Source organism: Prionailurus viverrinus, chromosome A1 (assembly GCF_022837055.1).
Source record: "Prionailurus viverrinus isolate Anna chromosome A1, UM_Priviv_1.0, whole genome shotgun sequence".
NCBI lineage: Eukaryota > Metazoa > Chordata > Mammalia > Carnivora > Felidae > Prionailurus > Prionailurus viverrinus.
The window spans coordinates 90,001,260-90,073,348 of record NC_062561.1 but is presented as its reverse complement, the minus strand read 5'-3'; the positions used below and the strand labels follow the sequence as shown (position 1 = coordinate 90,073,348).

At 37.8% G+C, this 72,089-nt stretch overlaps 2 protein-coding genes and 1 pseudogene across 2 annotated transcripts; 1 reads left to right on the top strand and 2 right to left on the bottom strand.

The window, feature by feature from the left end:
* The first annotated feature begins 26,701 nt into the window (after nt 1-26,701).
* Nucleotides 26,702-53,205, top strand: LOC125175010 (putative olfactory receptor 2W6). Its single transcript, XM_047875262.1, has 3 exons — nt 26,702-27,657; nt 47,214-47,270; nt 53,193-53,205. The coding sequence occupies exon 1, from the start codon at nt 26,702-26,704 to the stop codon at nt 27,632-27,634; it is 933 nt and encodes a 310-aa protein (XP_047731218.1). The 3' UTR covers nt 27,635-27,657; nt 47,214-47,270; nt 53,193-53,205.
* LOC125164091 (vomeronasal type-1 receptor 4-like) lies at nt 40,204-42,780 on the bottom strand (annotated as a pseudogene).
* A 12,301-nt stretch (nt 53,206-65,506) lies between the features above and the next one.
* LOC125148771 (vomeronasal type-1 receptor 4-like) lies at nt 65,507-66,409 on the bottom strand. Its single transcript, XM_047827062.1, has one exon. The coding sequence runs from the start codon at nt 66,407-66,409 to the stop codon at nt 65,507-65,509; it is 903 nt and encodes a 300-aa protein (XP_047683018.1).
* Nucleotides 66,410-72,089: the final 5,680 nt, after the last annotated feature.

The following is a 72,089-nucleotide window of genomic DNA, read 5'->3' as shown; positions in this document are numbered from 1 at the left end:
GTAGGATCTGTATGTCCTCTACCCCATGGGCCCTCATCAGTGCCTTCAGCTCCCTAGTTGACTCCATCTTTGGCCAATGCCACACTTTCCCATCATTGGAGTGTAGGTGGGATACTCCATCATGCTCAAGCTGGTATCAATGAACTGGGAGCTAAGCACCTGGGTTCCAGGTAGGGCTTCTCCCTCTGTGGGACTCAGTCTCCCCACCTGAGATAGAACCAGGGGATGGCAGATCCAAAGTTCTTCAGACACTATGTGATATTGCAAGGAGGACCTGGGTCTTCATGAGCTGTCTTTTTCAACCTATTTACCTCTCTGAATGTTAGCATTTTTATTTATAATATAAGAATAGTAATAACCCTTATGGTAAAGGGTTTTTAGGCGAATAAGATGGATAAAACACAAAAAGTACCATGTTACATGTCAATTATATTTCAATAAAAATAAATTTAAAAAATAAATGGGATAATAAAGTGAATAATATTCTGATAATGTAGATAAATTGAAGGAAATGTTTTATTTTAGTGCTTATTAATCATAAAATATTTCAGATTGACAAAAGTTATAAGGAGTAAACACCTGTGATGGTTAATTTTCTGTGTCAACTTGAGTGGGCTAAGGGATGCCCAGATATCTGGTTAAGTATTATTTCCGGGTGTGTCTGAGAGGGTATCCCTGGAAGAGATTTGCATTTGAATTGGTTGGCTGGATAAAGTTGATGGCCCTCCTCAGTGTGGGTGGATATCATCCCATACATTGAAGGATACATTTGTGCTGGATAGAACAAAAAAGTGGTAGAAGGTTGAATTTGCTCTGCTTGAGTACTGAAATGGGACATCAGTCTTCTGCACTTACTGCTCCTGATTCTTAATGCCTTCAGACTTGGACTGGGCATCTACATTATTGACTCTCTGTCTTCAAACTATGCCGCTGGTTTCCTGGGTCTCTAGCTTGCAGACAGTAGATCATGATACTTCTCAGCCTCCATAGTCATGTGGTATAATACCTTCTAATAAATCTTTTTTATACATAAATATACACATATACATACAAAGATAAATATCCTATTGGTTCTGTTTCTCTAGAGAACCCTGACTAATAAAATATCTATACATCATGATCTAACTTTTTTGTTAATGTGTATTTATTTTTGAGAGAAAGAGCGTGAGCAGGGGAAGGGCAGAGAGAGAGGGAGACACAGAATCTGAAGCAGGCTCCAGGCTCTGAGCTGTCAGCACAGAGCTGGACATGAGGTCCGAAACCACGAACTGTGAACTCACGACCTGAGTCGAAGTTGGGTGCTTAACCCACTAAGCCACCCAGGTGCCCCATGATCTAACTTCTTAGAATGTAAAACATGAAGTTCCAGATAAAATCCCCCTTGTTATCCTTCCTGATCATATCCCCTTTCCACCTCAACTCTAAAGCCCACTCCCAAAAGTAACAACTCCTGAATTTTGTGTTTATCCTGCCCACATTTTTCTTTTTGTTTTTTAATTTTCTTTTTTTCCCCAAGTTTTTATTTAAATTCCAGTTAGTTAACATACAGTGTAATATTAGTTTCTTAGCATACAGTGTAATATTAGTTTCATGTGTGGGATTTAGTGATTCATCACTTACATATAATACCCACTGCTCATCACAAGTGCACTCCTTAACACCCACCAGCTATTTAATCCATCACCCCACCTATCTTCCTTCCAGCAAGCCTCAGTTTGTTCTCTCTAGTTAAGAGTCTGCGTATATGGTTTGCCTTTTTCCCTTGCCCCCATGTTCCTTGTTATGTTTCTTAAATTCCACATATGAGTGAAGTCATATGGCATCTGTCTTTCTTTGACTGAGTTATTTTGCTAAGCATAATACTCTCTATCTCCATTCACGTTGTTGTAAATGGCAAGATTTCATTCTTTTTTATGTTTGAGTAATATTCCAGTGTGTGTGTGTGTGTGTGTGTGTGTGTGTGTGTGTATACATATATACCACATCTTCTTTATTCATTTATCAGTGGACACTTGGGCTGCTTCCATAGTTTGGGTATTGTTGATAATGCTGCTATAAACATCAGGGAGCATTTATCCCTTTTAATCAGTATTTTTGTATCCTTTGTGTAAACACCTAGTAGTGCAATTTCTGGATCATAGAGTAGTTTTATTATATTATATTTATTTTCGTGATAGCTTATGTTTCCACGTTAATTTTACAAAAGTATAATTCATACATTAAATTTTATAAATATGTTACACTGTAAGCATTCTTTTCAACTATTACTTTATGCCTAGAAAAAATTTATAGAATACTTCTAAATTGATTCTCAGAATGTTATCTTAGTAAAATAGTGGTTGTAAATAAACTCAAAACATTTCCAAGAACTTTTTATTTTTTTTCCTAAATTATTACAAAGTCTCTTTAGTTGCAGCAGAAGGCTGTGGGATATCTATTACATCACTACTGTCCCTCTGAAAAGGGATTTCTCATCTTTGAATACGCATAGATCAGTATGGAGATGGTACTTTCAGTTTTAATCAGCATCCAAGGGTGGATGGGTAGCAAGATGAGAGAAAACCAGTGGTAATCTCTAGTCTCATGCTTTTCTCATATATGTATCACCAGGAGTAGGATCATGTGAGTAACCTTGGTTTCAGGAGCACATACAGTCCTATTGTGGAGACTGGTCCTATTGGCATGCTGGATTGCCTTGTGCTGTCTGTAAAAGAGCATCACCATGTGGACACTGATCTAGGTCATGAAGAACATACATAGGAAATATCATAGGAACATGGCATTTAGGAATGCCAATGCCTGGTAAGGTCCAAACTGCTTGGTTTTACAATAAGTATGGTGATACCAAGGACTAATATTAGTGGTGCTGCTATGGTTACTGTTGTTTTAATCATCTTAATATAGATTGGCATGTTGATGATCCATAAGAAAAGGAAATAGGGCATCCATGTTAAAATTTTGAGCTTGAGATAGGGAATCCATGTTAAGATTTTGAGTTTGAGCTATGCCTACTTAGAGTTACTAGGACTGATAGTAATGGTCTGAAAGGTACTTAGAAAATAAATTGTTCACACAAAAAGACCCAGGAAACTAAAAGAATATCACAGCTTTACAACCAAAATTATTTAAAAAAATATGTCTAATTCTGAAGGCCAACATTTCATCTGTTATGATATTTGGCAAAATACATGGGTGAGGTCGTGTCTGCAGACCTTTGAATGGCTGTCTTATGAAAGTTTATATGTATAACAAAAAAGCTCATTGAGTTCCCAAGTAACCCAAGGTCAATTTTAGAGATTGAGAAAATCTTCAAAATCATGTCCATTTAAAACATTGTCCTGGGACTCCTGGGTAGCTCAGTCGGTTGAACGTCTGACTTCGGCTCAGGTCATGATCTCACAGTCCGTGAGTTCGAGCCCCACATCAGGCTCTGTGCCGACAGCTCAGAGCCTGGAGCCTGCTTCAGAGTCTGTGTCTCCCTCTCTCTCTGCACCTTCCTTGCTCATACTTTGTCTCTCTCTCTCTCTCTCTAAAAAGTAAACATTAAAAAAAACAAAAAAAAAACAAAAAAGCAAAAAAAACATTCTCCTCATGACTTTCTTATATCTTTAGAGTGCAGCCAGGACAACCTAAAAAGTAAGAAATATATTTTAAGATGAAAAATTAGACATAGCTAAGCCTTGAGAAATTAAAATCAGATTTGATGTTTCATTATTGGTGTATAGAAATGCAACAGATTTCTGTACATTGATTTTGTATTCATGATTTTACTCAATTAGTTCTAGCAGGTTTTTTTTTTGGTGGAGTCTTTTGGGCTTTCTATATAGAATATTATATCATCTGCAAATAGTGAAGGTTTGACTTCTTTCTTGCTGATCTGGATGCCTTTTATTTCTTGGTGTTGTCTGATTGCTGAAGCTAAGACTTCCAGTACTATGTTAAATAGTGGACATCCCTGTCATATTCCTGACCATAGACAAAAAGTTCTCAGTTTTTTCCCATTGAGAATGACATTAGCTGTGGGTCTTTTGTATATGGCCTATGTTAATTTGAGATGTGTTCCCTCTAAACTTACTTTATAATTTTTTAATGTTTATTTATTTTTGAGAGACAGAGAGAGACAGAGCATGAGCAAGGGAGGGGCAGAGAGGGAGACACAGAATCCAAAGCAGGCTCCAGGCTCTGAGCCGTCAGCACAGAGCCCAATGTGGAGCTCAAACCCATGAATTGTGAGATCATGACCTGAGCTGAAGTCAGATGCTTAACTGACTGAGTCACTCAGGCGCCCCTTCTCTAAACCTACTTTGTTGAGGATTTTTATCATGGATAGATGTTGTACTTTGTCCGATGTTTTTTCTGAATCTACTGAAATGATAACAAGGTTCTTATCTTTTATTTTTTAATTGTTATTCAAATTCTTGTTAGTTAACATGCAGTGTAATATTAGTTTCAGGTGTACAATTTAGTGATTCAACATTTTCATATATTAAACCGTGCTTATCACAAGTGACCTCCTTAATCCCTGTCAACTATTTAACCCATGCCCCTCTCTGGTAACCATCAGTTTGTTCTCTCTGTAATTAAGAGTCTGTTTCTTGGTTTGCCTTTCTCTCTTTGTTTCCTTTTTGTGCATTTGCTTTGTTTCTTACATTCCACATATGAGTGAAATAATATGGTGTTTGTCTTTCTCTTACTTATTTCCTTTAGCATAATTTGCTCTAGCTCCATCCACATCATTGCAAATGTCAAGATTTCATTCTTTTTTTATAGCTGAATAAGATCTCTATCTATCTATCTATCTATCTATCTATCTATCTGCCACATCTTTATCCATCCATCACTCAGCGGACACTTGTGCTGTTTCCATGGTTTGGCTATTGTAGATAATGCTGCTATAAACACTGGAGTGAATGTATCACTTTGAATTAGTATTTTTGTATCCTTTGGGTAAATACCTAGTACAATTGCTGGATAATAAGTTAGTTCTATTTTTAAAGTTTTAAGGGACCTCCATACTGTTTTCCAGAGTGGCTGCATATGTTTGCATACTTGCCAACCGTGTAAGAACGTTCCTCTTTCTCCATATCCTTGCCAACACTTGTTATTTCTTGTGCTGTTGATTTGGAAAAATATCTCTTCATATCTTCTGCCTATTTATATTTATATTTATTTATTTATTTTACTTTTTAAAATGTTGATGTATTTTTGAGAGAGAGAGAGAGAGAGAGAGAGAGAGAGAGAGAGAGAATGAGCAGTGGAGGGGCAGAGGGAGAGAGGGAGACACAGAATCCAATTAAGCGGGGCTCGAACTTGTGAACTATGACATATGACCTGAGCCAAAGTCAGACACTTAAGTGACTGAGCCACACAGGTGCTTCATCTTCTGCCCATTTTTAAATTGGATTATTCATATGGGGGATTATTTGAGTTTTATAAGTTCTTTATATATTTTGGATAATAACCCTTTATTAGATATGTCATTTGTAAATATCTTCTCACATTCCATAGGTTGCCTTTTAGTTTTGTTGATTGTTTCTTTTACTGTGCAGAAGCTTTTTATTTTGATGAAGTCCCAATAGTTTATTTTTGCCTTTGTTTCCCTTGCCTCAGGAGACATATCTGGAAAGACGTTGCTATGACCGATGTCAAAGAAGTTACTGCTGATGTTCTCTTGTAGGATTTTTATGGTTTCAGCTCTCACATTTAGGTCTTTAATCCATTTTTAGTTTATTTTTGTGTATGATGTCAGAAAGTAGTCCAGTTTCATTTTTTGCATGTTGCTGTCCTGTTTTCCCAACACCATTTTTTTTGAAGAGACATTCCCTTTTCCATTGGATGTTCTTTCCTCCTTTGTAAAAGATTAATTGGCTGTATAGTATGGGTTCATTTCTGGGTTTTCTATTCTCTTCCATTGATCTGTGTGTCTATTTTTGTGCCGGTATGATACTGTTTTGATCACTACTGCTTTGTAATGTAACTTGAAGTCTGGAATTGTGATGCTTCCAGCTTTTCCTTTCATTTTCAATATTGCTTTTGCTATGTAGGATGTTTTGTGGTTTCATACAAATTTTAAGATTGTTTGTTCTAGTTCTGTGAAAAAGGTTGGTATTTTGATAGGGATTGTATTAAATGTGTAGATTGCTTTGGGTAGTATAGACATTTTAATAGATGCAGAAGAAGCATTTGACTAGGAAAACATCCATTTATGATAAAAGTCCTCAAAAAGTAGGGATAAAGGGAACATACCTCAATATAATAAAAGCTATCTATAAAAAACCCATGCTAACATCATCCTAAATGGAGAAAAACTGAGAGCTTTTCCTTTATGGTCATGGACAAGACATGAATATCACTCTCACCATTTTTATTGAACATAGTACTGGGAGTACTAGCCACAGCAGTCAGAGATCACAAGTAAATAACGGACATTCAAAAATGGCAAGGAAGAAGTAAAATTTTCACTATTTTCAGCTGACATGATACTGCACATAGAAAACCTGAAAGATTCCACCAAAAAATTAATACAAAAATTTAGTAAAGTCATAGGATACAAAGTCAGTATACAGAAATCTGTTATATTTCTATAAACCAATAATGAAGCATACAAAATAAGTTAAGGAATCAATCTCATTTACAATTGTACCAAAAACAATAGGATACCTAGGAATAAACCTAACCAAAGAAGTGAAAGATCTGTATTCTGGAAACTATAAAACACTGATGAGAGAAATTGAAGATGACACCAAAAAATGGAAAGATATTCCATGCTCATGAAGAACAAATACTGTTAAAATACCTGTTCTACCCAAAGCAGTATTTACATTTAATGTAATTTTTATCTTTTTAAAAAATAGGACACACTTTTTAATTTATATTTTATGAATAGGTTTTCCAAATAGGTTTTCTGTACATTTTGTTTTAGTATGTAGTACAGTTAAAGGACTTTCTAAGGCCAATTATTTTTAAGAACTCTAAGTAAGGTAAAATCAGAGAAATTTATTAATTGAATCATTTGGGATAACTAAGTTGTTTAAGGTTATAGCAATCAAAATAAGATATTTTGCAAATGCACAGAATATGATTTATTTTATTTCCCAAAAATTAGTGTTAATTTTCTTTGACCATCATAGTTCAATATGCTTTGGGTAAGCTAGTTAATACCAGATGAACTGGGTTTTCCCATTCCTAGGTTTGAAACTAAGAGTTTGTAACAACATGGATGGACCTAGGTAGTATAAGTGAAATAAGTCAGTCTTATGTGGAATTTAAGAAACAAAACAAATGTACAAATAAAAAAAGAGACAAATAAAATACTAGACTCTTAAAGTAAGCCCCTTCTCTTTAATAAATACTGAACTAAAAATTTGATTCCTGAGGTACCATAGAAATGGCAAACGTTATTCTCAATCATGTGGCTACTTTCTACTTAGCTTCTTAGTCTCTTTCCTTAAACATTGCAAGAACTGACTGTGGCTCAGTCAGTTAAGTGTCCGACTTTGGCTCAGGTCATGATCTCGTGGTTCATGAGTCCAAGCCCTGAGTTGGGCTCTATGTTGACAGCTCAGAGCCTGGAAGCTGCTTCAGATTCTGTGTCTTCCTCTCTCTCTACCCCTCTCCCACTTGTGCATGCTCTCTCTCTCTCTTTCTCAAAAATAAACATTAAGAAAAAAATAAAAAAACAAAACAAAAAACATTGCAAGAACTGATTAATTCCTTAGGGTAAATATGGATTACTTTTCAGGGTCATCCTACGTTTTGGAATTCCTGTCACTCAAATCCTGGCTGTCTTAGGAGCTTGACCTCCAATTTTGTCTCTTTGGTGCTATGAGGTCACCAAAAGCTCTCCTGGCTTTTCTACTCATTAAAAGAGGTTTTCAATACATCCATAGTTTTTGTCTCATGTCAATGTTTAGAATAATTCCCATGGGGAAAAGTTTCTCATAAGTTATTAGACCATTACCATGCAGTTCTTTCTACTCTATGATCTTGATTTTTCAAATACTGGTCATTAACAGTTTTTTCAAAGATTTATTTTGTTTTGCTTTATTTTTAGCTTTACTGGGTTCCAGTATGGCTCTTCTAAAACTACTCTATCATGGCCAGAAGTAGAAGTTTGTATTAATTATCTCTGACAATTACTGATTCTATTTTAGGTATTTTGTTATTTCTTAGTTTTTTACTTCCTTTTTAACAATATCACCAAGAAAATGATTTTAAGTGATGTGATATTCAGAATTTTTTCTATGCTACATAGTTTTGGTTTTGTGGTAACTCATTGATGCTTGTGATCTATACTAATATCTTATTAATTCATGCTTAACAAAGAACTCCACAAATGGGATTATGTGGACCTTGGCTAATATGTTAATTAAAATTTTTAGGAGAACCCAGAGCCAAAATATTCTTTTAGATTACAAAATATTCTGGATGATGGGTATAATATGTTTCCCAAGGGAAAAAAGAATTTTCTATTTGCCCAACATATTTACTGAATATATTCCAGGTCATTACCACCAGTCCCAGCAACTGCCACCTAGCAGAGATCAAATCAAAGCATCGGTTTTTATTTTTCCCTTGTTTCTCTTGTTTTGGGCTATCAATATGCTAACTAATATCCCAGACATACAAAAGAATGTGGATATAAACATTTTTTTGTTGGGTGTAGTTATCTAAATATTATACGTCAGCAGGGAATATGGTTCTTGGTACAATTGTAAATGGTTTGATTTCTTGATTTCTCTTTGTGTTGCTTCATTATTGGTGTACAGAAATGCAACCTATTTCTGTACATTAATTTTGTGTCCTGAAACTTTGCTGAATTCATGTATCAGTTCTAGCAGACTTTTGGTGGAGTCTTTCAGGTTTTCCATGTAGAGTATCATGTCATCTGCAAAAAGTGAAAATTTGATTTCTTCTTTGCCAAATTTGATGTCTTTTATTTCATTTTATTGTTTGATTGCTTATACTAGGACTTTCAACACTGTTAAACAATAGTGGTGAGAGTGGACATGCCTGTTGTGTTCCTGATCTCAGGAGGAAAGCTCTCAGTTTTTCCCCATTGAGGATGATACTAGCTGTGGGCTTTTCATATATGGCTTTTGTGATGTTTAGGTATGTTCTTACTGTCCCAACTTTCTTGAGGGTTTTTATTAAGAAAGAATGCTGTATTTTGTCAAATGCTTTTTCTGCATCTATTGGCAGGATCATATGGTTCTTATCCTTTCTTTTATTAATGTGATGTATCACACTGATTGATTTGCAAATATTGAACCCTGCATCCCAGGAATGAATGCCACTTGATCATGGTGAATAATTCTTTTTATGTGCTGTTGAATTCAATTTGCTAGTGTCTTGTTGAAAATTTTTGCATCCATGTTCATCAGGGATATTGGCCTGTAATTCTCCTTTTTTTGTAGGGTCTCTGTCTGGTTTGGGAATCAAGGTAATGCTGGCTTCGTAGAATGAGTTCTGAAGCTTTCTTTCCATTTCTATTTTTCCAGAACAGCTAGAGAAGGATAGGTATTAACTCTGCTTTAAATATCTGGTAGAGATGAGGAGGAGCCAGGATGGCGGAACAGCATGGAAGTTTTTTGTGTGTCTCGCATCCATGAAATACAACCAGACCAACACTAAACCATCCTGCACACCTAGAAAACTGACTGGAGGATTAACACAACAATCTGCACAACCTGAACCACAGAATTCAGCAGGTATGCAGCATGGAGAGGTGAACTTGGGGAGTGAGAAGCCACGGCAGGCAGGGAGGTGCATTTGCAGGTGGAGAGAGGACAGAGATTGGGGGGGGTGGGTGGGAGAAAATACTGGAAAAGCACCCCTCCCCAAAAACAGCTGGAGAGAAAGTGGAAAATTGGAAACAGCTGCAGGGACTAAACTAAAAAGGGAAAAAGGAGAAAGGAGAAAAGAAAGGGTTTAAATTCCATTAAGACTGTAAACAAGGGGAGCACAAAGGCTGCAACTCTGCAGCTTGATACCTGGCGGTGCTCTGGTGGGAAGGGTGAATCCCCAGGAGCAGAGTGGGGTCTGGGAGGTTATTGGGCCACACAGGGACAAGTGGTTACACTGCTGGAAGGACATTTGGTAGAGACTGTTGAAGCCACCTGATCCCAGCAGATCCCAGAGAATGGCCACATTTGCTGGTGCTGGAAAAAGGTTGTTAAGGGTGAAGCCTGGTGCCAGATGTGTGTTGTGATTTTTCATAATCCCTGAAAGCTGCTGCTACACTATCTCACGAACTTTTTCTGGGGCAGGCTGGCACCTGGCTGTAGTCTCAGGTACTGGCAGCAACAGGGTCCAGCAAGCGTTCCTGGTTGCAGCTGACATTAGGCGTTTGCTTGGTGAGACCCTCCCACAGAGGGGCGGGATGGGTCAAAGCTGCAGTCCTTCAGAAGTAAGGGGCCGGGGAACACAGCCGCATCTGAGACAAAACTTGGGAGACAGGAACTACCTGGGGCTTTTTTTCACAAAAACCGGGGAGTGGATGAAAGCTGAAGACAAAGGAAGGGTGTGCAATTGCTGAGCGGGGAGAGCAGAGTTCCAGTACTAGAGACTGGGTAGCTGGGTGGTGCCATTTTCACTGCTTCTGCACATGTGCTTTCCCACCTACGAATGCCACAACACTCCACCCCAGTAGGCTAGCAGAGCCATCTAGTGGAGAACGGAGCCATTACACTGAGCCCTGCCCAAATGGGCCAATCTCGATCTTCAAGAACACAAGTCTCACCGCTTGCTTAGTTTAAGGACTATAAAGTGCTTCATAGTCTGACTTCTAGGGAAAACAAAGTAATTTTGGTCCTATTTCAATCTGTTAGCAGGTCCATGTATTCAATTCTTTCTTTCTTTTTCTTTTTCACTTGTTTTCTTTTTCTTGAATACAGAAAAAGAAAAATTTATTTTTATTTTCAATTTTTATTAAAAATATTTTTAACTTATTTACTATATTTTTTACTTTTGTGTAAATTTTTTCAAATTCTATTTTACTTCCATCATTTTATTTTAGTCTACTTCAGTGTATTCAGTTTTTCAAATTTTCAAACGATTTCCTTTTTTTTTACATTCTTTTTCTTTTTTCTTTTTTTTCTTGAGTCAGAAAGAGAAAAACTTCATTTTTACTTTCAATTTCTATTAAAATATTTTTCTTTAATTTTTTACTATATTTTTTACTTTTATGTATAACTTTTCAAATTTTATTTTACTTCCATCATTTTATTTTAGTCTACTACAGAATACTCACTTTTTAAAATTTTCAAATGATTTCCTTTTTATTTTTTCTCTTTTTTCTTTTTCATTTCTTTTTCTTGAATACAGAAAGAGAAAAAATTCATTTTTTAAAATTTTTATTAAAAATATTTTTCTTTAATTTTTCTACTATATTCTTTACATTTGTGTAAATTTTTTCAAATTCTATTTTACTCCCATCATTTCATTTTAATCTACTTCAGTGTATTCATTTTTTCAAATTCTCAAACGATTTCCTTTTTTTCCTTTCCCCCTTTTTTTTCCTCTAATCTGTCAAACCACTTTCAACACCTAGACCAAAACACACATAGGATCTAGCATCATTTATTCAATTTCGTGTGTGTGTGTGTGTGTGTGTGTGTGTTTAATTTTAATATTTTTTTAATTTTAATTTTTTTATTTCAATTTTTCTACCTCATTAATTCCTTTTCTCCCTTCAAAATAACAAAATGAAGGAATTCACCCCAAAAGAAAGAGCACAAAGGAACGACAGCCAGGGATTTAACCAACACAGATACAAGCAAGATATCTGAACCAGAATTTAGAATCATGATAATAAGAATACTAGCTGGAGTCAAAAATAGATTAGAATCCCTTTCTGCAGAGATAAATGAAGTAAAAACTAGTCAGAATGAAATAAAAAATTCTATAACAGCTGCAATCACGGGTGGATGCTGCAGCAGCAAGGATGGATGAGGCAGAACAGAGAATCAGTGAGATAGAAGACACAGAGAATAATGAAGCAGAAAAAAAGAGGGAGATTAAGGCAAAAGAGCACAATTTAAGAATTAGAGACATCAGTGACTCATTAAAAAGGAACAACATCAGAATCATAGGGGTCCCAGAAGAGGAAGAGAGAGAAATGGGGGTAGAAGGGTTATGTGAGCAAAAAATAGTGGAACACTTTCCTAACCTGGGGAAAGACACAGACATCAAAATCCAGGAAGCTCAGCGGACCCCCTTTAGATTAAACAAAAACCGACTATCAACAAGGCTTATCATAGTCAAATTCACGAAATACTCAGGCAAGGAGAGAATCATGAAAGCAACAAGGGAAAAAAAAGTCCCTAACCTACAAGGAAAGACAGATCAGGTTTGTAGCAGAACTATCCACAGAAACTTGGGAGGCCAGAAATGAGTGGCAGGATATATTCAATGTGCTGAATCAGAAAAATATGCAGCCAAGAATGCTTTATCCAGCAAGGCTGTCATTCAAAATAGGAGAGATAAAAAGTTTCCCAGACAAACAAAAATTAAAGGAGTCTGTGATTACTAAAGCAGCCCTGCAAGAAATTTTAAGGGGGACTTTCTGAGGGGAGAAAAGATGAAAATATAAACAAACAAACAAACAAATACCAAAAGAAACAAAGATTAGTAAAGGCCAGAGAACACCACCACAAACTCCAACTGTACAAGCATCATAATGGCAATAAATTCATATCTTTCAGTAGTCACTCTAAATGTCAATGGACTCAATGCTCCAATCAAAAGATATAGGGCAACAGAATGGATAAGAAAACAAGATCCATCTATACACTGTTTACAAGAGACCCACTTTAGACCTAAAGATTCAGATTGAAAATACGGGGATTCTTATCTACCATGCTAATGGTCAACAAAAGAAAACCGGAGTATCCATAGTTATAACAGACAATCTAGACTTTAAAGACTGTATCAATAGATGCAGAAGGGCATTATATCATAATCAAGGGGTCTATCCACCAAGAAGACCTAACAATTGTGAACATTTATGTGCCAAATGTGACAGTACCCACATATATAAATCAATTAATCACAAACATAAAGAAACTCATCGATAGTAATACCATAATAGTAGGAGACTTCAACACCCCACTCACAGCAATGGACAGATCATCTAATCAAAAAATCAACAAGGAAACAATGCTTTGAATGTCACACTGGACCAGATGGACTTAACCAGATATATTCAGAACATTTTGACCTAAAGCAGCAGGATACACATTCTTCTCCAGTGCACATGGAATGTTCTCCAGAATAGACCATATCCTGGGACCCAAATCAGCCCTAAGTAAGTACAAAAAGATCGAGATCATACCATGCATATTTTGAGACCACAATGTTATGAAACTCGAAATCAACCACAAGAAAAAATTTAGAAAGGTAAAAAATATTTGGAGACTGAAGAACATCCTACTAAAGGATGAATGGGCTAACCAAGAAGTTAAAGAGGAAATTAATAAGTATATGGAAGACACTGAAAATGATAACACCACAACCCAAAACCGCTGGGATGCAGCAAATGCGGTCATAAGAGGAAAGTATATAGCAATCCAGGCTTCCTAAAGAAGGAAGAAAGATCTCAGATACGCAACCTAACCTTACACCTCAAGGAGCTGGAAAAAGAACAGCGAATAAAACCTAAAACCAGCAGAAGACAGGAAATAGTAAAGACTAGAGCAGAAATTAATGCTACCAAAACAAACAAACAAAAAAAACCCAGTAGAACAGATCAATGAAACCAGAAGCTGGTTCTTTGAAAGAATTAACAACATTGATAAACCACTAGCCAGTCTGATCAAAAAGAAAAAGGAAAGGATGCAAATACATAAAATCAAAAATGAAAAAGGAGAGATCACAACCAACACAGCAGAAATAAAACCAATAATAAGAGGATATTATGAGCAATTATATGCCAATAAAATGGGCAATGTGGAAGAAATGGACAAATTCCTAGAAACATATACACTACCAAAACTGCAACAGGAAGAAATAGAAAATTTTGAACAGACCCATAACCAGTAAGGAAATTTAATTAGTAATCAAAAGTCTGCCAAAAAAACAAGAGCCAAAGGGCCAGATGGCTTTCCGGGGGAATTCTACCAAACATTTAAGGAAGAGTTAACACCTATTCTCTTGAAACTGTTCCAAAAAATAGAAATGGAAGGAAAACTTCCAAACTCTTTCTATGAAGCCAGCATTATCTTCATTCCAAAACCAGAGACCCCACTAAAAAGGAGAACAATAGATCAATTTTCCTGATGAACATGGATGCAAAAATCCTCAACAAGATATTAGCCAACCGGCTCCAATACTACATTTGAAAAATTATTCACCACGACCAAGTGGGATTTATACCTGGGATGCAGGGCTGGTTCAGTACCCAGAAAGCAATCAGTGTGATTCATCACATCAGTAAAAGAAAGGACAAGAACCATATAATCCTCTCAAGAGATGCAGAGAAAGCATTTGACAAAATACAGCATCCTTTCTTGATAAAAACCCTCAAGAAAGTAGGGATAGAAGGAGCATACCTTGAGATCATAAAAGCCATATATGGACGACCCAATGCTAATATCATCCTCAATGGGGAAAAACTGAGAGCTTTCCCCCTAAGGTCAGGAACAAGACAGGGATGTCTACTCTCGCCACTGTTATTCAACATAGTATTGGAAGTCTTAGCCTCTGCAATCAGACAACACAAAGAAATAAAAGGCATCCAAAACAGCCAGGAGGAGGTCAAACTTCACTCTTCTCAGATAACATGATACTCTATATGGAATACCCAAAAGATTCCACCAAAAAACTTCTAGAACTGATTCATGAATTCAGCAAGGTTGCAGGATATAAAATCAACACACAGAAATCAGTTGCATTCCTATACACCAACAATGAAGCGACAGAAACAAATCAAGGAATCGATCCCACTTACAGTTGCACCAAAAACTATAAAATACCTAAGAATAAATCTAACCAAAGAGGTGAAAAATCTATACACTGAAAACTGTAGAAAGGTTATGAAGGAAATTGAAGAAAACACAAAAAAAATCGAAAAAGATTCCATGCTCCTGGATAGGAAGAACAAATATTGTTAAAATGTCGATACTACCCAAAGCAATCTACTATTCAATGCAATCCCTATCAAAGTAACACCAGCATTCTTCACAGAGCTAGGAAAAATAATCCTAAAATTTGTATGGAACCAGAAAAGACCCAGAATAGACAAAGCAATCTTGAAAAAGAAAACCAAAGCAGGAGACATCATAATCCCGGACTTCAAACTGTATTACAAAGCTGTAATCATCAAGACAGTATGGTACTGGGACAAGAACAGACAGATCAATGGAACAGAATAGATAACCCAAAAATGGACCCACAAATGTATGGCCAACTAATCTTTGACAAAGCAGGAACAAATATCCAATGGAATAAAGACAGTGTTTTCAGCAAGTGGTGCTGGGAAAACTGGACAGCGACATGCAGAAGAATGAGCCTGGACCACTTTCTTACACCATACACAAAAAAACCCTCAAAATGGATGAAAGACATCAATGTAAGACAGGAAGCCATCAAAATCCTCGAGGAGAAAGCAGGTAAAAACCTCTTTGACCTTGGCCACAGCAACTTCTTAACACGTCTCCAGAGGCAAGGGAGACCAAAGCAAAAATGAACTATTGGGACCTCATCAAAATAGAAAGCTTCTTCACAGCAAAGGAAACAATCAGCAAAACTAAAAGGCAACTGAGAGAAGAAACTGAGGGTTACTGGAGGGTTTTTGGGAGGCTGGATGGGGTAAAAGGGATAAGTGGCACTAAGGAATCTACTCTGAAATCATTGTTCACTATATGCTACCTAATTTGGATGTAAATTTAAAAATAAATAAATAAATAAATAAATACATAAATAAATAAATAAATGTCTGGTAGAATTCCCCTGGGAATCCATCTGGACCAGGACTCTTATTTGTTGGGAGATTTTTGATAACTGATTCAATTTCTTTACTAGTTATGTGTCTGTTCAAATTTTTCTATTTCTTTCTGTTTGAGTTTTGGTAGTGTGTGTGTGTGTCTAGGAATTTGTCCATTTCTTGTGGTTTGTCCATTTGCCAGTTTGTTGGCATATAATTTTTCATAATATTCTCTGATAATTGTTTGTATTTCTGATGGGTTGGTTGTGATATGTCTAATATCACTTGTGATTTTATCTATTTAGGTTCTCTCTCTTTTTGAGAAGTCTGGCTAGGGGTTTATCAACTTGCTTTATTTTTTCAAAAAACCAGCTCTTAGTTTCACTGAACTGTTCTACTATTGTTTTGGATTCTATATTGTTTACTTCTGCTCTGCTCTTTATTATTTTTCTTCTTCTGCTGGCCTTGGGGTTTCTTTCCTATTCTGCTCATAGGCCCTTTAGGTGTGCTGTTAGATTTTGTATTTGGGATTTTTATTGTTTCTTGAGATAGGCCTGGACTGCAATGTATTTTCCTCTTAGGACTGCTTTGCTGCATCCCAAAGGGTTTCAACTGTTGTATTTCAATTTTCATTTGCTTCCATATATTTTTAAAATTTCTTCTTTGACTGGTTGACCCATTCATTCTTTAGTAGGATTTTCTTTAACCTCCAGGGATTTGAGGCTTTCCAACCTTTTTCCTGTGGTTGATTTCCAGTTTCATATCATTGTGATCTGGAAATTTGCATGGTATGATCTCAATTCTTTTATATTTATTGAGGGCTGTTTTGTGACTCAGTATGTGATCTATCTTGGAGAATGTTCCATGTGCACTTGAGAAGAATGTGTATTCTGCTTCTTTAGGATGAGAAGTTCTGAATATATCTGTCAAGTCCATCTGGTCCAGTGTATCATTCATGGCCATTGTTTCTTTATTGATTTTCTGCCTCAATGATCTGCCCATTGTTGTAAGTGGAGTATTAAAATCACCTGCAATTACTATATTCTTATCAATAAGATTGCTTATATTCATGATTAATTGATGTATATATTTGGGTGCTTGCAAATTGTGTGCATAAACATTTATCGCTGTTACCTCTTCTTGATGGATAGCCTCTAATTATTATATAATACCCTTCTTCATCTCTTGTTACAGTTTTTAGTTTAAAATCTAGTTTGTCTGATATAAATATGGCTACTCCAGCTTTCTTTTGACTTCCAGTAGCATGATAGATGGTTATCCATCCCCTCACTTTCAATCTGAAGGTGGCTTCAGGCCTAAAATGGGTCTCTTGTAGACAGCATATAGATGGGCTTTGTTTTTTATCCATTTTGATATGTGGTTTTGGAGCATTTAGTCCATTTATATTTAGCGTTTTATTGAAAAATATGGATTTAGTGTCATTGTGTTATCTGTAGGCTTCATGCTTGTGGTGTGTCTCTGGTCCTTTGTAGTCTTTGCAACATTCCACTCACAGAGTCCACCTTAGGATCTCTTGTAGGGCTTGTTTAATGGTTAATGAACTCCTTCAGTTTTTGTTTGTGTAGGAAAACCTTTATCTTTCCTTATATTCTGAATGACAGCCTTGCTGGATAAATGATCCTTGGCTGCATATTTTTCCTATTCAGAACCTTGAATATTTCCTGACACTCCCTTCTGGCCTGCCAAATTCAGTTGACGGGTCTGCTACTACCCTTATGTGTTTACCCTTGTAGGTTAAGGCCCGTTTGTCCCTAGCTGCTTTCAGAATTCTCTCTTTATCTTTGTATTTTGCCAGTTTCACTATGATATGTCATGGAGAAGATTGGTTCCTGTTACATCTGAAGGGAGTTCTCTGCCTCCTGGATTTCAATGTCTTCTTTCCTCAGATTGGGGAAGTTCTCAGCTATGATTTGTTTAAGTATACTTTCTGTCCCTTTCTATCTCTTCTTCTTCTTCCAAAACTCCTAGGATATGGATATTATTATCTCTGATTCTCCCTTGTGGTCTACTAGTTTTTTATTTCTCTTTTTCCCCGCTTCATAATTTTCGATAATTTATCTTCTGTTTCCCTTAATCTCTCTCTTCTGGAACTCCTATGATATGGATATTATTATGTTTCATTAAATCACTTAGTTCTCTAATTCTCCTCTTGTGTTCTAGAATTTTTTAAATCTTTCTTTATTTCAGCTTCATCTTTTTCCATCATTTTATCTTCTATTTCACTTTTCTCCCCTCTGCCTCTTCAATCCTTGCTGTCAACACATTTAGTTTATTTTGCACCTCACTTCAATATTTATTTATTCATCATGACTATATTTTAGTTCCTTGTTCTCTGCAGCAATAGTTTCTCTTCTGTCTTCTATCCTTTTTCAAGCCCAGATATTAATCTTATGACTATTAATCTAAATTCTTGCTCAGTTATATTGGTTATATCTGTTTTGAGCAATTTTTAGCTGTCATTTCTTCCTGGAATTTTTTTGAGGAGAATTCTTTCATTTCATCATTTTGGCCTGTTTTCTGTCCCTTATATGTTTTAAAAACTTGTTATGTGTCCTTCACCTGTGAACACTACTATATTAAAGAGGCATCATAAACTGTCCAGGGCCTGGCCCTTCAGGAGGTGTTTTTTGGAGTGTGTTACTTGCTCTGTGTTGTTGTGACTCTGGTTGCTTTATCTCCCTACTCGTAGTGATTGTTTGGACCCTCCACCAGGTGTTTTTTGATTTGTTCATTGAAGTAACCCTAGGAAAAAAAAATTTAAAAAAAAATGGGGGTTGGTGGTGGTGGAAAAGGCCTTATCCCATAAAAAGAGAGAAATGACAGGGGCTGGAAAAAAGAAAATAAAAGAAAATTGACCAGGCAGAGAAACTATATGGCTTAATTCAGAGAGAGAGAGGAAAATAAAGGAGAACAGGTGTAAAACGAATAGATTAAATATGTCTGCTTAAACAAACCAATAGCCAGAATAACCAGACAAGAGATAGGGAGAAATAAGGAGAAAGGGAGAAAATATATAGTAAGAATTGTCCAAGAATTAGATCAGAAAATGCAAAACCTCTGGGTTTCTTGGAACCAGTGGCAGTGCTGGTCTGGAGGAGGGGCTATCTGCTTGGTCAGCGTCAATCCGGCTCTGGTAGATACACAGTTACCAGCTGTGGAGGGGCGTGGTCTTGTGTAGGCGGGTCCCGCCTACACTGTGCCCCCTTGTTTGTTCCCTGAAGCCCCACCTTGTTGGTGATGGCAAGAAAAATGCCAACACCCCAGTCTCTTCTCCCCAGACTGGGTGTCCCAAACCCTGTTCAGGCCATCCTCACAGTGCTGCACAGGCGCAAGTGGGCCGTGTTTTTTGTTTTGTTTTGTTTTTTGTTTTTTTTTTTGCTCCAGTCTCCATTGTCTCCATGGCAATCCTCTGGGATTCAAACCCCAATGTCTTAAAGGATCCTGCTCCATGCACTCCGGTTCCTGGGAAGTGCCACTCCCCCAATGATGAAGGGCCTTTGGCTCCTCACAGTGCCGGGCGTGCACAAAGGAGGTGGTTTGTCCCATTCTGTCGGCTCCCATGCCTCCTTAGTGCTTGGCTGGGATTCAAATCCTGATGTCTTAAGGGATCCCCCTCCACATTTCTTGGTTCAGGAAAGTGCTGCTCCACCCCACCAATAAAGGGCCTCTGGCTGGTGGGCACAGGCAGTCTTTGTCCTTTGAACGGTTATTTACCTTCTTCCCACAGCACTGGAGGGAGGGGATTGCTTTCCCACACTGGACTGCACTTATGAGCTAGTTACCTAGCCCAGGGCTGGCTCCCCTCCTCCCCAGGTGCACAAACAAGGCAGCTGGCCCCGTCTGGAGAAAGCCCTGCAGTTAGACATTGTATCTTTCTCCATTTTTTTCCAATTCCTGGTCCACGGTTTTTCTCTTATCCAAATACAATCCTACACTTCCACAGCCTCTCTTTCTCTTCCTTTTGTCTCTCCACAAAAGGGGATCCCTCCCCTCCATGCCTATGCTGCCCATTTTATCTTTCCCAGTTGGCAATCACGCATCATGCACCTACGGCTGACCAGGTTGTTCCCATGGGCCTCTGGAGATGTCTCTGTCACTCTGCAGCTCCGACTCTTGGAATTCCAAGTCCTCTGTCCTCAACACTGCTGTGTTTGAGAGGAGAGGGAACTTTGGGTCTCCCTACTTCTCCTCCACGTTGGATCTCTCCAGCCGCTAGCCTCAGTAACCTTGTGGGAACCACAGCGCTTAGAAGAAGTGCCCCCCCACCCACCATCAACAGAGAATAATGTTCAATTTATGAGAAGCGAAGAAAGCCTCACAAACTATCCTCTGTCTTGGGCGTGTTCTGTTTTTATTTCTTCAGGCAATTCTTTCTTCATTATACTCTTGGTATTTACATGAGAATTTTACTTGACAGGGCATCAGGGTCTTTTTCTCTGCAGGTACCCAACCCTCTGCTCTTTGATGCTGATCAACAGTAACAGCAGAATTCCCAAACTGTGAGATGCTCTTACTAGGATTAAAACCTCTCCACTTATAAAGTAGTCATGGATGTCACACCCAGACTTTTTGTTGCATCTGAAGATTCTATGAGGAGAAGACTCCCATTTCAAGGTGAGAGCCTGCTTGGAGAATTTAATGAAGACTGGCTTCTTTCACTTAGCCATATTAACTTAAGCTTCATCCATTTTTTTGTTTGGCTTGCTGGCCTTAAAAAAATTGCTAAATATGGATGTGCCAGTTTCCTTATCATTTACCTATTGAAGGACATGTTGCTTACTTCTAGTTTTGGGTGATTAACAATAAAAGCTGGTATCAACAATCACATGCAGGTTTTTTGCGTGGGTGTAAGGTTTGAAATCAGGTAAATATCTAGTAATGCGATTGCTGGGTCACATTATAAGGTGATGTTTAGCTGGGCCTTTTACTTTTTAAACTGAAAATACTAATTGACTGGATACAACTGAGTTTTTGAAAACAAGATGTCTGCATAGTGAGTAAATAGCCTCAATACAGAGGAAATTATTGTATTATTGAAGATCATGATAATTTTTATTGGGTAAATTGAATAATGTAACAGAAAACATTTTGCAAACTAGCTTTATTTTATTGTTACTCCTCCAAACTATCTTATTTGTGTAAATGCAACCAAAAAATCACTGCTATAAATACCATACTTAGTAGTAGTAGTAGTAGTAGTAAAATGACACACTATTACAAATAAGGAATCTGCCTCATTTGATTTTTGGCTTTTCCTTTTCTTTTGTTCTCCAACAGTGTCTGCTTTATTCTTCATATTCAAACTAATAAAATTCTGCATAAATGCACCAAGCATTTAATAACATGTTTCTTAATATAGACATTTTTTAACTTCAGAGGAGATGTGGAGAAATAGGCTTTAGTGCCTCAGTAGCTCCATCCCCCTATGCTACTTTTACCTTATTCCTAAGCCCCTCACTATCTTACAATAATTGATCACTTTGGGGCTCTTCCTCCAGAGATGTTTCTGCAGAGTAAACAAGTGAAGTTTGCAGTGGCTTTTAAACGTGGGGACACCACGTTTCTCAAAGCTCCCTAGGCACTTGCTATAAAAGCTGCCTGCAACTACGAACTAAGTCTTTTGGACAGGCAGAAAGAACTCCCAGCCACCAGGTCAAATCAATGTCTTCTGGGTCTTTGGGCACAATGGACAGGATTTCAGCTGAGAGGTGCCAGAAACCGATTTAGCTAATAGAAACCCTAACCATACTAGATATACATTACCCTTGGTCCATTACAGAACCCCTTTTAAAAAAAAATGTTTATTTATTTTTGATAGAGGAAGACAGAGGATCTGAAGCAGGCTCCGTGCTGACAGCAAGGAGCCCAGTGTGGGGGTCTACTCACAAACCTTGAGATAATCTGAGCCAAACTCGGATGCTTAAGCAGCTGAGCTGCACAGATGTCCCTTCCCTTTTTTTTTTTAAGACTCAAGATAATTTATTGGCCCCCCCACCCCTCCAGTAAGGAAATGAAAAGAGGATAAGTACATGATTTGGGTGCATATAAGCATTTCTGAAAGCAGGACAAAACCAAGTAGTTTGTGGGCTAGAGCAGAAAACAGTAATAGTAAGAGAAGCAAAGGAAGGTGCTGGCAGTTTTTGCCAAATCCCACTTTGCATCTTTGGTCCTAACTTGCTGTGTGGCAGATACATTTTACTCCATTTGAAGGTTTGATAGTCTTGGCAAGGAGAAAACTCTGTTATGCATCTTTCTGCTTTGGCAGTGATTTTGTTTATAGCAGGGAAAAGGGACCTGTGTGTCTGAGACAGCCCTAACATAGCTTCCCTTCTCCTCTCCCCAAGAGTTCAGATCTCACACCCACACTAGGACTTTAAGTGGATGATAAAGAGCATGACAAGAACATGACTTTTAACACACCAGACTGAAAACTGTGTGTGGAGGTGAGTATTGTTTGCTTTCAATTGCTCTGAATGCCAGGTTGTAGCTAGTAAGGACTGAAAAGCCAAGACTGTTCTTGTGAGCACCAAAATCAGACTTTCTATATTGGCATAAAACTAGGTTATTAATGCTTTTAAGGTTCTAGGAAGTTTTTTTTTTCTTAATTAAAAGGACACTTCAGCTTATAAAGATGACCCCTGGGGATGAACCCTCAATCTTTCCTCCCCTCTATCATTCTGACTGATCAAGATTGGCAGTGGTTTTGGTGAATAACTGTTAGCTCCCCCTTTTCTCTTCACTCAGTAAACATTTAGTGAATGCCCGGTATGTGCCAGGCATTGGGAATGATAACTACAAAGGGATTATATGCATAGCTACTTACAATAATACAGGCAGTGTTGTATGATAGTTTAGTGATCATGAACTTTGGAACCAGTGAGTTCTGACTTCAAGTCCTAGTTCTACCAAGTATTGGGGATGTGGACTTGGCCTTAGGATGAAGTCATCATAGGCTTTAGTTTTCTACTCTGCAAAATGGGGCAGTGATATTAACGACCTCAGAGATTATGTATGAATATAAAATAAAGCAATGCACATAAAGCACTTCATACATTGCAAGCTTGAGAAATGTTACCATTATTCCTATTATTCCATGTTACTATTATTAATTATCTATGGGATAACAGTTTAACTTTGTAGGTATAATCTTTTGTAATTTTCAAGATAACCCTATGAAAAGAATATTATGATATTGTTATTTTCATATTACAGATGAGTAAACCAAGAGCATAAAGGTTAAAGACCTTCTCAAGTTTATACATGTAGTAAGTGGTTGATCCATGATTCAGACAGAGTCCTTGATTTCATGTTCAAGTTCCCTGAGTTGATTCAAACAAGAATCACTTAGTGAGTTAATCTATCGTCAATTATGATGAATTTAACATCATCATTGGTTCTTTCCTTTATCAATTAAAAAATGCTTATTTATTTATTTTGAGAGAGGGAGACAGAGAGAAAGAGAGAGAGAGACAGAGAGAGACAGAGAGAGAGAGAGAGAGAGAATGACCAGGGGAGAGGCAGAGAGAGAGAGGGAATCCCAAGCAGGCTCTGCATTGTCAGCACAGAGCCGGATGTGGAGGCTCTATCCTACAAACTGAGAGATTATGACCTGAGTTGAAATCAAGAGTTGGACTCTTAATTGATTAAGGCACCCTGGAGCCCCATCCTTTATCAAATTTTAGCAAACCTCTCCAACTCCCTGATGAAGTTGTTCCTCTTATTGCAATTAATTCCTTTCTCTTCACCATTACTGCTTTTCTCTTGTCTCCTTAATTCTCCCAGTGGAAAATTTGAACAGTTTTCTATAAGAAAGACACTGATTGGTAGTTTTTAGTTTGATTATCATGATATAAAAAAATAAAAAGCGATTGTCAGATCATTTTTATTACAGCTGGCTCTTGTAATATTTAAAGACTTCAAAACAGTCAAAAGAAAGGAAGAATTGAGCTTTCTCCAGCTGTATATGGGTTTTTGTTCCAGGTCTCTGTTTGCCAAGTTAATATTACTCAGATTTATAATATATGTCAGGCCTGCTTCCAGGAAGAACATGAAATTATTTGCAATTAAAAGCATAACAACTTGCAAAGTCTTCGTTGGCCCTGGAGCTGATTGAGACACAGAATCTCATGATGGCAAGATGCTGGTTTAGACAACAGATGTATGGAATTCAGGCTCAAATGGCTACAGATAGAAGATGGGGTAAACCTGGGTGTGTGAGGCAGATGGGATGCAGTGAAGACTGAGAACTGGAGACAAATGTCTGCTTAAAATTTATCTCCAGTAAATTATCATCTTAGATGAATATTGGCTTGGTGCTACTAGTCACAAACTTTTAAATGAGGTACTAGAAATTATAGTTTAACAAAATCCCCTAATTTTAAAAGTTTTATCTGAGTCAAACAAAATAGGAGTTTCCAGCTTTGGTTCAAAGGTCACACACTTGAGATCTGTGGACAGATATTAACTGACTATACACTTATCACTTGCCAGGCACTTGACAATTGATGGAGATTTAATGATGAACAAAATAAATGTTCCTGTTTCCTCCCTGTTGCATCTCTGAGCTCCATCCCCAGGGTGTCTGGGAACCCAATCTTTCACTTATAAATTGGCTCTCCCATTACATCCCTTGTGTACCCCTCTTGCCTCTGTGTAATCCCAAATTACTCCCACTTAATTTTACATCCCCTATCTCCTCTCTTTTGTTCTAATTTTCATTATGGATTTTTAAATTTAAGTATCAATTGGTAAAAAATTATTCACCCTTACAGTATGTAAAACATTCCCTGTCAAATTTGTGTAACCAGTAATTCTAATGAAGCAAGATGACTGTGGACAAGGACACTAAGGGCTTTGTATATACATCAGGGCCCGGCCCTTACCATCTCAATATGCTCTGTGCAAAGGCATGAATAAGAGTGTAGCTAATGATCTGTATACCAATGGAGAGATGAGATACTGTTGCAAGGAGGAAGGCTAGTATCATTAAGAACAAGTCTTTCTGAACACAATGTGATTAGTAGAGGAGAAAATAAAATTTGAAAGACCTGGATATCTCAAAGCTTCTTGGAGTCAGTGGCAATCTATCTCGAAAGTAACCCTATGATGTATTTCTATTTAACAGAAGAGGGACAACTGGAGAAATCACAGAAAGAATCAACATGGAAATTATTCGTTACATGTATGGAAATAACCTTTTGCCTATTTGATTTTTCCTTCAACTTCTATTCAAGTGGAGTGAATTTGTTATCTAATTTTGATTTCTTTCTTGGTACCTTTATTTATAACTACTATTTAAGATAAGTGCTTAAATTAATTTACCCTCTTGCTCATTTATTTGAGATTTGTTGCCTTATTATCACTTGACTTTCCTGAAAGGTATGGACAGAAGCTACCTCCAAAAAGTGGACGTCCCACAAAATTTTGTCCCACGAAACTGAGTGTCCCACTGCCTCTAGTACATAAGGACCAGTATTTTAAAATGAATCTCTCTGCCTTATATTTGACTCTAATGTTATAGAGGGTGGGAAAGATTCAATCATATGTAGTATTTATAAGAAAATGATTTTTTAAATGGTTGTATGATTCTTGGAGTATTCATCCAGAATAGTTTCATCCACATGAAAAATTAAACAGGTCAGGAGAGTAAAGAGGAGGGGAGAGAATTTGCAAATATTCATTTGAAATAAGCAGTAGTCTGAGTCTGAAACCATCCCCTTCCAACAGGAAAGGGTGTTTTAAAGTACCTGCCCCATCACATTAATAGGTGTGCAGATGGGAGACTTCAACAGAGCTACTTGGAGATTTCACTAATTGCATATTTTAGTTGGGAGTGCACAGAGTGAACCAGGGGCAGAAAAACCAGAAAATTCTGGGGGATGAGAAAAGTGCCAATAGCTTCTACAGTGGTAGATTCAAGAAAGTCTTGGCTGCTGCAATGTTTTTGAGACAAATGATGGAAGAGACTTTCCTGTGTGTTGGAGGAGGATGGTGGTGAAGGGAGAGTTAGTGCAGGGTTGTCCTGAGTCTAATCCATTAGAGCCACCAGAGGGACAAAAGGAAAAAGTAGCATGATGCTGGGAGAGAATGCTGGATCTCCAGAAGCTGCAAAAGGTGATGTAAGCTTCATGGGAGATGCACCAGTCCAGGCTGGGGACCCACAGGCCCATTGTCCCAGTAAAGAGGCTTATAAGAACCCACCACTTTTCCCATGAGAGAAGAGTCAGCTCTTTAAACACCTCCCAGGCTCAGATTGGAAGAGTAAGAACTTTTTTGTAACTCTTTTCCTCCCCCTTTGCATGGCCCAAACAGGAAGACCCTATGGCCCTACTGTCATGCTGTCAGAGAAAGGGTGGGGAGAGAGAGAAGCTGCCCACAGCCCATCCCTCAAGCACAAGGGGTTACCTGGAAGGAGTGATAGCTGGTGGAGGACAAGACTGAATGCTAAGTGAGGCTTTCAGTTGTTGGTATTCATGGGATTGGGTTTTCAAATTAGTGGATTTAGATTCTGTTTGTAACTGAAATTGGTTGTGATACATTTATTACTGTGGAGGTCATGTATCTGCTGGAGTTTTCATCCAGTTGCAGGGGGAAATAGATGGAAAAGACAAGAGAAAACAAAAATGTAGAATTTAGGTCACATCTAAGGACCCATGCTTGTCCTTTAAATCCATTATGTGTATTAATTACCCACTTATTATTCTTAAATCCCACAACAGAGGGTGTGGGATCTCCTGAAGTGATAGGGCTGAAGAGGAGATGGAAACAGCTAATGAGAGCACAGGTGGGGATTTCATCTTAGTGGGCTTCTCTGAGCGGCCCAAGTTAGAGCTGATCCTCTCTCTCTTTGTCCTGATGTTCTACACCATAACTCTTGTGGGCAACATGGCCATAATCCTACTCTCTATCCTGGATGCTGGACTTCATACACCCATGTACTTCTTCCTCAGAAACCTCTCTGTGCTTGACCTCTGCTTCACCACCAGCATTGTGCCCCAGATGCTGGTGAACATGTGGGGAGGTAACAAAAAGATCAGCTATGCTGGCTGCATGGTCCAGTACTGGGTGGCCTTGGCACTTGGCTCCACAGAGTGTGTGCTCCTTGCGGTGATGGCAGTTGATCGCTATTTTGCAGTTTGCTGGCCTCTACACTATACCTCCATCATGCACCCCAGGCTGTGCCACCTCCTGGCAGCAGCTTCCTGGTCCTCTGGTTTTGCTAACTCCTTTCTCCAGTCCTCAATGGCCATGGTGCTGCCTCTATGTGGAAACCGGCGTGTGGACCATTTCTTCTGTGAACTATTGATCATTGTTAAACTCTCCTGCGTTGATACTGGCCCGACAGAATCTAAAATGTTTATTGCCCGGCTAATCATCCTAGGCATGCCTGTCTCCATCATCCTGACCACTTACGTGTGCATCGCCAGGGCAGTAGTAAAAATGCGCTCAGCAGAGGGAAGGAAAAAGGCCTTTAGGACCTGTGCCTCCCACCTAATAGTAGTCTCACTCTTCTATGGGACCATTATGTTTTTGTATCTGCAGCCCAAGGACAACTACTCCCAGGACCAGAGCAAAGCACTGGCAGTGCTTTACATGATTCTTGCACCCACACTCAACCCTCTGGTCTACACACTGAGGAATAAGGATGTGAAGAAAGCAGTCAGGAACTTGATGGGGATGGAGCAGGTATAGGGAGATCAAGAATGGGAAGAAAGGTGAGGCAACCACTGGCGACACAACTTGTGGTGTACTTGCTTTAACTGCGCTTGTTTTATGTTTCTGTGAGGGGGTTGGAAAATCTGCTGTGTGCTCTTCTCTAGCTATTCCTGGGATCTTTACAGGGTGGGGACTCACCAGAAGGAAACCTAACCATCCCTTAAAGGAACCTCTGGCCAAGGCAATCTCCCCTGGCAAGTAATTCTGTGTCCCACTGTTAATGTTTTTCTATTTTCAATGCATGGTTACTAGCTTATTCAAATGCCACCAAACATACTCCTAGATGTTACAATAGCACCGATGATCACTCTGCTACATTTATTAAGCAGCTACATGGCCATAGAAGTTTCTTCATTTTCTCCATCACCACTTTCACTATACCATCATCAAAACAGTTGGGAAAATGGAGGATTTAGTCAGTAACATACAATGCAATACTTGTCCATCATGAATGAGTATATGTGGAACAAGAAAAAAGAATAAGAATCAAGTAGACAGAGACTACACAGTATACCAAGGATCCTGTTTCCTAGAATTGAAAGGAGTACCATGACTTCAAGGCAAGGCTTTAGGACATGCACATTTTATCTAATTTAGTGTTTGAATAATAAGAATAAACATGTTCGCTTGCTGGAGCTATAAGACAGTTTGTAAATTTTAAAATCACAAAAAAAACTGAATAAAGAGAACTGTGAGTTAAGTAGAGACAAGGCAACTGATGTCAATGAGATTCTAAACAGAATTATCTGCTTACTTTCATAGGAGAGAAGTGCAGAATTAAAAAGCACTATTTGAGTACAGAAGTGAAAGCAAAAGGAGTCAGGGGGCTTGATTTGCACAGCTACATCCAATGGTTTTCACACAACAATGATCCGTGGTTCCAAATCCACATTGGCATTAACAAGTTGCTCAGTAATTCTGTGGCCTAATATGGGACCCAAGTGCATCCTAATTTTCTGAAGTTTGTCTCAGCGTATAATGACATATCTTTGTAAGAGGAAGTCTGCATTAATTAAAACAAGACTTGAGAAAAACACCCTCTCATTTTCAGAAGAGCACAGTCTTTTCTTATGTGGTTCTGGATGTCATGCTATTATGACCAGCTACGATAGACTGGAGGCATTACTTTCTTAAATTGCTCATCCGTGTGCTTAGAAAGGAGCCTAACACTCTGTAAATAATTAATAGGTTGAATGAATGAATGGACTGAATGAATGCATGGATATGGGAAGATGTCAAAGTTTAGAATGCTACATGCAACATTTCATTCTATAGGATGAGCATTTTGTATTGGCAAGTGACTAAAGGTGCAGATTGAAAATAAAATTATCATATATATGACCAGCTGCAGCCATGTCTACTGAACTCCACTGTAATAACCACACTAAATCACAATAGGCAGGGATTAGTCCAAATAAAAATCATTACTTCAAAGGGAGAAAAAAAAACTGTAGTGTTTTAACAGCTTTTCAATTAGAGCAGTGGTTCTCAACAAGAGGCAGTTTTGCACCACTCCCACTCTTGCAGGGGATGCTTGCAATGTCTAGAGACATTTTTGGTGATCACAACCTAGGAGGGAGGTATTACTGGCATCTCGTAAGTAGAGACCAGGGATGCTGCTAAATATTGTACAATGCACAGGATAGTCTTCTACAACAAAGAACTATCCAGTCCCAAATGTCAACAGCGCTGAGGTTGAGAAGCCCTAAATTAGAGAAATAAATATTATGGATGTTCTGATCAAAGACATAACACTTATGAAGGCCACATATTCATGACAGTAGGTAAATTGATATCATTTGAGTTTTTATGAAGCCAGTGATCACTCGGTGTCAGAAAGGGTCTAACTAGGAAAATAGAAACAACTTTAAATATTTACAATGGAGGCCATTTAATGCAGAGCATTGGTGACACAAGTGATAAAAAAACTGCAAATCCAAACAGGAGATACTGAGGAAACCCTGAGATTAGTAACAGTATGAAGTTGCTAACATCCCTAGACTTAAGATAGAAGGAGAGTTGGTATTAGAAGAACCCAAGGGGCAGGGTCATCTGGAAGAAACTGCAACCAACATGGCAGGCCACTCTTGCAGGAACAGGAGCAGCCTTCCTCTACTACTGCCTGAGGTGCCAGCTGAAGTGGACTTGGAGGGGCTACTAGCTCACCTTATCCCTTTATTCTCTCCCCAGATATTCTATGGATATGGGAACCAAGGAAATACAGCCTGCAGGTTCATTAGCACCTCATCCCATCCCCACTCTACCCCACCACAAACTAAATAGATCAAGGAAGGGCAATAACTGTATCTGGAGATCAATACGCTTAGGGTTGTTACCATTAATCTTTATTACATTCTGCATCCATTCTTACCTTCTATGAATATTTCCTCTCATAGAAAATTCAGGCCCTTACCTTCATAGGCAACTCCCCACCTCTCTCCAGCAAGGGGGCCACATGTCCTGCAAGTTTTGTGTCCATCTCAAGCCCGTTATTTCAGGACTGTCCACTGTACTTTTCATCTCATCTGAGTAACTTCTCAGGGTTGATGGTCTATAAATAGAATAGAAAATAATTGGCTAATATAGACATAAAAATATCCATAACAGCCACAGTCTTCATTCCTGTAATGAGTCATGAGACCACTGCTGGTATTGATTTCAATCACATGATTTTATGATCCAGTTCATGTTATTTTTGCTTTCAAACACTACCTGGTCTACCAACCTTTTGTTTCTGGAAGCTATGAGCCTTTGTTGGACTGTCATAGTTTTTGAATGACGCTATCAAACATGGCAGTACTAAGACTTACCCAGAGAATTCCTTGGGTTCTAAACATAGTGTTTCTTATCCTCATTGTATAGGATGCAACACATCCTATACATGGGTTGCATACATGCAACCCATATAAAAAACCAATACTCTTAACTAATTGTCAGTTCAATGGAGTCATGGCATGAGGGCCCACCACACCAGGTGAGGTCATAACCATTGTGTCCTCTTGTTAACACACTTATCTTTTGAGAAATAAGCCCTCAAGAGCAGCACAGTTTAAGGTTGTGGGGATGGAAAGAAAAACTTAAGTGGGATATTAGCTGATGAAAGTATTCACACTCATTTCTGCTCCTTGATTCCCAGACCCATGTATTCCTTCTTTGGGGAAAAAGTATACTAGATATACAAAGCATATAATACATGATATATATACCCATAGGATGTTACATCAAAGCTGATGAGATAACATTTTTTTCAGTAGGTCATCCAAATTGTCTACCAGGGTACTTACTTCTAGATATTGTGGAACACGGAAAGAACAATGCCTTTTATGGACATGAAGTCATTGTTACATTTTTGTTATGTTGAAATGAGCTTGGAAGGGTGCTATGTGGAATACCATGATGATGAATGAGGCATTCCTTAAGTCCACAGATAATGATGCAGAAGCATAGCAGAGAAGGAAGGCAAATCCATATGTAGAATATGTCCTGTTACAGTGATGAAAATTTTTATGTTGGAATAAACCTGCCCTTAGAAAGATAGCTTGAGGATTCAGAAAATGACAGATAGGGCTCCATGTAAAACTTTAGTTTTTGCAGTGAATGCCCTCACATCTAGTGGTAGGCAGATCAACATAGTAAGGAAAAATCTATGCCACTGAGCCTGTGCATAGCTTCCATTCCCAGCCCCCCTGCCAATTTATACACAGGCCCACTGAATAACTATTGGAGTGGCTGAAGAAAGAGGCTGACTGATATCCACCCACATACTCAGAAATATTCTCACCTCCTGTGCCTCTTCTTAGAAGCTTCTCTATATATACCTTCCTCAGGGCCCATTAACAATCTGGGATTTGTTTCTTGAAAAGAAAATGTCAGAAGAGGATATGACTTTGCACTAAAACCCTAAGACTTTTTGTGTTATTTACCTATTGGGCTTTTTCAGAGGATCTACCCAGAATCCCTATTTGCCCTAACTTATGAAACATTGGAGTTGGATCTATTAGTCCTTAAAACCCACGTGGAAGACTGGCTTTTACTGTAGCCTGTATTTTCCATACAGCATTGAGACAGTCATGTGGACTAATGGGGGGGGGGGAGGGGAAAGCCTGGAGCAACGTAACCAAATATGGCATATCTTGCATTCCAAATCCAAAGTGGCTCAGCCACTGCTGTGACTCTTTCTTACAGGTAACTGTTCAAGTGTAGCACCTTTTTTTCACTTTAGGAGATTTAGGGGATATCTATTCATGCTCTACATGAATGAATGCTGCATTTCTTCCTTGAAATGATAGGCTCATGGGTCCTATCTCCTACCTGTTGTCATGCATGTATTTTATGAAGGCATAAGATACTCACAATTCAATGCATATCAGATCCATCTGGCCTGATGTCTAGTGGACAGCACAATGTACTGTAAGATTTTATTTGATCAGGGTTTCTATGGACTATATTTTGACAGAAGACAGAAGAGTTGAGATACCTCTGAGGAAACATGATAAAAATATACTGCTGTCCATTTCAAGTGAAATTGTACTGTTTTTGACAATCCTTGCTGATTTATATGGAGAAATTCTTATTTTCCACACAAGGAGCTGTGTTGATTTGCTCTAGCAAAGATGCCAAATATTCCACAGAAGCTACAATTTTTGTAACTTCCTGATTAACTTTAGGTAATCTATATTTGTTCCACAAGACCCAGTGGCCTTGGCATTAGGTAAACAAGCAAGTTAAATGGAAACAGGACAGTGATGATCCCTCTCCTATATTTAATGATGGTTGTAATCCCTGCAATTTTTACCAGACTTGCAATACTGGTTTTCTCTATGATTTTACTATAGAGAAATACTTCTAGGGGCTTCAACTTGGTTTTCTTGCCAAATTAGCTCTCCTTCCATATGCATTTATGTGAAAGAATATTTCCTTCAACTGTGTATTCAAGACCAGGAGAAATAAACACAGAATTAATCTATGCATGCACTAGACCAACTTTGACATGGATTTGGCCCAAACTCTATTTATCACATGACTTCTAGAAGTTCCCAGACTGGCCCTTCAAATTTGCATATTTTCCTTTGTCTAATGCAGAGTCACTGGTAAGTAATTGCAGATCCCTTTAAGGAAAGGTAAGAGACCTCTATGCTTCATTACCTTAATCTATAAAATGATAATTCCAATGTTTCACGTTTTTTAAATAGTCTTGAGGTATTTCTTTAACACTTACCATGTCATGAATTCATAGGAAGTGGGTTCCAGCAGCTCAGCCTCCTTTAGTTTTCACAAAGTATTCTTCTCTGGATGGAGTAGGCTTGCCTTTCAGTTGAAACCAAGTACCTTTCTCTTTGGCTTCTTCCGATTTCTGATCATTTTTCTCCACATATTTCGGGTAGTTATCTCAGCTCTTTGAGTGTTTAATATGCTCAATATGTACATTAATTTTCTTGGCAAGAATCTTGCCCTTAACTTGTTTGTTTACATCAATGCCAACAGCATCTGGGTGACACTGTAGACTCTTCTAGTTTTGCCATGTTAACATTTGTGAGGCACTCCTTTTTGAACAGTGCCCATTCCCTTGTGTCTACAATATCACTTTTCTTGTAGATTCACATATATGTGGACAAAGGAACAACTCCAACTCCTTTTTCTAAAAGGCCTAGAGAATATAGTGGGTGCCTCCCCTCTTTCCCTTTGTGTTGGTCATTTTGGCGAATTATTGGAAGATGGTGGTCTGGCCAAAAGGCAATAACAATTTATTTTTTTAATTTTTAATTTTTTTGTCTTTAGCATATTCCTATTACAACATTTTAGTAATTATTGCTATAAGTAGTTGTGTTTTTAAATTAAGTTTTTATTTTAATTCCAGTTAGTTAATATTCAGTGTAATATTAGTTTCAGGTGTACATATAGTGATTCAACACTTCCATACAACACCATGTGCTCATCACAAGTGCACTCCTTAATTCCCATAAACTGTTTAACCTATCCTCCCACCTGCCTCCCCTCTGGTAATCATCAGTTTGTTCTTTATAGTTAAGAGTCAGTGTTCTAGGGGTGCCTGGGTGGCTCAGTCGGTTAAGTGTCTGACTTCAGCTCAGGTCATGACCTTGTGGTCCATGAGTTTGAGGCCCGCATTGGGCTCTGTGCTGACAGCTCAGAGCCAGGAGCCTGCTTTGGATTCTGTGTCCTCCCCTCTCTCTGCCCTTCCCCCTCTTGCACTCTGTCTCTCTCTCTCAAAGATAAACAAACATTAAAAAAATCAGTGTTCTATAGTTTTCAGAGTACAGATCTTTCACCTATTTGGCTAGGTTTATTACTAGGGATCTTATGGTTTTGGTGCAATTGTAAATGGGGGTTGATTCCTTAATTTTTTCTTTCTTCTGTTTCATTATTGGTGTATAGAAATGCAACAGAAATGCATCTGTACATTGATTTTATATTTTGTTATTTTACCTGAAATCACTTACCAGTTCTAGCAGTTTTTTGTGGAGGCTTTCAGGTTTTCTACATAGAATATCATATCATCTGCAAATAGTGAAAGTTTTACTTCTTCCTTGCTGACTTGGATACCTTTTATTTCTTTGTTTTGTCTCATTGCTGTGGCTAGGATTTCCAATACTATGTTTGATAACAGTGGTGACAGTGTTCCTGACCACAGAGGAAAAGTTCTGAGTTTTTCCCCATTGAGGATGATGTTACCTGTGGTTTTTCATAAATGGCCTTTATGATCTTGAGGTGTGTTCCCTCTAACCCTACTTTATTAAGGGTTTTTATGATGAATGGATGTTGGACTTTGTCAAATGCTTTTTCTGCATGTATTAAAATGGTCATATGGTTCTTATCCTTTCTCTTATTGATTTGATGTATCATGTTGATTGATTTGCGAATATTGAACAACCTTGCAACCCATTGATCAACTTAAATGATTCTTTTAATGTACTGTTGGATTGAATTTGCTAGTATTTTGTGAATTTTTGCATCCATGTTCATTAGGGATATTGGCCTGTAGTTCTCTTTTCTTTTTTTTTTTTGTAGTGTCTTTATCTGGTTTTAGTATTAGGGTAATGCTGATCTTGTAGATTGAATCTGGAAGTTTTTCTTCCATTTCTTTTTCTTTTTTTTTTTTTTTTGGAATAGTTTGAGAACATGCATTAACTATTCTTTTTTTTAATATATGAAATTTATTGTCAAATTGGTTTCCATACAACACCCAGTACTCATCCCAAAAGATGCCCTCTTCAATGCCCATCACCTACCTTCTCCTTCCTCCCACCCCCCATCAACTCTCAGTTTGTTCTCAGTTTTTAACAATCTCTTATGCTTTGGGTCTCTCCCACTCTAACCTCTTTTTTTTTCCTTCCCCTCCCCCATGGGTTTCTGTTAAGTTTCTCAGGATCCACACAAGAGTGAAACCATATGGTATCTGTTTTTCTCTGTATGGCTTATTTCACTTAGCATCACACTCTCCAGTTCCATCCACATTGCTACAAACGGCCATATTTCATTCTTTCTCATTGCCACGTAGTACTCCATTGTGTATATAAACCACAATTTCTTTATCCACTCATCAGTTGATGGACATTTAGGCTGTTTCCACAATTTGGCTATTGTTGAAAGTGCTGCTGTAGACATTGGGGTACAAGTGCCCCTATGCATCAACACTCCTGTATCCCTTGGGTAAATTCCTAGTAGTGCTATTGCTGTCTCTTGCCCACTTTTAAATCAGATTTATGTTTTTGTGGTAAGTTGCATAAGTTTTTTGTATATTTTGGATATTAACCCCTTATCTGATATTTCATTTGCAAGTACCTTCTCCCATCCAGAAGGTTGCCTTTCTGTTTTGATGATGGTTGCCTTCACTGTGCAAAGGCTTTTATATTGATGTAAGCCCAATAGTTTATTTTTACTTTTCTTTCTCTTTCCTGAAAAGACATATCCATAAATATGTTGTTAAGGCTGATGTCTGCAGGAATTTTGTGGTTTCACATATCACATTAGGCTTTAATCCATTAGTTTTGTGTATGGCTTGAGAAAGTGCTCCAATTTCATTATTTTACATGCAGCTGTCTAGTTTTTCAAAACCATTTATTGGAAGGATTATCTTTTCCTCATCATATAGTCTTGCCTCCTTAATTGACCATATGGTTCAGGCTTATTTCTGGGCACTCTATTCTGTTCCATTCATCTCTCTATTTTTCTGCCAGTAGCATGCTGCTTTAATTACTGTAACTTTGTAGTATGTCTTAAAATCTAGAATTGTGTGCTGCCCAGCTTAGTTCTTTCTCAATATTTCTTTAGTTATTCAAGGTGTTTTGTGGTTTTGATAAAATTTTAGTATTACTTGTTCTAGTTCCATGAAAAGCGCTATTAGAATTTCGACAAAGATTGCATTGACTGTATAGATTGCTTTGAGTAGTATCGTCATTTTATTTATTTAATTTTCAAAGTTTATTTATTTATTTTGAGAGAGAGAGAATGAATCAATGAATGAATAAGTGGGTCAGAGGAGCAGAGGGAGAGAGGAAAAGAATCCCAGGCAGGCTCCATGTTCAGCATGAAGACTGATTCTGGGCTTGATCCCTCCAACTGTGAGATCATGACCTGAGCTGAGACCAAGAGTTGGAAGCTCAACTGACTGAACCACCTAGGTGTCCCAGTATGGACATTTTAACCATATTAATTCTTCTGGGCGCCTGGGTGGTCAGTTGACTGAGCGTCCTGCTTCGGCTCAGGTCATGATCTCACAGCTCGTGAGTTCGAGCCCCGCGTCGGGCTCTGTGCTCGCAGCTCAGAGCCTGGAGCCTGCTTCTGATTCTGTGTCTCCCTCTCTCTCTGCTCCATCCCCACTAATGCTCTGTCTCTCTCTGTCTTAAAAATAAATAAAACATAAAATAAATTTAAAAAACATGTTAATTCTTCCAATCTATTAGCATGGTGTGTGTGTGTGTGTGTGTGTGTGTAATTTTTTTGAAAAATACACTTATGTTCTCACATTTCTGGAGGTTGAAGGTCCAAGAGCAAGGTACCTGTAGGGTTGATTTCTTTTGAGACCTATCTCTTTGACTTGAAGATGATCACCCTCTTGCTGCTTCTTCAGATAATTGTCTCACTGTGCATATGTGCCCCTGGAATCTCTTGGACTGTATGTACTAATCAACTCTTTTTAAAAACTTTTTATTTAAATTCCAGTTAACATACAGTGTGATATTACTTTCAGGTTTACTGAAACACTTCCTGCATCACCCAGTGCTCATCACAAGTGTACTTCTTAATCCCTATACACTATTTCGCCCAATCCCAACACCCACCTCCCCTCTGGTAACCATCAGTTTGTTCTCTATAGTTAAGAGTCTGTTTCTTGGTTTGCCTCTCTCTATTTATTTTAATTGTAGCATTATCTAAAATAGCTCAGTGTTGGAAACAGCTCAAGTGTTCATCAACTGATAAATGCATAAAGAAGATGTGGTTATATATACACAATGGAATATTACCAGCCATAAAATGGAATATATATACACAATGGAATATTGTATATATACAATGGAATATTACCAGCCATAATGAAATCTTGCCATTTGCAATGAGTGGATTGAGCTAGAGAGTATTATGCTAAGTGAAGCAAGTCAGTGAAAGACAAATAGCATATGATTTCACTCATATGTGCAATTTATGTAGCATGGTATATCTTTCCATTCGACTATGTCATGTTCAATTTCTTTCAACATATTATAGTTTTCAGAGTATAGATCCAGACTTTTGGTTGTTAAAACTTGTTTTTATTATTAATTCAATTTCATGAGTAATAATCAGTCTGTTGAAAATTTCTATTTCTTCTTGGTTCATATTAGAAATGTGTGTGTGTGTGTTTACATTTATCCATTCTTTCTAGATTGAAAAGTTTGTTGACATATAATATTTTCTTACAATCCTTTGTGTGTCAGTTATTTTTCCTGCCTCATTTCTGATTTTATTTATTTGACTCCTCTGTCTTTTTTTATTGATGAGTCTGGCTTGAGATTTGTCAGTTTTGTTGTATTTTGAAAGAATCAGCTCTTGGTTTTATTGAAATTTTCTATTTCTATTTCAGTCCCTATTTCATTTATTTCTGCTTGAATCTTTATTATTTCCACTTTCTACTAGATTTGGGCACTATTTGTTCTTCATTTTCTACTTCCTTTAGGTGTAAAGTTAGGTTGTTTATTTGAGATTTTTCTTGTTTCTAGAGAAGGCCTGTATTGCTATAAACTTCCCTTTTAGAACTGCTTTTGCAAGGATTTTTGATCATTGAGTTTTCATTTTCATTTGTCTCCACATATTTTTTGGTTTTCTCTTTGATTTCTTTGTTGATCCAGTTATTGTGTAGTAGCATGTTGCATATCTTCACATCTTTTTTTCCCCCAGTTTTTTTTCTTGTAGTTTATGTCTCATTTTATACTGTTATCATCAGAAAAGGTGCTCAACATGATTTTAATCTTCTTAAGTTTATAGGGCCACTGCTTTTGTGGCCTAATATGTGATCTACTATGGAAAATGTTTCTTGTACACTTGAAAAGAATGTGCATTCTGTTGTTTTTGAATGAAATGTTCTGCATATCTCTGCTATGTCCATCTGGTCTGGTGTTCCATTTATAACCACCGTTTCCTTGTTGACTTTCTGCCTGGAGGATCTATCTGTAGATATAAGTGGGGTGTTGAAGTCTTCTATTATTATTTATTACTGTCAATTTTTCCCTATAAGTCTTTAACTGTTGCATTATGTATTTAGGTTCTTCTCTGTTGGGTGCATAGATATTTACAATTGTTATAAACTCTTGTTGTATTGATGCCTTCATCACTATGGAGTGTCCTTCTTTGTCTCTTGCTATAGTCTTTGTTTTAAAGTCTATTTTGTCTGATAAAAATATTGCTAACCTGCCTTATTCTTTTTTTTTAACTTCCATTTGAATGGAATATGTTTTTCCAGCTCCTCATTTTCAACCTTGATGGTTCTTTAGGTCCAAAATGAGTCTCTTATAGGCAACACATAGATGGGTGTTTTAAAAAATTCATTTAGTCACCTTGTATCTTTGATGGAACACCTAGCTCATTTACATTTAAGGTAAGTATTGATAGACATGTACTTATTGTCATTTTGTTCATTGTTTTCTGGTTGTTTGGTAGCTCTGCCCTCTTCTTCTCTTTCTCTCTTCTTTTGTGGTTTATTGGCTTTTCTTATGTTAAGCTTGGCTTTCTTTCTCTTTATTGTTTCTGTATCTAACACGGGCTTTTGATTCATCATTACCACTAGGTTTATGTATAACACCTTATTTGTATAGCAGTCTATATTAAATTGATGGTCACCTAAGTTCAGAGTCTAAAAGAACTAAATTTTTATGGAGTTATTATTCTAACTGTATTCAATTTTAGGGCAGATATTTCTTCCGAGTTAATTTATCCCTTTATCATTATTATAGTTATCTCCATCATAACCACATAATTTTGTCTCATATTTTATATGTTTAATTTAGCTTTATGTCAATTAGCCTACTGTAGTTTTTTTTCCTTTTTAATTTCAATCTTTGAGTGTCTTCATGCATTAGTTATTTCTATTGTAAAAAGAATGTAGTTGAATTGTGTTACATAATTAGTAAATCTTTGTATTCTGGCTCTAACCCCCAGTTTTCTCTTTCCCAAGGAGCTTTGAAGCACAGAGGTCTGTGCTGTAAGAGTCACAAATGTGCTGAGAGCAGCTGCACTTTTAGCATGAAGCTTACTACTTTTTCATCAGATTAACTTTATATTTATTTGAGGCAGTTATTAAAAATTGTTTATGAGAATTTTACTGAGAATTTTGACTGTTTTCAAGAAAAAATTAATTTTCTATTTATCATTCTGTGATATATAAGAATTGCTAAGTACTTTGATAAAAGTATAACACTGCCCACATAAAAATATTAGCTATTGACACAACAATATGCTTATACAAAATAGAATGTGTAAGAATTCAAGAAATACTTCTAGTGATGTAAATAGATACAAAATTGTGCACACACAAGGTAACATGGGGTTTTATGAAGTATTTGAGAATGGGCAATACTTTTGTGCTCTGGGGAATGGTGATCAGTATTCACAGAGTGAAGGGAGCATGGTTATGTACACTTATATATCACACTCCATGATTAAACTAGACATAATCAGCAGCATATGGTAAATTCAAGCATTGTTTGGATCCAAAATATACAACAGTGCAGATATAAAATTTTTTGTCTAGTGAAGGCAGTCCAGCATAATCCAGCAATTGTAGTTACTGTACTTTAACTGATAGATATGTCTCATTATGGAGGAACTCTTAGAAATAAGGGTATCCAAGTAATCATAGGTATGAATTTTTGACAATAATTTTAGGAAAGGACAAAGAGTGCTCTGGCTAGGTGCAACAGTTCCAAACATTTCATTACATGTATCTAATCATTTATTTTCTCTGTTCACTTCGATGATTTGAAGAAATTCCCAAAGTAAAAATTATTAATGCATTCTCAGAATTTTACCTCACTAAAATTATGGAGTGGGAACATCTAATCACATGCCCCTTTGTATCTGAGAAGTGTGTGAGGGTGTTCGAGACTCTGAGAGAACCGTCTCATATTTACAAAAGCACAGTTCAGAAATGATCATCTGTTATTACTTTTGAGCAACACAAATGGAAAAATCGCTGGCAAACAACAGGAGAAAAAAAATAATGATGTTCTGTAATCCTTGTACATTATAGCTGTACATTATGTAAATAGTAAGGCAGCTGATAGTCCAGTAAAAGAAAACAAAGCAGCTCACCAGTGCCAGGATTGTGTGGGTGGCCTTGGTTTCAGGAGAGGGTCTTGGGCAGAGGCTGGTCTTGTGGAGATGCTGGATTACCTTGTGATGTGTGAAGAGGAACTTTACCGCTACACATTTGAGTAGATCATAAGGAACATACACAGGAAATCTCATAAGACCTTGCCCCCTAGAAAAGCAGTCTGTGGAAGGAGATCAGACTTTTTCCCACTATGTCAGAGAAAACACTTGTCCGATCCCAGTAGTGTTGTACGGGGCCACAGCACTTATGAGGACATGGATGTAGATTAACATGTTGGTGATCCAGAAAGAAAAGAAGACAGGAAAAATGTATGAGGAGATTTTGGGTTGAGCCCCGCCCACCTAGAGTTGCTGGGAATGATAATTATGGCTTGAAAAATACTCAGGGAAGATGTGGTGCAGAGGGAAAGACCCCAGGTGACTCTGTATAGGTACAGCACTGCCTTGCAACCAATGTCATCCAGAAATTTCTTACTCCAAAGGCATTCATTATTTCTGGGATTGCACTGAAAAGAATTGTCATGACATTAGATAAAGTTAAATGGGTAAATATCAAGTTTATAGGTTTCTTTGTATGGGGCTGGGCAAGAACGTGTTGATGAATAACACCACTAGCAATGTATTTCCAATAAAACCAATTCCAGTTTGAGACAGAAAGAACATTCCTAAAATAGGCTCATTTGAAATCATTATAATAATTGGCTCTTATACTATGGATCGTCTCCTCCACAACTCAAGAGGGCACTGAAATGATTTTTAAGCCTAATGGAAATAATAGAACTCTAAGAAGATTCCATGATGTATGATCACTCTGAGCAGAAGATTGTGTGAATGTTCTGTAACAATATTGAGGAAATTAATAATCAGTTTCGGAGGTAAATGTCAGGAATTGTAAAAGTTACTTCACAGAAACATTAGGGTTAAGACAAACATGCTTATTTATAAAAAAACTTCTCAAAAAAAAACTTCTCAAAAATAACTTGAATTTCCCAAGGGAAAATATTTATGCATTAAAAACAATATTTATACGATTTTATGTTCTATGTATATGTTCTGAACTTCATTTCTATATTTTGAAAGCATTTCAATCTATTGTCATGAACCACAGAAAATTTTAATGTATTTTAATGTCAACTATTATGTTGCTACTATAGTTGGCATTCATCATTTTTTATTATTATTTTTTATTAGTTTTCTTTATTTTTGAGAGGCAGAGAGAGACAGAGTGTGAGTGGGGGAGGGGCAGAAAGAGAGGGAGCCACAAAATCTGAAGCAGGCTCCAGGCTCTGAGCTGTCAGCACAGAGCCCGATGTGGGCCCAAACTCACTAACCGTGAGATCATGACCTGAGCTGAAGTGGGTCGCTCAACTGACTGAGCCACCCAGGCACCCCGACATTCATCATTTTTGTTGTCATTCATCAGAAGAAGACTCCATCCCCAGAGTCACATCCTACCATCAGGCTCTGTAAATGCCTCTTTCTGACCCTACTGCTCATGTTTCCCCAACTCCAATATCCTACCAATGTACACAGTAAATATATTTCAGTACATGGGTCAATTCATTGCATCCTGAAAATTCACTTCATTTCTTCATTCTACCCTGAAGCCACTGCTTCAGTTGAGACTCTCTCAGGTAGTGGAATCTTTGTCTCCCCTCCACTCCTTTTTACCAGGCTTGTATGTAACAACATTCTCTTTGATCACTAGCATTTGCAGATAATTTTCCATCCCTCCAGCTTTGAAACATTTGCTATCAGTCTATATCCATCACAGTGCCTGTAGAAATAATCTGCTGACTCAAGTCACCCACCTCCATGGCTCCTGACTTAGTATGATACTTCCCAACTCAACCCATGTTATGTCTTAGTGATTGTAGATCCACGCCAATGGGTTAGCATGATAGCCTCAGTCTCTGACATTTGTGATCTCCTCTCTTCCAACACTCCTGGCTCACCTGCGACCCCCTCCTCTCTCTTTTGCTTACACACTAGCTGTTGTCATTACCAATATAGTAAACTTATTATGTCATTTTCAAGCCTCACATTGCCCTATTACCAGCTATTTCCACTTAGTCTATCTAATCTTTGACTTTAATATTACTTTGTTATCATCAGGGTCTGAAAATCTTGACTCTCCATAACTTTGTCACAACTTCTCCTTACCTAAACTTCCACAAGCCAGCATTATAATCACTTCCTGCAAAAATATGTGATTCCATCCTTTTTTTCCCCACTTCACACTCCTCATCACATGAAAGACAACTTGCATTAAATCTAGCATTTTTCCTCGTCCATGGCATCCTGGTCAGATAAACATGGATGGAGAAAAACATAAAACAGTGTATGTGAAGTTATACCAAATTCCTCAATACTAAGTCCGGTGGGCTTCTTTCTCTTCCCAGAACACATAGAAATTTTTGATAGCATTTCTACTGTATTCACTTTCTCACTTCCCTTGATCACTATTTAATAACATTTTCTCTATTCTCAAAACACCAACATATGCTCTGCCAGTGTCGTTTTTTTTTTTTTTTTTTTTTTTTTTCTCAACATTTTTATTTATTTCTGGGACAGAGAGAGACAGAGCATGAACGGGGGAGGGGCAGAGAGAGAGGGAGACACAGAATCGGAAACAGGCTCCAGGCTCCGAGCCATCAGCCCAGAGCCTGACGCGGGGCTCGAACTCACGGACCGCGAGATCGTGACCTGGCTGAAGTCGGACGCCCAACCGACTGCGCCACCCAGGCGCCCCTCTGCCAGTGTCGTTTTGATGCCATGTTGCATATTTTTATCGATATATATTTGATGTGTAGTAGTATGACAGTGTTAGGTGTACTACATAAAATTTTATATTTGTATATATCACAAAATGATCACCACAATAATTCTGGTTAACATCCATCACCACACATAGTTATAAATTTTCTTCCTTGTTATGACAACATTTAAGATCTACTCTTTTAGCAGCTTTCAAATATACACACTATACTAACTATACTAACTATAGCCATAACTATTACTATAACTATAGCCATACTAACTATAGCCATTACTAACTATAGCCATAACACTGCAAATTATAGCTCCATAATTTATTTCTTTTATAACAGGAACTTTGTACCTTTTTACCATGTCAGCTATTTCTCCAATCTCCTGAACCTCACCTCAGGCAAACACCAATCTGTTCTTTTTATCTATAAATTCAGTGGGATAAGTTTTAAATTTTTTGATTGCACATATAGCTGAGATCATACAGGGCTTGTTTTTCACGCTCTGACTTATTTTATGTGGCATCATGTCCTCAAGGTTCATCCAGGTTTTCACAGATGCAAGAATTCTATTTTTAATGGCTGAATAATATTCCATTGTATTCAATGAATTCCATTGATCATATCTATCTATCTATCTATCACCTATCTTTTATCTATCATCTATCTATATCTGTATAACTTTATTTTATTTATTCATTCAACCATTAGTGAACTTCATATTTCATTTAGAAAAGAAATCAGTGAAAAGACTCCTTCAAAATAATCCCACCACTACATCATACCTTTTTTATATCCTTGCTGAGAAAAGCACCCTTCTCCTCTGGTACTGTGAATGAATTGTCTATGTTTCTAATTATAGCTAATCCATCCACTTGTGCAATAAATCTGGAACTCTCCTTCTTGCTAAGACCCTCTCTTCTGTTATTCCTTTACCTCATGCCTTATAAAAAAATGTTTCCCTCCACATGCAAATGTACTGCCTTTCTTGCACATTTCTTAAGTCATTGCTCTCTTCCTGTTGAGGGATACGCCTCTAATCACCTTTACTCCCTGTCTCCAGTTTCTCACATCTCAGTTGCTCTTGATCCCGGGAAGTGCTGGACTAGAAAAATGTCTGTAAGTTCTTCCTTTCGTTGTAATGGGATGTGTGGTTCCAATCAAGAGATAGCCTTTTCCTTTGCACCTTGAATATAGGTTGGCCTTTGACACACTTTGGCAAGTCAGTGTGGGGTAAATGTGACACAACCAGGCTCTTGATAAATGCCTGCAGGCAAGCCTTGCTCTTTGCCCATCATACCACCTTGTGAAACAGCCTATCCTATTAGAGGATGAGCAAGACATATGGAAGATATTTTCAGCTAATTTCCAGAATTTTATGTGAGACCATTGCATTCTAAGGAAAATTAGAACCCATATGGGACACCAGTCATTTTCTAGTCAAGATATGCCCACACTCTCATGAGAGAGTTCACAAAGAAGTGAAAGGGGTGAGACTCAAAAGTCACACATGGTCTGATTCCGTTTATATGAAATATCCAAACATGCATAAATCTGTAGACAGAAAGCAGACATTGGTTTCCAGGGAATGGAGGGAGGGAGGAGAGAGGAGTGACTGGGGATTCTGTGGTTTTCTTTGGGAGTGATGAAATGTTTCGAAGCTTAATGTGAGCTGTGGTTGCACAACATTGCAAATGTAGGTTCCACTGAATGGCACAAAATAAGATGGCTAATGTTATGTTTTGCTAATTTCATCTCAATAATGTATATAAATATACATATAAATAATGTAAGCTATATACACCAAGGTATAAAGAGAATAATATATCATAAACACTTTAAATTTCTCAGATATTCTAAGATGCCTTATATTTAAGAAATCTATTAACATAATTGTCCATACTAATGCCTGAAACATGAAAGGCACATGATATTTTAGCAAGAAAGGTACACTCATGTATATTTAACATGCATTTATGACAAAATAAAACCCTATCGTATATTGTAAATACAAAGAAGATTTTAAATTTATGCAAGAAAGATAGCTAATATAAACATAGAACAAACAATAAATTATGGTACCCAACTAATTCTCTTTTAAGTGAGAAGTGTAAGTGCACTGCCTATTATGTCCCCGTTTTTTATTGCATTGGGGCTCTTAACATATGTGGAAAAGAATTAAAAGAAGGATAAGCATTCCAAAAACCAAAAATGTGATTGTTCTTATTAATTGATGATAATATGGTCTACACTGAAAATAAGTTTAAAACTCTAGAGAAAAATATTACAGTAGGTAGCACAGCTACTTATTTTAACAGGTATTTCCATAGATAATGTAATTTTAGAAACTATAAGATTTAGGATGACAATAACAGTGTGAGGTAACTTCAAATTTATGTGAGAATTTCTATAATAAACTGCAGAAGTCAATTGAAAACTGTTAAGACAGAAATAGTAGTAGCACATAGGATGTTTATAAATCAGAATACCCAATATCATGAAGTGCCACATGTCAACCATATTTAAAACTCATTGCAACTGCCCACAAAATCTAAATCACTTTCTTACATTGACTTGGAAAATTTGTATGTAAATTTTGTTTTTGAGATCAGAGACAAGAGGCAAGAAACATGAACAGGAAAACAAGGCAGTAAAAATTGCACATATTTTTGTGATGAACACTGCATGTTGTATGGAAGTGCTCAGTACACCTGAAACTAATATTACACTGTGTGTTAACTAACTTGTGTTAAGATTTGTTTTTAATGTTTATTTTTGAGAGAGAGAGAGAGAGAGAAAGAGAGAGAGAGTGCGCTACCCAGGAGGGGCAGGGAGAGAGGGAGACACAGAATCTGAAGCAGGCTCCAGGCTCTGAGCTGTCAGCACAGAGTCATGATGTGGGGCTGGAACCCGCAAACTGTGAGATCATGACCTGAGCCAAAGTCCAACGCTTATCTGAGCTACCCAGGTGCCACAACTAACTTGGTTTTAAATAAAAACTTCTAAAACATAAAAAATAAAAATAATAAAAATAAAATAAAAAGCAATGTTTAAATAAATTAATAGATCAGTGGAAGAGATGAAAGAAAATAGAGAGAAAGGGAATAGAAATTAAGAGACAATGTTTAATCAAGGTGGAAAGGTAAAGAGAAATAATAAATATGAAGGTACAAGTAGAATTAAAAAAGACAAAAGGATGAGAGTAGTGGCATGCCAGCAGGGAAATCAGCTAAAGAAAACAAGGGAAAGAGAGAAAAAAAATACAATTGAAAACAAGCAAGAAAATAAAGAAAATTGTGCAAATAAAAAAGCACAGAGAAAGGATTGTAGAAAAAATGAAGCCTAATAATAAATAAAAAATATTAGGATACATATCAGAATAATTAAAAAACATGAAATGGGGAATTTTAGGAAAGCAAGAAAAAAGAATAATGTGTGAGAAGCTTTGGTTTCTAAGTAAGAATTTGATATGAGAATAATTTAGATAGTATTGTGGAGACCCGTTGAATTCTCCAAGTTAATGTGATTTTATTTTTATTTTTATTTTATTTTTAACTCCCAAGTGAATATTACTTTAGAGCAAACACATTTGAGATTCAACGGCTGCAGGAATAAGCCTCCTAGAGGCTTTCCTTTATCACTAAAGTCAGGAACGACTGAGAAAGAAACTTTTATAAATTCCCTTCTCTGATGGTGTTTTATGGTCCTGAGAAAGAAAGAAAATACTACTTGCACCTGCATAAAAAGTGATTATACAAATTTCTTATCTTTTATTTGTTCTCTTCAAAACCCATTTATTCTTACCATAGAAGCCTTTCTCTCCCCTCTTTCTTTTTTTGAGGTTGAGTATATGAACTCCTATTTTAGCCATTTATGAGCTACTTCTTTTATGAACTCCCATAAGCATGTGAATAATTTTTTTTTTGCTTTTTCTCTTGTTCTTCTTTTATTGATTTAATTTGCAGGCCCTCATAACCAACATAAGAGGGTAGAGGAAGAGGCTTTTCTCCTCAGCATGATCGGTAAGAAATAGTAAAACTCAAAAAGGATATAAATTTATGTAATCTAAAAATCAGAAGGCACTCACAAGTAGAGAAATATTATGACAAAGCAATGGAAAGTAGAGAAATGACACCAACACAATAGAGACAAGAATGAGAAAATAAAAGGAAAGGAGGTTTTTACCATATGTGGAAAGCAATGGAGAAATGAATTAAAAAAACTAATATTCAGTTAATGTAAGGAGTCGTGAGTTTTAAAGGAAAGAGGAGGCAAGAAGAGAAGAGGGCATGATATAAAGAGAGAGGAAGAAAAGGAGACACCAACAGCAGACACTAAAGATGGGAAAGGGTAGACTGAAGTAAGAAGAGAAAAAGAAAGAAGAATGAATAAACACAACATAACTTTATACTAACTTGTGTAAATAAGAATGAGAGAAGAAAACTTTTACTGGAAATGCTTCTTAAATAAATGCAGCTGTTTATGTTTCAAGTTAGTTTTTGAATCTGAATTTTACATAAAAAAAATATGTGAGGTCTGGACTGAAGTAAAATCCTTGATTTTCATACATCTTCATATTTTTTGCCATACAAAATGGGTTTATACAATTATTTTTAGTGACTTATTAATAAGTTTTCCAAAAGAGATTCAGAAGAATTGTGATTGAGAGGGACAATATACAGGACAGATTCAGAGCAAAAAAACTTAGTTTGAATATTCAAAAATTTTGGATCTTAGAATATTAGCATATATGTCAGAATAGAATAGGTATGAGTGGTCATTCATACTCTGATGGAGATGGTAGTAATGCATGAAATGGTTTCATGTTAAGAATGTAAATGATTATAGAAAGGAATATAATATAAGCACTTAACAGAAGGGAGTGAAAGAAGGAAGAAATGAAATGTCAAAAGTAGAAGAGAAGAGGAAAAGCAGGGAGCAAGTCAGGAGTACATTTAAAATAGAATTGCAAAATGGGGCATCTGGGTGGCTTAGTCGGTTGGGCGTCCGACTTCAGCTCAGGTCATGATCTTGCAGTCTGTGTGTTCAAGCCCCGCATTGGGCTCTGTGCTCAGAGCCTAGAGCCTGTTTCAGATTCTGTGTTTCCCTCTCTCTCTGACCCTCCCCCATTCATGCTCTGTCTCTCTCTGTCTCAAAAATAAATAAACGTAAAAAAAAATTAAAATAAATAGAATTGCAAAAACAATAAATAAATTAACGATTGAGGGGTGCCTGCCCCTGGGTGGCTCAGTCAGTTAAATGTCTGACTCAACTTCAGCTCAGGTGATGATCTCATGGTTTGTGAGTTCCAGCCCCCATCAGGCTCTGCACTGACAGCGTGGAGCCTGTCTGGGATTCTCTCTCTCCCTCTCTCTCTCTGCCCCTGTCCCCCACTCTCTCCCTCTCTCTCTCAAAATAAATAAACTTAAAAAAATTAATCAAGGGGTGATAAATGAGAACTTTTGAGAACAACCACGAAAGATGGAAGATAGTAAAGGTATAAACAAAAAAATATTGATTAATTAAAAAAATACAAATATTAACATAAAAGATAAGTTTGAAGACTGTAAGAGAAATAATAAGTAATTTTAATCACAACACTGAGAATTATAAAGGAAGAGCAATGACAGGAGAATTCAGCAAAATAAAAAGAGGAATAAGAAAGACTGATGAGGGAAATGGAATAGTAAAGAAACGATAAGAAAAAGAAAAGGATACAGGAGTGTGGGTGCAGAAACACAGAGAAAGGAGACTTACCTTTAAGCACAGGCAAAGTATTCAGCAGAAAATGTACTTGACATAAGAAAGGATTAAGGAACCAAAATTCCTGCAAAGAATGGCCAGGTCTCTCCCTGCATGCAAGAGCTGCACACAGGGAGGGGACTTACTGAGTCTGAGCTCCTCAGCAGTTCAGGAGGCACCTCTGATGGGCTCCAGCTGGATGCAGCTGCCTGGATCCAGGGCTATGAGGGGCGGGTTGCTTCATCCCCAAGGACTGAAAAAACCCATTTGTGCACAGTGAACTTTCTGATTTGTCCAGAGGAATCACAAATTACTCTGTGAGTTGCAGAGGGTTCTCTTGATAAATTTGGAAGTGTTTTTAATCATAGTCAGCACCTGAGGTCACAAACATCTCTTCTAATTTTCAAAGAAGTTATTCTGAGGAGTTCTAGAAGACTAGAGGAGAAAGTAAACTCAGAGTGTTCATTGTTTTCACCCGCTAGAAAGCAGGGTGTTTTTGTTTGTTTAATCTAGTCAAAGTACAGCCATCCAGAGAGTAATTTCTTTCCTCAGACACTTTAGTATTGATCCATAATTTATGTTGGAGCATCTAAACCTCTATTGATTCAATTAAAAAGAAATATAAGTGCTAAGGTTCTGGGGCTACTAAACCAACTGAATTTTTAATTGAAAACCTAATACATATAAGTGCTTTAATTAATGTAACTATATAATTAAAGCAATTTATTGTTTTTTTTTAATTTTCCTTGTGTAAATTTGTGCAATTTGTACAGTTGTCAAAATCTTGCATTTTGTAAAAAAGCAATCAGCCTGAAAAATAAATGACCCCGAAATTCATTTTGTGTCTAGTTTAATGAGATAAGGGCTGAGCTCAGAATTTTTTGTACAAAACTATCAACACAGGGGCACCTGGGTAGGTCAGCAGGTTGAGTGACCCTCTCTTGATTTCAGATCAAGTCGTGATCCCAGGGTGGTGGGATGGAACCCTGTGATGGCTCTGTGCTGAGCATGCAGTGCTTAAGATTCTCTCTCTCTCCCCCTCTGCTCTTCTCCCGCTCACATGCTCTCTGTCTCTCTCTAAAAATTATATATATATATATATATATATATATATCAACAGAATCAGTGAGTTCCTATTTTGGAGTTTAACAGAATTTTATTCTAAGCTAATGTTGTGACTTCTGGGAAAGTAGAGCTTCTTTCCTGTTCCCATCCCTGGAGTGTACCCCCTTCTTTAGTAAGACAGGCACCTGACTCCAATATCAGACCTAAAAATGCCATCTCTTATCTCTATTAATCATTCGACAACTATTTACTCAGTGTTCAGGTTTCAATATTCAAGGTTTTTGTTTAAATTTAATGTTTATTTATTTTCAAGAGAGTGTGTGTGCACAAGTGGGGGAGGGGCAGAGAGAGTGGGGGACAGAGGATTTGAAGTGGGTTCTGCACTGACAGCAGCGATGTGGGGCTTGAACATAGGAACTGTGACATCATGTCCTGAGCCAAAGTCAGATGCTTAACTGACAGGCACCCCTTAATATCCAAGGTTTTAAAAGTCATTGATAATTCATGTGACTAAATATTATTTATAAGCCTGTACTTCCAGATGTAGGCCATACATCAGTAAACAAAGGAGACACAATTAATACTTTAAGTGTGATCCTATTTTTCATGCAAGCAGCATAATAGCATGTTGGAATGTAAATGAAGGATAAAAGGTTTGCTGGTGGAGGTAAGACGCTAGAACGTTGAAAGTAGTGGTCAGGAAGGACACTGTCTTGGAGATGAGGTTTCAGCAAACTCTTAAGGAAGTCAGGAAAAGGGCATAAGGGAATCTGCGAGGGGAGCACTGCAGCCAGAGGAAGAGACACATCAGCTGGTGAGGGCACAGGGGGGATGTGAGGGCATGGGAAGGATTCAGCAGGCCAGGTCATGTCTGGTTTAGTAAGCCATTAAAAGGCTTACTTTTGCCATTATTCTGAGAAAAATTGATGGACATACATAATTTTTGCCAATCGTGACCTGGGCTGGGATGGTGCTAGTCTTCTCTTTTCATGTTGTCATCCTTTAGATTATAAATTCTGTGGTCATTTTACAAGCTTCAGTCCCCTACATAGTGCCCCCTAGATGGCACAGTCCCTTTAGCTCAATGGATTTTTCAAGAATCACTTAATGGGCCTCTCCCCTCATTTGCTACCACTACTGAGCTTGCATTATTTGTTCCAGCAACAGATCTACTTGAGGATCCAAAGACAGATGTACCTAACTGCTTCATTCTTTTGTCTTTGTTCATGATCTCCTTTTGACCTGGAAGGCTTTTCCTTCTTCCAATTTGCCCAGCTCATTCCAACTCATCCTTCAAGCCTCACTTAGACCTCATTTCCTCCATGAAAGTCTTTCATGGTAACCCAGACTGGGCCATGGAGCTCTAGCTTGTACCCCAGCATCAGAACAACTCTTTGTGTGACATGGTAGTTTGTGACACTAACCAAGTGGGCAATTCTGAGCAGTTGAGCATCTGACTAATGTTTGACAGCATAGACGTGGGTGACTCCCTGAGGAAAGGCTGGTGCTCCACTCTACAATTCACTCCAAGTCCAGTTTGAAAGGGAAAATAATATCCCCGCAAAGTTTTGGGAATTTGGGAGTGTGCCACAGCATGAAAGGAAGATACCGTGCAACACAGAAGAAAGACTAGGTTGGTCTTGTTTCTTGTTTCCAGAATGTCTTGGGATGACAGCCAAATTGCCAATGTGCCTTCCAGGAAAGTACAATAGTAGCTTATATAGGCACTTTCATTATGAAATGAGAGATGATGGCTGTGTCCTGTGTGGTCTGTGGCCAGAATCTGACACAACAATACACATCTTGGCAGGTGCAGGCATGGACAGGTAACAACACCTGGAGGTCAGCCTGGCCAACATCAAGATATTACAAAGTCTCTGAAAATTTAGGCCTAGTCATGAGGGTTAGGAAAAGAAAAATCCTGAGTATGCTAAGATTACTTGGAATTTCCTTAAGGAATATGAACTCAGAATGGAAATTAAATTCAGTAATGAAAAAATAGTAACTCAATCTTCTTCACACATCTGAGAAGGCAGCCTCAGATTTATAATGATTTTCTTTTAATATTTATGTCCCAGAGCCTATGGCGACACCAGGTACATCAAAATCACTCATCAAAGTTTCTTAAATGCACTGTCCACATGCCTCCAGAAGACAACCTCTTCCTGAAACCAGTTAGTGTTCAGAATAGGAGAGGAGGATGGGGAGACTCTCTATCAGCATCATCACAGAGTGAGGGAAAGAAATGGAATTTCAGGGGAGGGAAGCAGGGAGATCTGCACACTTGAAGCCCAGGGATGTGGAGCAATGGCAGTGAATAGGCTTTCTATGTGAGTGGGAGTGATCTTGGGCATCTTACATGATATTTTGTTGGGGGGGAAAAGATTGAGCAAGATCAACATTCCTGCAGGCAGAAGAAACTATTACTTTCTATGGAATTAATAATCCGTAATCCTAAAAACACTTTAATCCAATCACAGTTAAATATAAAAATTGAAAGAATAAAAGAAAATATGTTAAGGGAAATTTGAGATGGAATAAACTTTTACTGACATGACCTTTTTGAAAATTCAAAGTTCTGTCCTAGTTATATCTCAATGAGATAAGAGAAATTGAATTAAACAGTTTTTATATTCAGTAACTACAAGGGTATAATGGACAAAGGTCTCTCAGCCCAAGTTCTTCTTGAAGTAGAATAGTAAGCACCCCCATCTGTTGTAAATTAAGTATCATTCTGATTAAGTATGGGCCAAAGACCATCAAGATGTCTTTATAATTATTATCATTGTTATTATCATTTTATTATTATTATTATCATATCTCAGTATAGTTAACATACAGGTGTACAGTATAGTGTTTCAATACTTCCGTATATTAGGTGAATACTAATTCCAGGTATAAAATATAGTGTTTCAACACCTCTGGACATCACCAGTGCTCATCACAAGTGCACTCCTTAATGAGCTGAAACCAAGAGTCGGACTCTTAACCAACTGAGCCACCCAGGCACCCCTCTTCTGCCCATTTTTAATTGGATTATTTGTTTTGGGGGTGTTGAATTGTACCAGTTCTTTTTATATTTTGGATAGTAATATTTCATCGTTTATGTCGTTTGAAAATATCTTCTCTGAGGGAAGAGGAAGATGGCGGCGTAGGAGGACGCTGGGCTCACTGTGCGTCCTGCTGATCACTTAGATTCCACCTACACCTGCCTAAATAACCCAGAAAACCGCCAGAGGATTAGCAGAACGGATTCGCTGGAGCCAAACGCAGACGAGAGGCCCACGGAAGAGGGTAGGAAGGGCGGCGAGGCGGTGCGCGCTCCATGTACTGGTGGGAGGGAGCCGGGGCGGAGGGGCGGCTCGCTGGCCAAGCAGAGCCCCCGAGTCTGGCTTGCAAAAGCAGAGGGGCCTGATGGACTGTGTTCCGACAGCAAGCGCGACTTAGTGTCTGGGAGGTCATAAGTAAACAGCTCTGCTCAGAAAGCGGGAAGGCTGGAGGACAAAGGGAGGGAGAGCTGCTGAGCCCCCAGACGACAGAGCTCAGTTTGGCAGGGAACAAAGGCGCCCGCCAGCGCCATCTCCCCCGCCCATCCCCCAGCCAAAATCCCAAAGAGAACCAGTTCCTGCCAGGGAACTTGCTCGCTCCGCGCAAAAACGCAACTCTGTGCTTCTGCGGAGCCAAACCTCCGGCAGCGGATCTGACTCCCTCCTGCTGCCACAGGGCCCCTCCTGAAGTGGATCACCTAAGAAGAAGTGAGCTAAGCCTGCCCCTCCTGCCCCTGTGCAACTTGCCTACCCACCCCAGCTAATTCGCCAGATCCCCAGCATCACAAGCCTGGCAGTGTGCAAGTAGCCCAGACAGGCCAGGCCACCCCACAGTGAATCCCGCCCCTAGGAGAGGGGAAGAGAAGGCACACAGCAGTCTGACTGTGGCCCCAGCGGTGGGCTGGGGGCAGACATCAGGTCTGACTGCGGCTCCGCCCACCAACTCCAGTTATACACCACAGCACAGAAGTGCCCTGCAGGTCCTCACCACGCCAGGGACTATCCAAAATGACCAAGCAGAAGAATTCCCTTCAGAAGAATCTCCAGGAAACAACAACAGCTAATGAGCTGATCAAAAAGGACTTAAATACTATAACAGAAAGTGAATTTAGAATAATAGTCATAAAATTAATTCCTGGGCTTGAAAACAGTATACAGGACAGCAGAGAATCTCTGGCTACAGAGATCAAGGGACTAAGGAACAGTCACGAGGAGCTGAAAAACGCTTTAAACGAAATGCATAACAAAATGGGAACCACCACGGCTCGGATTGAAGAGGCAGAGGAGAGAATAGGTGAACTAGAAGATAAAGTTATAGAAAAAGAGGAAGCTGAGAAAAAGAGAGATAAAAAAAATCCAGGAGTATGAGGGGAAAATTAGAGAACTAAGTGATACACTAAAAAGAAATAATATACGCATAATTGGTATCCCAGAGGAGGAAGAGAGAGGGAAAGGTGCTGAAGGGGTACTTGAAGAAATAATAGCTGAGAACTTCCCTGAACTGGGGAAGGAAAAAGGCATTGAAATCCAAGAGGCACAGAGAACTCCCTTCAGACCTAACTTGAATCGATCTTCTGCACGACATATCATAGTGAAACTGGCAAAATACAAGGATAAAGAGAAAATTCTGAAAGCAGCAAGGGGTAAACGTGCCCTCACATATAAAGGGAGACCTATAAGACTCGTGACTGATCTCTCTTTTAAAACGTGGCAGGCCAGAAAGAATTGGCAAGAGATCTTCAGTGTGCTAGACAGAAAAAATATGCAGCCGAGAATCCTTTATCCAGCAAGTCTGTCATTTAGAATAGAAGGAGAGATAAAGGTCTTTCCAAACAAACAAAAACTGAAGGAATTTGTCACCACTAAACCAGCCCTGCAAGAGATCCTAAGGGGGACCCTGTGAGACAAAGTACCAGAGACATCACTATAAGCATAAAACATACAGACATCACAATGACTCTAAACCCGTATCTTTCTATAATAACACTGAATGTAAATGGATTAAATGCGCCAACCAAAAGACATAGGGTATCAGAATGGATAAAAAACAAGACCCATCTATTTTCTGTCTACAAGAGACTCATTTGAGACCTGAGGACACCTTTAGATTGAGAGTGAGGGGATGGAGAACTATTTCTCATGCTACTGGAAGCCAAAAGAAAGCTGGAGTAGCCATACTTATATCAGACAAACTAGACTTTAAATTAAAGGCTGTAACAAGAGATGAAGAAGGACATTATATAATAGTTACAGGGTCTATCCACCAGGAAGAGCTAACAATTATAAATGTCTATGCACCGAATACCGGAGCCCCCAAATATATAAAACAATTACCCATAAACATAAGCAACCTTATTGATAAGAATGTGGTAATTGCAGGGGACTTTAACACCCCACTTACAGAAATGGATAGATCATCTAGACACACGGTCAATAAAGAAACAAAGGCCCTGAATGAGACATTGGATCAGATGGACTTGACAGATATATTTAGAACTCTGCATCCCAGAGCAACAGAATATACTTTCCTCTCGAGTGCACATGGAACATTCTCCAAGATAGATCATATACTGGGTCACAAAACAGCCCTTCATAAGTTTACCAGAATTATACCATGCATACTTTCAGACCACAATGCTATGAAGCTTGAAATCAACCACAGGAAAAAGTCTGGCAAACCTCCAAAAGCATGGAGGTTAAAGAACACCCTACTAAAGAATGAGTGGGTCAACCAGGCAATTAGAGAAGAAATTAAAAAATATATGGAAACAAACGAAAATGAAAATACAACAATCCAAACGCTTTGGGACGCAGCGAAGGCAGTCCTGAGAGGAAAATACATTGCAATCCAGGCCTATCTCAAGAAACAAGAAAAATCCCAAATACAAAATCTAACAGCACACCTAAAGGAACTAGAAGCAGAACAGCAAAGGCAGCCTAAACCCAGCAGAAGAAGAGAAATAATAAAGATCAGAGCAGAAATAAACAATATAGAATCTAAAAAAACTGTAGAGCAGATCAACGAAACCAAGAGTTGGTTTTTTGAAAAAATAAACAAAATTGACAATCCTCTAGCCAGGCTTCTCAAAAAGAAAAGGGAGATGACCCAAATAGATACAATCATGAATGAAAATGGAATGATTACAACCAATCCCTCAGAGATACAAACAATTATCAGGGAATACTATGAAAAATTATATGCCCACAAATTGGAAAACCCGTAAGAAATGGACAAATTCCTGAACACCCACACTCTTCCAAAACTCAATCAGGAGGGAATAAAAAGCTTGAACAGACCCATAACCAGCGAAGAAATTGAATCGGTTATCAAAAATCTCCCAACAAATAAGAGTCCAGGACCAGATGGCTTCCCAGGGGAGTTCTACCAGACGTTTAAAGCAGAGATAATACCTATCCTTCTCAAGCTATTCCAAGAAATAGAAAGGGAAGGAAAACTTCCAGACTCATTCTATGAAGCCAGTATTACTTTGATTCCTAAACCAGACAGAGACCCAGTAACAAAAGAGAACTACAGGCCAATATCCCTGATGAATATGGATGCAAAAATTCTCAATAAGATACTAGCAAATCGAATTCAACGGCATATAAAAAGAATTATTCACCATGATCAAGTGGGATTCATTCCTGGGATGCAGGGCTGGTTCAACATTCGCAAATCAATCAACGTGATACATCACATTAACAAAAAAAAAAAGAGAAGAACCATATGATCAAAAGGCCTTTGACAAAATCCAGCATGCTTTCTTAATAAAAACCCTTGAGAAAGTCGGGATAGAAGGAACATACTTAAAGATCATAAAAGCCATTTATGAAAAGCCCACAGCTAACATCATCCTCAACAGGGAAAAACTGAGAGCTTTTTCCCTGAGATCAGGAACACGACAGGGATGCCCACTCTCACTGCTGTTGTTTAACATAGTGCTGGAAGTTCTAGCATCAGCAATCAGACAACAAAAGGAAATCAAAGGCATCAAAATTGGCAAAGATGAAGTCAAGCTTTTGTTTTTTGCAGATGACATGATATTATACATGGAAAATCCGATAGACTCCACCAAAACTCTACTAGAACTGATCCATGAATTCAGCAAAGTTGCAGGATACAAAATCAATGTACAGAAATCAGTTGCATTCTTATACACTAACAATGAAGCAACAGAAAGACAAATAAAGAAACTGATCCCATTCACAATTGCACCAAGAAGCATAAAATACCTAGGAATAAATCTAACCAAAGATGTAAAGGATCTGTATGCTGAAAACTATAGAAAGCTTATGAAGGTAATTGAAGAAGATTTAAAGAAATGGAAAGACATTCCCTGCTCATGGATTGGAAGAATAAATATTGTCAAAATGTCAATACTACCCAAAGCTATCTACACATTCAATGCAATCCCAATCAAAATTGCACCAGCATTCTTCTCGAAACTAGAACAAGCCATCCTAAAATTCATATGGAACCACAAAAGGCCCCGAATAGCCAAAGTAATTCTGAAAAAGAAGACCAAAGCAGGAGGCATCACAATCCCAGACTTTAGCCTCTACTACAAAGCTGTCATCATGAAGACAGCATGGTATTGGCACAAAAACAGACACATACACCAATGGAATAGAATAGAAACCCCAGAACTAGACCCACAAACGTATGGCCAACTCATCTTTGACAAAGCAGGAAAGAACATCCAATGGAAAAAAGACAGTCTCTTTAACAAATGGTGCTGGGAGAACTGGACAGCAACATGCAGAAGGTTGAAACTAGACCACTTTCTCACACCATTCACAAAAATAAACTCAAAACGGATAAAGGACCTGAATGTGAGACAGGAAACCATCAAAACCTTAGAGGAGAAAGCAGGAAAAGACCTCTCTGACCTCAGCCGTAGCAATCTCTTACTCGACACATCCCCAAAGGCAAGGGAATTAAAAGCAAAAGTGAATTACTGGGACCTTATGAAGATAAAAAGCTTCTGCACAGCCAAGGAAACAACCAACAAAACTAAAAGGCAACCAACGGAATGGGAAAAGATATTCGCAAATGACATATCGGACAAAGGGCTAGTATCCAAAATCTATAAAGAGCTCACCAAACTCCACACCCGAAAAACAAATAACCCAGTGAAGAAATGGGCAGAAAACATGAATAGACACTTCTCTAAAGAAGACATCCGGATGGCCAACAGGCACATGAAAAGATGTTCAGCGTCGCTCCTTATCAGGGAAATACAAATCAAAACCACACTCAGGTATCACCTCACGCCAGTCAGAGTGGCCAAAATGAACAAATCAGGATACTATAGATGCTGGAGAGGATGTGGAGAAATGGGAACCCTCTTGCACTGTTGGTGGGAATGCAAACTGGTGCAGCCACTCTGGAAAGCAGTGTGGAGGTTCCTCAGAAAATTAAAAATAGACCTACCCTATGACCCAGCAATAGCACTGCTAGGAATTTATCCAAGGGATACAGGAGTACTGATGCATAGGGGCACTTGTACCCCAATGTTTATAGCAGCACTCTCAACAATAGCCAAATTATGGAAAGAGCCTAAATGTCCATCAACTGATGAATGGATAAAGAAATTGTGGTTTATATACACAATGGAATACTACGTGGCAATGAGAAAAAATGAAATATGGCCTTTTGTAGCAACGTAGATGGAACTGGAGAGTGTGATGCTAAGTGAAATAAGCCATACAGAGAAAGACAGATACCGTATGTGTTCACTCTTATGTGGATCCTGAGAAACTTAACAGGAACCCATGGGGGAGGGGAAGGAAAAAAAAAAGAGGTTAGAATGGGAGAGAGCCAAAGCATAAGAGACTGTTGAAAACTGAGAACAAACTGAGGGTTGATGGGGGGTGGGAGGGAGGAGAGGGTGGATGATGGGTATTGAGGAGGGCACCTTTTGGGATGAGCACTGGGTGTTGTATGGAAACCAATTTGTCAATAAATTTCATTAAAAAAAAAGATGCATGGTATAACTTAGATCTTTTTGAAATAGAAGAAACTTGTTTTATCATCTAATATGTAGTTTCTGGAGAGTGTTTCATGTGCAACTGACATGTGTATTCTGCTGTTTTAGAATGCAATGTTCTTAATACATCTATTAAATCCATCTGGTCCAGGGTGTCCTTTAAAGCCACTGTGTCAGTGTTGATTTTCTGTTGAAATTATCCGTCCATTGATGTAAGTGGGTGTTGTCACCCCCTACTATTATTGTATTGCTATCAATTATTTCCTTTGTATATGTTATTAACACTTTTATTGTAGGGGATAAGCTTAGGAATCCCCTGGGCTTACACCAATGGGTTAACAAGCATAAAGAAATACAAAGTCATAAAATGCTCACACCCGAGTTTGGGTAAGTCAGATTGGCACCCCAAGAATAGGGGGTGCAAAGACATCCCTAGAATAGGGAGGTGCAAAGTTTCCAGGATTAGCGAGGTGCAAAGGCACCCCAAAATAGAGAGGGGTGCAGAGCCCCCAAAATAGAGAGGCAAAGGCCTAAAATAGAAATGGTGCAAAGTACCATCTATCCAGTACATAGATATATGAAATAAACAAGATTAGATATTCAGGGTGGAAGCACCCCCAATTTAGTACTATAGCAGAAAATATGCTTTCATAGGAGAATAGGGCCAGGTTAGGTAAATTGGTGAATTGGACTATGGACTGCTGCACTGCAAGCAAAGCAGCCCAGAGCAGAGATGGTTAACAAAAGAAAAGGAGCCTTGTCAACCCTGAGTTTATTCTCCCTATCTGTCTCATCCCTTAGGCTAGCAAAGATAAACAGAGGTACTGCCTCATGTCCGCTGTAAACAACCTTCCTCCCCATTGCCTGGTTCCCGGATTTTATTTTGCATAAACCCAAATCCCTAACCACCAATATGTTCAAGTTTTTATGTTTTTGGGTGCTCCTAGATATATATACCTAATATAGGTTATGCTTTAGTGTTGCATTGTCCCCTTAATGATTATATAGTGTCTTTAGTTGTCGCTTATTACAGTATTGTTTTAAAATAAAATTTGTCTGTTATAAGTATGGCTACCCTGGTTTTCTTTTGACTTACATTTCCATGATAAATGTTTCTCCATCCCCTCATTTTCAATCTTTAGGTGTCTTTAGGTGAAATGAGTCTCTTATAGGCAGCATAAAGGTGGATGTTTTTAAAAAAATCTATTTCGTCACTCTATGTCTTTTGATAGGAGCATTTAGTCCATTTATATCAAAAGCAGTTATTGACATGTATATATTTATTGCCATTTTGTTACTTGTTTCTTCCTTCCCTTGCTCTCTTCTCTCATCATAAGTTTGCTTTCTTTAGTGATATACTTGGATTTCTTTCTCTTTATTCTTTGCATATCTATTACTGGTTTTTGATTTGAAGTTAACATTATGTTTTTGAATAACATCTTATGCATATCTATCAAAAGTTGATGGTCTCTTAAGTTTGAAAACATTTTTACTTGCCCCCTCCCCATTTTAGGCATATGGTGTCATATGTTATATCTTTTTTATTTTGTGAGTCCCTTGACTGATTTTTATAAATATGGTGTACTTATTTTTACTGCTTTTATGCTTTCTACTTTTCTTACTCTTACTTATGGTCTTTTCTTTCCACTGAAAGAGTCCCCTTTAACATTTCTTTTTGGGCTGCTTTGGCCATCATGAACTCCTTTAACTTTTGTTTGTCTAGGTAACACTATTTCTTCTATTCTGAAAGATACCCTTGCTGAATAGGGTATTCTTGATTGCAGATTTTTTTGTTCAGCACTTTGGATATATCATGCCACTCTGTTCTGACCTGCAAAGTCTCTGATGAAAAAAGTGCAGAGAGCCTTTTGGGGTCTCCTTTGCATATAACTGTTTTCTTTCCACTTGCCTCTTCTTTTTTAAGATTATTCATTTATTTTGAGAAAGGGAGGGGAAGGGAGAGTGAGGGAGAAAGGGAGAGAGAGTATCCCAGGCAGGCTCCTTGCAGTCAGTGCAGAGCCTGACATGAGGCTTGAACTCACAAACCATGAGATCATTACCTGAACCAAAACTAAGAGGTAGTTTAACTTACTGAGCCACCCAGGTGTCACCCTCTTGCTGCTTTTAAAATTCTTTTTACTACTGCTTTTTTGAATTTTGATTATTATGTATCTTGAAGTGTACCTCCTTTGGGTTGATTTTGTTGAGGAAATCTCTGTAGCTCCTGGATCTGAACCTCCTTCCCCAGATTCAGGAATTAAAAAAAAAATTTATGTCTTAATTCTACTTTGAAAGAGAGACAGAGTGCAAGCAGGGGTAGGGTGTAGAGAGGGGGAGACACAGAATCCGAAGCGGGCTCCAGGCTCTGAGCTATCAGCACAGAGTTCAACATGGGGCTGGAACTCACAGACTGCGAGACCATGACCTGAGCTGAAGTTAAATGCTTAACCGACTGAGCCACCCAGGCACCACAATTCACGAATTTTTCAGTTATTATTTCTTCAGATAAATTTTCTGCCCCCTCTTCTCTATCTGCTCCTTCCAAGATCCCTATAATGTGAATGTTATTATGGTTGATGGTGTCACTGAATTCTCTAAATCTATTCTTATCTTGCACATTTTTTTCTTTTTGTCTTTTGAGTTTATTTATTTAATTTATTTATTTAATATTGAAAATAATTTATTGTCAAATTGGTTTCCATACAACCCCCAGTACTCATCCCAACAGGTGCCCTCCTCAATGCCCATCACACACTTTCCCCTCTTCCCCATCCCCCATCAACCCTCAGTTTGTTTTCAGTATTTAAGAGTCTCTTATGGTTTGCCTCCCTCCCTCTCTGTAACTTTTTTTCCCCCTTCCCCTCCACCATGGTCTTCTGTTAAATTTTTCAGGATCCACATATGAGTGAAAACACATGGTATCTGTCTTTCTCTGCCTGACATATTTCACTTAGCGTAATACCCTCCAGTTCCATCCACGTTGCTGCAAATGGCCAGATTTCATTCTTTCTCATTGCCAAGTAGTATTCCATTGTATATATAAACCACAACTTCTTTACCCATTCGTCAGTTGATGGACATTTAGGGTCTTTTCATAATTTGGCTATTGTTGAAAGTGCTGCTGTAAACATTGGGGTACATGTGCCCCTATGCATCAGCACTCCTGTAGCCCTTGGGTAAATTCCTAGCAGTGCTATTGCTGGGTCAGAGGGTAGCTCTAGCATTCCCACCAACAGTGCAAGAGGGTTCCCATTTCTCCACATCCTCACCAGCATCTGTAGTTTCCTGATTTGTTCATTTTAGCCACTCTGACTGGTGTGAAGTGGTATCGGAGTGTGGTTTTGATTTGTATTACTCTGATGAGGAGTGACATTGAGCATCTTTTCATGTGTCTGTTGGCCTATTTTTTTCTATCACTTGCTCACCTTGATTACTTTCACTTACTCTGTCCTCTAGGTCACTGATCTTTTCTTCTGCTTCCTCTGGTCTACTATTTATTCCATCTAATGTATTTTTTTTTTTAATTTTTTTTTTCAACGTTTATTTATTTTTGGGACAGAGAGAGACAGAGCATGAACGGGGGAGGGGCAGAGAGAGAGAGGGAGACACAGAATCGGAAACAGGCTCCAGGCTCTGAGCCATCAGCCCCAGAGCCTGACACGGGGCTCGAACTCACGGACTGCGAGATCGTGACCTGGCTGAAGTCGGACGCTTAACCGACTGCGCCACCCAGGCGCCCCTTTCTAATGTATTTTTAATATCACTTATTGTGTTCTTCATCTCTGATAGTTTTTTTCTAATCTGTTTGTTAAGGGTTTCATTGATGTCCTCTACTCTTTTCTCAAGACCAGTGAGTATCATTTTGATCATTCAAATTCTTTATCATACATATTACTTATATCCATTTCATTTAGCTCTCTTGCTATGATTTTGTCCTTTTCTTTAATGTGGGTTATATTCCTCTGTCTCCTCATTTTATCTAACTCTCTATTTTTATGTATTAAGAAAGTCAGTTTCATCTCCTGTTCCTGAATATAGAGAGTGGGGTGCACAGTTTTAACAATGCGGTGCTCATTCTTAGCCACAGGGCATGTCCCTATGTTGCTGAGAACAGGGTTGGCCAAGGCCACTCTTCAAAGCATGCATGCATGGGGTGTGCAGTTTTAATGAGGTGCACTTCCCCTAAACTACACAGAAAGGAGATCGTGTTTACCATGTTTGCACTGGTCTTCTGGGGGAGGGGCCCACAGCAGCAGAACTGAGGCATGCCCAGCAGTAGGGACTGGGCACAGTGTAATATGTTAAGTAGTGAATGACAGCAACAAACTAGTGCCACACTCGACTCCATGTTTATGCTTGGGGGCAGAGGGCGAAATGGCACCTGGCAGCTCTTTTGTTCCTGGAGTTGTCTCTCAGTGATTTCTGGCCCTCTTGGACATGCTCTATGATTAGTAAATATCTGTCCCTTCTGAATGCCCCAGGTGTTGTTCAAATTGCTGTTTATGTGCTGTATCAGCATGGGCTTGTATTGTGCTATCTCTTTCTTTCTTTTTTTAAATCTTTTTATTTATTATCATTTTTTAATTTTAACTTGTTTTATTTTTTATTTTTTAAAATTTACATCCAAATTAGTTAGCATATAGTGCAACAATGATTTCAGGAGTAGATTCCTTAGTGCCTCTTATTGTGCTATCTCTTTAAAGGTGGATCTAGTTTCCTATTGCCCTCTCAGCTCTCCCAGAGCTGAGCCTGGTGATTTTTTAAAGTTTCAGGCTTTAATCCTGCTGGTTGTAAGGACTCTGAAAATTTGGCCCAGCTAGTTTTCAAGAGATTCTTCTTCCTGGGGTACAGGCTTCCTGGTGTGATAGTCTGTTTCTCACCCCTCTCCCCACCTGTGGCTCCTTCCCTTGCAGGCATGGCCATGGCTCATTTAGCTCCCCACCACATCTCTGCCCTTCCTATCCTCTTCAATGTGGCCTCTTCTCTACGTTTAGTTGTGGGGTTTGTTCTGCCAGTCTTTAGGTCATTTTCTGGGTTATTCACACTGATTTAATGTTATCTAGTTGTATCCACAGGATGAGGTGAACTGAAGGTCTTCTTATTTCACCATCTTCCCCACACAAAGCTATAGATACTTCAAGTTTTTAATAAATTTTTAGTCTAATATAAATGTTTCCTTTTTAGTTTCAATCTTTTAGTGCATCAGTTATTTCTATTGTGAAAAGAATGTGAGTGAACTGTGTTACCTCATCAATCTCTAATCTGTGGCTTCAATTTTCAGTTTATCTTTCCCAAGAAGTTATGAAGTTCAGAGGTCTGTGCTGTAAGATTAATACATGTGCTGAGAGCAGCTGCATTTTCAAAATTCATTTTATTCTTGTTTTCCTAATCAGAAGTTTCCTTACATTTTTTTTTACTTTTTTAACATTTATTTATTTTTGAGAGACAGAAAGAGACAGAGAGAGACAGAGCATGAGAAGGGGAGGGGCAGAGAGATGGAGACACAGAATTCAAAGCAGGCTCCAGGCTCTGAGCTGTCAGCACAGAGCCTGATGAGGGCCTTGAACTCACAAACTGTGATGACCTGATCATGACCTGATCTGAGGTTAGACAACCAACTGAGCCACCCAAGCACCCCTCCTTACATTTGTTTAAACACAGTTCTTAATGAAAAAAAAAGTTTAAATATTATACTGAGATTTTAGCTGTTTTCTAGAAGATTTTTTCAGGTTTTCTAATATATCATAGTGTTATGTCTCAGAAGTGCTAAATATTTCTTCATAAAAGTGCAAAGCTTCAAAAAAAATCTGCCACAATATAGAATGTATGTCTTCAAAAAACAAAATGTACATTTAAGGAATACTTCTAATGGTGCTAACAGATACAAAGATGTACAAATAGAAAGCCAAGTGTTTTTCACTAAGCATTTGAGAATAATACATTTGGCTTTGAAGACACTTGGTTATTCAGTGGAGTAGGGAAAGTATGGTTATATTTAGTTACATCATTATCCATGATTTAACCAGATATAATCAACAGCATATAGTAGCCTCAAGTATTGTTGGCTTCTAAAGTACACAACAATGTAGATATAACATAATTTTGTCTAATGAAGGCTGTCTAGCATATACCAGCAAGGGTAGTTGCTATAACTCATCTAATACCTATGTCACATTAGGGAAGATGTCTCAAACTGGAAGCATCCAAATAATGAGAAGAATAATTTTTTTACAATCATTTTAGAAAAGGTAAAATAGTGCCCCATTCAGGTGCAATATGTTTTATTTTATGAGTATTGTCATTTATCTCCATATGTTCATTAAGCTGGATGGTTTGAAGAAATGGCCAAAGTAAAAATTATTTATACCCTTGCAGAATTCTACCTTACTAAAATCTTAATGTGGGAAAATGTAATCACATGGCTCTTGTGTCAAAGAAGTTTGTGAGGGCGTTCAAACCTCTAAGGGACATAGACTGTGGTGAGGACTTTCTCGTTTTTGCAAAGTTACAGTTCAGAAATGATCGTCTATTATTATTTTTGATCAGCACAAAAGGGCAGATTGCTGGATAACAAGAGGAGAGAAAAATAGTAATGTTCTCCAGACTTTGTACATTATGCCTGTAAATTATGTAAATGGTAAGGCAAGTGTTGGTCCAGTAAAAGAAAACAAAGCAGCTCACCAGTGCCAGGATTGTGTGGGTGGCCCTGGTTTCAGGAGATGGTCTTGGGCAGAGGCTGGTCCTATGGACATGCTGGACTGTCTTGCGATGTATGAAGAGAAAGTTTACCATGTACATACTGGTCCAGATCATGAGGCAAATACACAGAATATCTCGTAAGACCATACCCCCTAGAAAAGCAGCCTCCTGAAGTTTATCAGGTTCTCTCCCACTACAGTATGTCAGTGAATACACTTGTCCAACTTCACTGATGTTGTAGGGGCCCACAGCAGTTATGATGACACGGACGTAGATCAGCATGTTGATGATCCAGAAAGAAAAGAAGGCAGGAAAAAGGTACATGGAGACTTTGGGTTTGAGCCATGCCCACCTAGAGTTGCTAGGAGTGATAATTATGGCCTGAAAAATACTCAGGAAAGACGTGGTGCAGAGGGAGACACCCCGTGTGACTCTGTAGATGTACAGCACTGCCTTACAACCAATGTCATCCAGAAAATTTCTTACCCCAAAAGCATTTATTATTTCTGGAATCACACTGGAAAGAATTGTCATGATATTAGCTAAAGTTAAATGGGTGCATATCAAATCTATAGGCTTTTTGGAGGAGGGCTGAAATAAAGTGTTGATGTTTAACATGAGTAATAATGTGTTTCCAATAAAACCAATCCCAAATTGAAAGAGAAAAAATATTCCCAAAATAGTATCACTTGAAACTATTATATTCATGGCCTCTTCTACTCTGGATAGACTCCTCAACAGCCTAAAAAGAGGCAGAAAATGATCTGTAAGCTTGATAGAAATAACAGGACTCTATGGAAAGCCCTTGAGATATGATCAATCTTGGCAGTAGGTTGTGCAAATATTCTATAAGAGTATTCAGGAAATTAAGAATTGGTTCTAGAGGCATATGTCAAGGATTATTGATGTCACTTCAGGGGAGTATTAGGTTTGAGACAAAACATGCCTTATTTATAAAAACATTACTCTAATTCTGAGAAATAAACTGACTATCCTGAAGGACAATTTTTTTATTCATGAAAAACAATATTTCAGATTTATGGAGATTTTATTTAAGTTCTGGGTATGTATTCTGAATTACATTTTATAATTTTAATGCTTTTCAATCTTCTATCATAAACAACAGAAAATTACTAATGTATTTTAATGTTTATTATTTCATTTCTACCATATTTAACCCATATTATTATCACTATATTGTTATCACCATATTGTTACACTTCTGGTGTAATTATTCACCAGAAGAACTCCATCCCTAGAGTTTCTCATGACCATCAGGCTCTGTAAATTCCTTTTTTCTGGCCCTTTCAGCATGCTTCCCCAAGTCCAAGACCTTTCCAATGCACATGATGAATATCAGATCAGCTCATGGGTCAGTTCATTGCATCTGCCATCTCTGTACTGAAAATTCACTTCCTGTCTTTGTTCTACCTGGAAGTCACTGCTTCTCCAGCATCTCTCTCAAGTAGTGCGATCTTTCTCTCCTCTGTCTCCTATATCACTAGTCCTGTAAGTGAGAATGTTCTCTTTGATACCAGGCATATTCAGATAATTCTCCATTACTCCAGTTTTGAAACATTTGTCATCATTCTTTGTGGAAGTAATCTACTGACCCAAGTCACTCCCCTCAGTAGCTAGTGACTCATTGTGACTGTTCCCAACTCAAATTCTGTCATGTTCTTGGAGATTTCCCATACAGATGATCAGTGCAATATTCCTAGCCTCTCACATTTGTGATCTCTCTTCCAACACTTTTACTGCCCCCAACCACATCCACTTTTTCTCCTGTTCAAATACTAGAGTTGTCATTACAAATATTGTAGACTCATTGTGTTTCTCATTCTCCTACTACCAACTATTTGCAGCTTACTTTATCTAATCTCTAACTCCAGTATTACTTTGACATCATCAGTGTCTGAGAAACATTGATCTCTTTACTCTCCACAACCCTCCCAGAGCCTCTCCTTCTTACCTGAACTTCCACAATCCAAGGTCATCATCACTTCTTGAAAAAATAGCTGATTCCACTGATTTATTTTTCCTACTTCATAGAACTCACCATGGAAAAATATCAACTCCTGTTAAATCTAATATTCTGTCTCATTCATGGCATCATGCTCAGATAATCAAGGCTGGAGTAAAACACAAAATATGTTAACTACACTCATGTCAAATCCTTCACTACTAAGGTCCAGTGAACTTTTATTTTCAGCAGGAATCACACTAAATTTTCTAGAGTATTCCTTGGGTATTCACTTTGTCACTCATCTTGATGACTACTTCATAACTTCTTTATTTTTAAACTGCCAACCTATCCTCTCCCAATCTCACATTCAATTGATGACAAATTGCACATTTTTAATTGAGATATAATGGACATGAAAGTTTATGTTAGTTTCAGATGTATAACATGTGACTTGATATTTTTATATACAGTTGACTCTTCAAAAGCAGATTTGAAGTCCCTGAGTGCACTTATATGTGGATTTTTAAAAGTACAATACTGTGAATGTATTTCTAGTTTTGTAAATGTATTACTAATCATTTTCTTAATAACATTTTTCTTCTCTAACTTGCTTTATCATAAGAATACAGTATATAATGCATGTATGATACAACATATGTGTTAATTGATTGTGTTATCAGTAAAGCTTCTGACCAACAGTTCGTGACTAACAGTCAAATTTAGGGGTGTCAAAATTTATATGCATATTTTCAACTGCATGGGGGTTCAGTGCCCTAATCACTATGTTGTTCAAATGTAAATTGTATTGCAAATTGATCACTACAGCAACTCTAGTTAACATTCATCATCACATATAGTTACTACTTTTTTCTTGTGATGAGAAATTTTATTTACTCTCTTAGCAACCTCAGATATACAATATATTATTACTAACTATCATCACCCCCTTGCTGTACACTGCATCCACAGGACTTATTCTTTTATAACAGGAAGTTCATACCTTTTGTCCCCCTTCACCCATTTTACCTACCCTTCAACCCCTTTTATAGCAGCCACCAATCTGTTCTTTGTATCAATGGATCTTTTTTTATATACCACATATAAGTGAGATCACACAGTATTTGTCTTTCTTTATCTGACTTACATTAGGTTCTATTCATGTTGTCTTAAAATTTTTTTAACATTTATTCATTTTTGAGAGATAGAGACAGAGCATGAGCGGAGAAGGGGCAGAGAGAGGGAGACACAGAATATAAAGCAGGTTCCAGGCTCTGAGCTGTCAGCACAGAGCCCGACGCGAGGCTTGAACTCACGACCTATGAAATCATGACCTGAGCTGAAGTCGGATGCTCAACTGACTGAGCCACCCAGGCGCCACTCTATTCATGTTGTCTTAAATGGCAAGATTTCCTTTTTACTGACTGAATAAAATTCCATTGTGAATAAGATCCATTTTTATAAATACTTGTAAATAAATGTACATATACATTTTTATTCATTTATTGATACACTGCATACTTCATTTAGAAAATTAAAATAAGCAAAAGATTATTTCCCAAAAAACTTGCCACAACATTAATTTCTTTCTCTGTATATTTGTCATTCTACCCTGGTGCTGTGAATGAATTGCCAAGGCTCTTTATCATAGCTAATCCATCCATTTGTGCAATAAATCTGAGGTTCCCTTTTCTGCTTAAGACTCCAATCTTTCATTATTCTTCTCTCTTACACCCATTATCAAAATTTCCCTATCAACATGCAGATGTAGTGTATTTCTTGCACATTTTTTGAGTCATTTCTACCCTTCATTTGAGCAATATTCCTGCATGTAATTATCTCAGTTTGTCTCCAGTTTCTCACATCTCATTTGCTCTTGGTCCCAGAATGTGGTAGACTGCAAAAATACCTATGAATTTTTCCCTATGTAGACATTGTAATGTGTTTTTCTCCATCCCTTGAATATGGTTTAGCCTTTGACTTGCTTTGCCATTCATTGTGGAGCAAACATAATACAAACAGAATCTGGATAAGTGCCTTCATGTGGGGCTTGCTCTCCTGTGAACATATGAAGCATCCTAGCTTATTAGGTTATTAGAAAATGAGCAGAGGTGCTTGAGTGGTGCAGTCAGTTAAGCATCCAACTTCAGCTCAGGTCATGATCTCATGGTTGATGGGTTCAAGCCCTGCATTGGAATCTCTGATGATAGCTCAGAGCCTGGAGCCTGCTTCAAATTCTGTGTCTCCCTCTCTCTCTGCCCCTCCCCGCTACTTTCTCTCAAAAATAAATAAACATTTAAAAAATTTAAAAAAAAGAAAAAGAAAATAAGCAACCACATGGAGGAAATCTTAAGCCAAATCCAGAATTATATGTGAAGGTATTCCACTCCAAGAAACATCAAGACCCATATGAAACACTAGCCATCCTTTAGCCTACTACCTACATGACCGCATTTGCAAGACCAATCTGAACAAAGCAAAAGAAGCTAGAATCAAAAACTCATGTATTGCATAAATTCATTTATATGAAATATCCTAAAATATATAAATTCCTAAATCTGTAGACAGCAGACTTGTGGTTGCAACGGCTAAAGACAGCGAGGACAAAGGAGTGACTGTGGAGTCTAGGGCTTTCTTTTCAGGTGATGAAACGCTTTGAAACTTAATAAAAGTAGTAAAACATTTAAAATGTTATGAATCCGACCGAATAGCACACTTAAACATGGTTTATTTTTATGTTATGCTAATTTAATGTCAATAAAATATATAAATATACATATAAATGATGAAACTATGAATCAAAGTATAAACAAGTACAATATTTTGTGAACAGTTTGGATTTTCTCCAAAATGTTAAAATGTCTTAGCTTTAGAAAATGTATTAAAGAAAGTCTCATATTAACATCTTTTTTTAAGTTTATTTATTTATTTATTGAGAGAGAGAGGATCCTAAGCAGGGACACTGTCAGCATGGAGCCCAAACCCAAAGGTAGTTGCGGGGGCGGGGGTACTGGACCCACCAACCATGAAATCATGATCTGAGCTGAAACCAAGAATCAGGTGCTCAACCAACTGAGCCACCTAGGCAGCCCCTCCATATTAATATCTTAAAGAAGAAAGACACATGACTATCTCATTAAATGGGTAAGAAACATTCGTATATATTTAATATTTGTTTATTATAAATATATAATTCCTTAGTATATTATAAATATAAAGGAGATTATTGACTTTATGCAAGGTAGTTAGCTAATATAAACATAGAACTAATAAATGAAGCCCAATGCTCTTTTAAATCAATAGTGTTAGAAGTGTACCAACTGTCATGTCCACACATTATATTGCATTTTAGCTCCTAATATATGTGGTAAATAAACAAATGAAAAAGAATAAGCATTCTAGAAAATGAAAAGATGTAACTGTCATTATTCACTGATTATAAGATGGTCGACACTGAAAATAAGTTTGAAAACCTAGAGAAAAGTATTAAATTGATAACATAGCTCATTATTTTGGAAGTTAATTTCTTTATACAGTGTAATTTTAGAAAATTTAGGATTAATAATAATACTATGAAATAATCTTAAATTTGTGTAAGAATTTCTTGGATAAAATTATACAAATCTGTTGAAAGTTGTTAAGAAAGAAAAAATTCTCCATAGAACATTTGTAAATCATAATACCCTACATCACAAAGTGACGGTTCTCAGCAATATTGAAAATTTAACACTATTTTCAACAAAATCTAAACTCTTTTGTTACATTGAGTTTGAGAGTTTGTTTCTAAAATCTTGTTTGTTAGATCAGGAGAGAATGAAGAACTAAGAAAGAGAAACAAGGCTTTATTGAAGAGAATGTTTAAAATAAATAAGAAGGAGAATTAAAATCAGGAGACAATTGTTAATCAAAATGGAAAAGAAAAGAGGGGGACAATGAATATGAAGGTACAAGTGCAAATAGAAACAGAACAGGAGAGAACAAAGGTATTGCCATCTCAGCCAGGAAATCAGCTGAACAGAATGAGCAGGAAAAGAGAAAGAAAAGCAAGTGAGGGCAGTCAAGAACCTAAGGAAAATTGTGGAAATAAAAAAAGGCACAGGTGAAAAAAAAAAAAAGATTATGGAAAAAGTTAAGCCTAACATGACATAGAAAATATATAAGGATATATAGCATTATATAGGCATTATATATAGCATTATATATATAAAGCATTAAATTAGGGATTTTAGGAAATCAAGAAAAAGAAAAATTTTTTAGAAGCATTGGTTTTCTAAGAAATTGCTACCAATTAGATAGGATTGTGGCTGACTCTCAGAAAATTACTTTAAACTAAAG

Coding starts and splice junctions, on each gene's coding strand:
- LOC125175010 (XM_047875262.1), top strand. CDS start 26,702: ATGGAAACAGCTAATGAGAGCACAGGTGGGGATTTCATCTTAGTGGGC.
- LOC125148771 (XM_047827062.1), bottom strand. CDS start 66,409: ATGTTAAACATCAACACTTTATTTCAGCCCTCCTCCAAAAAGCCTATA.